The 70,467-nt window shown below is 40.5% G+C and overlaps 4 protein-coding genes across 6 annotated transcripts; 3 read left to right on the plus strand and 1 right to left on the minus strand.

The window, feature by feature from the left end:
* Positions 1-16,799: 16,799 nt before the first annotated feature.
* Positions 16,800-22,183, plus strand: CCNG1 (cyclin G1). Its single transcript, XM_005523472.3, has 7 exons — positions 16,800-16,936; positions 17,325-17,588; positions 18,558-18,811; positions 19,401-19,473; positions 19,556-19,654; positions 19,896-20,090; positions 20,647-22,183. The coding sequence occupies exons 2-6, from the start codon at positions 17,325-17,327 to the stop codon at positions 20,085-20,087; spliced, it is 882 nt and encodes a 293-aa protein (XP_005523529.1). The 5' UTR covers positions 16,800-16,936; the 3' UTR covers positions 20,088-20,090; positions 20,647-22,183.
* Positions 22,184-24,902: 2,719 nt separating this feature from the next.
* Positions 24,903-29,133, minus strand: NUDCD2 (NudC domain containing 2). The gene is made up of 4 exons (XM_005523471.2): positions 28,848-29,133; positions 27,494-27,542; positions 26,159-26,310; positions 24,903-25,243 (listed from the first exon to the last, which is right to left on the minus strand). Exons 1-4 carry the CDS (start codon positions 29,034-29,036, stop codon positions 25,160-25,162), a joined length of 474 nt encoding a protein of 157 aa, XP_005523528.1. The 5' UTR covers positions 29,037-29,133; the 3' UTR covers positions 24,903-25,159.
* A 145-nt stretch (positions 29,134-29,278) lies between these two features.
* On the plus strand, positions 29,279-41,864 carry HMMR (hyaluronan mediated motility receptor). 2 transcript variants are annotated; one of them, XM_005523470.3, is made up of 18 exons: positions 29,279-29,385; positions 29,856-29,954; positions 30,524-30,600; positions 31,420-31,500; positions 32,208-32,396; positions 32,631-32,717; positions 33,001-33,101; positions 34,133-34,207; positions 34,341-34,519; positions 35,321-35,469; positions 35,763-35,977; positions 36,542-36,658; positions 37,479-37,637; positions 38,784-38,936; positions 39,040-39,139; positions 39,401-39,577; positions 40,075-40,237; positions 40,863-41,864. In XM_005523470.3, the coding sequence occupies exons 1-18, from the start codon at positions 29,331-29,333 to the stop codon at positions 40,880-40,882; spliced, it is 2,196 nt and encodes a 731-aa protein (XP_005523527.2). In that variant the 5' UTR covers positions 29,279-29,330; the 3' UTR covers positions 40,883-41,864. The 2 variants fall into 2 exon arrangements, with proteins under 2 accessions (XP_005523527.2, XP_087919908.1); XM_088063782.1 differs by lacking the exon at positions 38,784-38,936.
* Positions 41,865-43,519: 1,655 nt separating this feature from the next.
* Positions 43,520-55,742, plus strand: MAT2B (methionine adenosyltransferase 2 non-catalytic beta subunit). 2 transcript variants are annotated; one of them, XM_088063639.1, is made up of 7 exons: positions 43,520-43,543; positions 48,555-48,749; positions 49,607-49,721; positions 50,010-50,162; positions 52,929-53,122; positions 54,078-54,191; positions 55,183-55,742. In XM_088063639.1, the coding sequence occupies exons 1-7, from the start codon at positions 43,523-43,525 to the stop codon at positions 55,351-55,353; spliced, it is 963 nt and encodes a 320-aa protein (XP_087919765.1). In that variant the 5' UTR covers positions 43,520-43,522; the 3' UTR covers positions 55,354-55,742. The 2 variants fall into 2 exon arrangements, with proteins under 2 accessions (XP_087919765.1, XP_005523526.1); XM_005523469.2 differs by lacking the exon at positions 43,520-43,543 and adding an exon at positions 45,536-45,665.
* The last annotated feature ends 14,725 nt before the right edge of the window (positions 55,743-70,467 follow it).

The following is a 70,467-nucleotide window of genomic DNA, read 5'->3' on the forward strand; positions in this document are numbered from 1 at the left end:
CTTTCACACCACTTGATTGGATTCAAATTCTGTGAGGCAAAGTGATATTTGGCAGCAAATGACACAAGATGCCACTTGGCATCATATTCTGATTTTTAAGCAGAAACTGTTGGAATGCTTAAAATCATTTCTTTGTCTTACTATACAGTATCTGAAATACAGATCTAATTTATTAAAGACTCCAAGGTCAAACAGAGGAAACCAGCACACTAAAACTGCCTTTTTCTGTAAATTGGAAGGACATTGATTAGATGAACTGGGGGCAAGTTCAAAATATTGCAAAGTAATATATCTGAAAATTAAGACCTATTACATAGTCAAAAAACACTACAGACAAGTAGAGATTTTACAATCCAAGGATTCAAAATGGTCAGTTCAGGAATGACATGCATATTTTACAGACCACTGCAACCTCAAAACTGAATTTGATCAACCTATGGTTATATCATGAGCACTATTTAAATCATAAATATTTGACTTTGTTATGTTTAGCCCACATAAACACTCACTCTATCTCAGCTGAGCTGCAGTACCACAGAGTGCTATGAATATTATTTTCATGATTCCCCCACCCACATCTCACATTCCACTACTCTTTGTTACCCTCTCATCTCTGTGACTTTGCCATTTGAATGGCAATTTCTGCTAATAGCTTTACTCAGCTTGAAGACTGTGCAAAATGCTGAACAAAGCAGAACAAATAATTCAAGCACCTTTAAGAGGACTACAGAGCCCTTTAGCAAGCATTAGATAAGCTCCTGAACAAACAGTATTTATTTTGCAAATTATCCCTAAGGTCACTGAATTCCACAAAATCCAGAGGCAAACCCGACAAAGAAGAATGCACAAGGAACACCTTTACTTTCCTCTTCTAGTTGGGGTACACAACCAGACTTAGGAAAACGATGAATGGAGTTTAATTCTGTGAAGCAGCACTAATTCTTACTAATGCTTGCTTCTGGTAATCAAGAAGCTTATCAGAAAGAGAGAAAAAAAGAACAAAGCAGTGACAATACATCTCCCAGACTTCCTCTGGTACTCCAGGGAAGAATCCATCATTACAGACTCATATTATACAAGGTAAGACTGTTTAACATCTCTTGATATTCACACATAATACAGTGGTCAGGGGGTACAGTTTTTCACATCTGTTTTTAGCCAGCATAGACTCGTTATCATTGAAGAGGAGACCTTTAAAAAGCAGTAATGGAATTTTGTTCTGAAGATATGGAAGGACCCAATATTAGTGCATTCCTCTGGTTTATCACCTAGGATGTAGACAAGACCCATTTCAATCTCTACTTCAGAAATACCCAAATTACCAAGGCTTCAAGCCAACTTCCCCATAGCTGGAAGCACAGGAGTAGGGAAATATGTGCTGCTGATGTTTGGGGCCCAACCTCCAAGTTCTGACCAGAAGCAACATCTCAACCTTTTCAAACCGAACTTTTATTGAAATTGGCCTATCCTAAGAAAACCACTTTGTCAAAAATATCTTAACCAGCTGTCATTCATCAGTTAAGCATTTAGCCTCACAGAGGCAGGTTATTTTGTCTGTTTCTCTCCCATACAGTAAGAACACCCCTGGTTCACTCAGGCAGTTCAAGAGTCACTAACATGCCTTCCCACACAGCTGCCTCAATTCAGCCTCACATTTGAGCAGAAAGCATGTTCACATGAAAGAGTGGGAAATGAGAGCCTGGCACTTGTTGGGTTTATAGACAAAAAGTAAGATTTCTTTTGGTAGCTGACAAAACTGTCAAGAAACATAGATTTAGGAGCTTGAACATCACTAAATAAGCAGCAGGAATGAAAACATACTTTCCATTCAGACTTGCCAAACATCAGCTTCATTTGTGATTCTAAGTTATAAATCTTTTATAGTCTGGGGCTGTGGAAGTGTCCAGACTGTAATGAAACACTGACTCATGGAAACAAAGCATAAAACAAACAAAACAAAACAAACAAATGAAAAGAAAACAACCCCAAACAACAAACCCTTGTGCCTACAAGTGACTGGGGTCCCACTGCAGCTCAGCTTGCGAGGCGTGAAACAAGAGATGTTTTCCACAAAAGAAGCCCTCAAAGTTACATTGCAAAGTTCACTGCTGCATCAAAAACCCATGGCCTTCTCCTTGCATTCAAAAGAGCTGTAAAGAGTATTATTTATCCACTCAAGGGTTTGCCCAAGACTATTGAGAAGTCCCTCAGGTTCATCTCCTACAAATACCCTTTTGAATACTGACCAGAAGTCCTGGCTCAAACACACTGTATTAAGCAGCACATTAAAGAGACTTGGAATAACTGTGGAGTGGAACAAATGCAAAACAGTCCCTATGTGATATTATATTTACTTCCTCTAGAGCAAGGGTGTGTCTGTTTCTGTGTCTCAGGAAAAATCCTACAAAGTCCACGGTATTCAAACCAAGAGACAGCACACTTGTATTTGTATTTTATTGTTTTTCCCAGAACACCATCAAAAAGACACAAACAAAACATGACCACTCACACACTTACAGAGCTTGTACCAGAAGGAGCTTTTAAAATGTTACATTTCAAAGTGCTAAGATGATTGTTCACAGAAACAAAGCCAAGCAACAGAGGCACAGAGCACAGACAAGCCAGCACTGGACAACAGCCAGCACTGGAGCTGGGCAGGAACCCAGTATTTCATGATATCCCCACTCTGACTTTAGCCTCAAAAGACTTTTTGTCCTCAGTCCAGCTCCCACTGCTGCCAGCCTCTCCACTTATTTCAGCAAAAGGTTGACTGGGCCTCAGGCTTCAGTTTCAGACATGCTGGATATGTGTTGACTTCAGTTGTTGTGATGAATGTTCAGCAATGTATCTGGAAGAGCAAGTCCTCTGCATGCAAAACAATTCTGGTCACAAAAGCATAAAACTACTTTAACAAGAAAGACAGCCCTGAGAAGGATGGTGACAGAGAACTTCAACAAATCAGTCAAGAAACTTAAGCACAGGCTGCAGACTTGCAGGAGGTTTCAGAAATAAATATGCATCCAGTAAAGTTCTTCTCTATGAACTGACGCATTCAGTAAACTTTAAACTATAAACCAAAGTATTCTATAAACTGAAACATTATGAATGAAGATGTGGGAATTTCAACATACCTTAAAAGCCAATGCAGTTCTGCATGACTTGCAGTAAAAACGTTTTCTTTCTTCCTGGTTTATGGGTTTAATAAGCCAGAACTTACCTTTTCTTCTCCAGCCAAAGACGGCTGTCTTCTATTGAAATTATTGTTTCCACTGAAGTGTAAGTCAGGTACTTAAAACATACTTCTGCAATATTTTGTTTGCATATATCCATAGCACATTGAACAGTGTGTCAGTTTTAACCTTAAAATACTATTTTTAAGACATGAGAAGTTATATGAAAGCATTCAGGAGGCCATCTAGAACATGGTAGGCCATAAGAAAAGCATTTCTATCCTGTTTCTTAAGTGTTTAAAGTACCTCAAAGACTCAAAACACAATCTTTAAGGGATGGAAGGATATGCAGGGAGTTCAGTTCTCTGAACCTACTGGGGAAAACTAGTTCCAATAACTACCTGCTGTAAATAAGTGATTTCTATCACATGGAGAAAATACTTGAGATTTTCCCAACCGATCAGCAGTTCTCTGTTCCAAGACTTATTTTAAAAATAAATAAATAAATAAACTCTCTTTCTTTCTAAATCCTTTTTGTCTGCCCATCAGGAATAGCCCTTAGAATTACAAAGTAAATGCTGTGATAAGTTAGACCTTAGAACCTCCCTGGAGTACTTTATGTAGTCTACTTTCAGTGCTATCTCAGAGATGCAGAGATGTTCCAACTAAGAGTGACCAAAAAAAAAAATAAAAGGAAAAAAAAAAAGGAGAAGCAAAACATGAAAGCATGCTTCTGATGAAAGATATTGAATGAGGATTTAGGGATTCACCAAAAAAGCTGCCATTTCTCCTTCACTCATAGCTAAGCTTTGACTAGTTACCAGCTATTAAAACTGGGAATTCTTGTATTATGTCTAGTCAATGCCTGGTGCAGTGATGACTACAGGTACTATTAAAAGGGTGGGACTGCAGACATCAGTATCATAGCTCCTGGCTGGATCCTAGGGTGTTCTTAACTTTCTATGCCCAGGGAAGAACTGAATACAAGTGCACAAAATGGTTTCCTTCAGTAAATTCTTCATTATCTATGGCCTGGTTACAAATTGTGCCATTAGCATTTGGACATGCTGCTGCTTAGCAGAGAATCAGCAATGCAGATTTTAGGTAAAGCTCAGGGTGAAAGGAAATAAAAAGGTAGAGCTGAAAATCTTTGTCATGGCAGAAATTCCTTACACATTCCCAGCAGCAGGATGGGCCTTCACTACAGTGCAAAGCAACTCTTGACTGAGCCACACAGGTCCAAGATGATTTATCAGCATAGCAAGAACTGGAAATCACAAATGTAGGCAAGAGGTTGAAAAGAAGTCTTGCACCAGGAGAGACAAAAGCACTTGACAGTACACTATCCTGACTATCCAGTCCTGCCAGACAGAGAAATTTAGCACCACAGGGCCTCAGAAATCATAGGCTATATTGTTTGTGGCTCACATTAAAAACACTCAGATTATTTCTATTAGCCAGTTCTTCAACTTACTCTTTTCTATCCAAGACATTAGTTGTGAATGCTAAGTTTATGGAGGTAGCTGTTGATAGTCCTTTGATTTCTGCTTGAAGTTCTAAAATACTTCCTAAGAAAACATACTTCCTAACAAAACTTCTTTTTACAAGACAAGCAAGAAACACATTTTCTGTTTATCTACTGGGATAAACAAAGCAGTAATTGGTAATTCATATATTCCTTAAATTATTTTCCTCGGTAGGAACTGAGACACTAAATAAATGAGCATTGAAAGGAAAAAATACCAAATATCTGACATGCTGCAGGTCTTTATCTCACAGCGATGACTCTGAAGACAGCCTTTATAGGTCTTCCTCGGTTGGTGTGAAAAAAGTTCCAAGTTACAACTAAATCAAATCAGATGTAAGAGAATGAAAGGTATGAAAAATTGAAGTGTAAAGATGCTCATAACCCTGAAAGAAAAATTAAACTACAGACAGTTTAAACTGCATAAACCACACATTCTCATGTCACCAGCCAAAACAATCTTATTGATATATATTTTTAAATCTGACATTAGCTTGTAATAACATTTCCAAACAATAGTTCTTTCCTATTGATTTTCTGTGCAATCCATTACAGCGAATGCTATCACCTTTGAATCAGCTACAGGGTTTTAACCTTCCAAGAAGTCTGGGAACACAAATATGACAGTTTTTCTGAGCAGCACTGATTGCCGCATATTTTAAGTTATTCTGTAGAGGAATACCAGGAAAATAGCTTCTAGATGCATAATGTATAAGCTCATTTACAGGAAGCAAGGAACAAATCAAAAAGGGAGAAGTGACACCTAAGAAGCAACAGCAATTTTGTCAAGATACATAACAACTTGGAAATTTAACCTTATGGAAAACTCTTTTTACTCAAAGCAGACATTTTGACAGACAGCCTTTTAATTTGCAAACACTGCTTCCCAAAGGTAATGAAGAGTACCCAAAACAAAAAGGAAGGGCATTGCCCCTTGTCTCTGAGACCTCAGCACACAGAGATAACCTGCCAAAGCTCTAAAACGTAGACCTCCCTCCCACAAACACCCAGTGCACATGGAGCACAGCACTAGGCTACCTGGCCTACACATATTCACATACACATATTCACAAACCTCACGATAAATGTTAAATAGACGGTTTGCAAACAGAATGCTACCATAATTCTCCATGCTTCTGCAGTTCTTCAGACCTAGACTCATATTAGATTCAGATCAGCAGCCAGCCAAGTGTAAATGCCTCCTAGGGAAGGGTTTCCCCAGCCAAGATCAGAATTAATTTTCTTTCACAGCTCTAACCTGAAAACCATACTATGTTACAACATAATAAACATCCAGCTAGCAGTCCATAAATATTTAACTAATCAGTATTGGTTTTGTTTCAGGTTGCTTGACAATTTACAGCTGTGTGCTTAATGAAGCACAGGTTCTCCAGGCAGCCACAAAGCTCAGCAAATCACAAGAGGGGTGTTTTCCCTGCCCACATTTTAAGAAAAGATGTCCTAATTCCTGTCACTGACCACTCTGTTCTAACCATGCATGTACCAGCGGCCTCAAAGGAAGGAGCCAGTCCCTTGTGGACCCCACTACTTGAGGCACAAGAAGTGACCAGCAAAGATGCTTTAACCTCCACATTCCTTACAAAGAGAACATCTGCAGAATTCCTGAAGACATGCAGGTGCCAAAACGGCACCATTCAGCACACAAGGTATATTTGTACTGTGAACAAAATGCAAAGCTGAGTTAGAAAGTGTCACTTGCTCCTTTTGCACATTGAGACAGCAGAGGCCACACAATACAGCACATTTAGCCTGCAGTTACCCATTGGACTGCACACAGATCTACTCCTCCAACATCCTGCTCATCTCATCAGGAGTTTGCTGCCTACATACTTTGAAAATATCATTATGTTTTTATACAGATTGAGTTTAGATTCCCACCTCCAAGGCCCATCCATGCCATTGCTTACCAGGCATAGAAAGCAGGAAGCATAATTCTATGGTACAAGACTGCACTGGCATACTAGTAGATAAATCCAACAAAGAGAAATTTAGCTGGATAAATTTCTTAAATTATTTTAAATTTAAATTTAAATTAAATTTTATTTAAATTAGTTTAAATTATTTGCAAGTAGAGCTAATATACTTGTTCTTCAGCTTAAAATAAAAGCTCTGCCTAGCAGTTAACTCTCAGAACTGAAGTGAGAATGTGCTCCATGTCACCTCAAAGCCAGTGACTCTATCACTTTTCATCAACCAGAGATTATATATCCATCTTTCACATTGCTCTAGCAAAGCCTTCAGGAAACTCTCACCATGTACAGTGGTGTTAGCAGGCACATAAATACAAACATCCCACCATTCAACAGCCAGCAGCAGTTGTGCTTGCAAGGAGTTACTCTTTCACTTCATTTAATCATCTGCCACGTCTTCTGCAGAGACCTCAGCTCACTGTTCTGCACCATTATTGCCTTGTGACTGCAGAGTTGCCAGACTCACTGGAACACAAGCTTATGTAAAGCTGAGCAGACACAGAGAACAAACAAAAGCAGACTGGACATAATATCAGCAGATTCTCAAAACCATAACACCCAATTACATAATTAATTCTACTATTCAGTCCAGTTCTTGTGCCACCTCAGCAAGATATCTGTCTAGTTACAATCTTATCTTCACTGCTACATTAACGGCCCCAAAAACCTTGTCACTAGATGCCATATCAAAAAGTCCTCAATCAGTAGAGAAATCACACTTCAAAATATGACATCCATTAAAAACACCTGCAACAACATACATGTTTTCTCTCAAATCCATTAATATTACTGAAAACAGAAAGCAAATAAAAAAAAAAAAAAACCAAAAAAAACCCATGATGGGTCTTATTGCAAAGGCAGGGAAAATTACTCATCTAAAACTTCCATAACTCCAAAGCAGCCACATAAGGATGCAGCAATTAAAAGATTTAAGTGCATGTAAGTAGATTTGGTGGGTATCATACTAAATGGTAAAATGAAACACTTTGTATGGAAAATAATCCTTCAGCAAAAAATTGCAAAACTTGATCGTTTGAAAATCTAGAAAACTTCAGATACAGATTTGCAAATTCTATTTGTCAAGTGAGAGGATCATATTCCCTTCAGCAAGTTGCCCTGATTTTCTTCAAAAATCAAAAATCCTTCTAGGGGGAGGTTAAGTTGAAAGTCCTCTATATAAAAATATCTCCCTTCACATTCTTTTCTCGTATTTCTCAGCCCTGAATTTATAAAAGTAATTCCACAACACATTCGCTGAAACTCCTAATATAAATACAGCAAATCTCACAGTCTGCAATGAGTGTTACATTAAACATGAGCAGGGACTGTGCAATCCGTGAGCCACCACTGCCCTCATCCGGGAGAAGGCTGAATCTCACATTCTGCTGGGAATGACTTGAATTTTCCACACGATTGTTTGTATCACTAGTTTTGGTACTACAGATCTGAAAATACATGCTGTCATTTACATTTTCCTTCAAGTTTGAGTGTCCTCTCTCAAAGGAAAAAGGGATTCCTTTAAGATCTCCAAGCAAAACAAGGAGAAAAACCTGCTAGTACACATGGGCAAACAAAAAAAAAAAATCACCAAACCAACAAACCCTCAGCATTTGCTTCCACACGAGTGGTAACAAGTGATTTCAGTGCCAAATCCACAAATGCAAACACCAAATATGCAGTGCAAAAAAATCAAAAGCTGAAAAAAATTTGGATTCAAATCAAATAGGAAGAGGCAACAGAACAAAAAATACTGACAATGGGAATAGCTTAAAAGTACTCGACTATTATTTATAGAGGCATAACTACTCAAGGGTGGACGAAAAACCAGCCTAAAGGGGGCAGGACAAAAACTGCTATTGAACAGGTATAATTTCAAAAAAAGGCAAAGAAATGGAGTCATGACAAGAAAAAATTGATTAACCATAATTTAAACCAAAACAATGTGTCACAAACAATAAGGAGACAGATCAGTTTAAAGGAGCAGAAGGAATCTCACAGCCTTGACCCGCTATGACAGAGAAACAGATAAAACCCAACAACCAATATTATTTTGCTCCCCTCTTAAGCAAATCACATCCCTGTCAAAATAATTTACCACTTTAAACAATAATTTTGGCTGTTATAATTTGATTTATAGCAAAAAGAAACTATCTGAAATGCCTCTATTCCATAAAACATACACTCATAAAGAGAATTCTGTGCCATTTAAGTTGATTTTTAAACATTCCCTACAGAAGATGGAGTCATGATAATATTTTTAAGGAAAATATTTACTTAGTTGTTTAGTCTAAATCAATCCCTAGCAGTATCATTAAATATTTGCCTATTTATTCTTTCAATGCACTACTCATTTGGTCCTTTTCACAAAAAAAAAGCAAAGTCATCCCTTCTCAGACTGGTAGCCCAGTCCCTAAAACTGGCAGCAGATTCTAAGGATCACAAGCTGAATTTTAACTGTTCAGTAATCAGTGCTGGTTTCTGCAGAAATTACTTGTCTCAGCTGTTTCAGATCTTGTAGTGGGAGGGTGACACAAACAGAAGTCAGTGAGGCTGCTCACAAGCATTTCTTTATTTAACCAAGGAATAATGTTTTCCGTATTTTCAACAAAGAGCCGGCAGCTTTGGCCAGCTGTGAGCAGGTTGAAGGGCACTTACTCCCACTACAGGATTACTGAGTATTTCCAGCGCTGTTTGAGCCTCTATGAACTGATATCAGCGACCACTGACCAAAAAACGTGGAACTCTATATACCATAATTGAAGAGAATGATGACAGAAATAAGTAGGGGCACGTACAGGTTGTAAGAGTAACACTGAGGGGACTGCAGCATCTCTTTGAATTACCACGTTTCACAGCACTTCTCTCACCCATATATTAAAAAAATAAAAAATAGACTTTGTTTGCCCTCCTCTGAGACCTGCTTTTCAAATGCAGCACCAGACAAGCAGCACAACAGGGCTCATGTTTACCTCAGAGACAACACTGTCACTCCAGCTACATTTGTCTGACATTTTACATTCACACATTAGGAAAGGATGACTATTTCTGGACTGCAAAATACTATCTGAAGGACAGACAGATTATATACCATGAATTCTAAAGTGGCAGGTTGCTATGGTTTCTCCCTGCAAGAACAAAATTCACTTCATTAGGTTATCTGAAGATCTCCACTAAAACCAAAAGGGGCCATCAGGGAAGCAGCCTATCCTTTAATCACAGCTCAGCCTTCATGTCCATTTTTCTTCTGAAACAGCTCTTGAAAAGAAGAATGTAGTTCTGCACATGAACTGAAATATCCTGATACTCCATATTCTGAGATGACCTCTAACCACAGAGTTGGCACAACAATATGCATACTGACTGACTTAGAAACTGCTGTACTATAAACCTATGGTTTAGAAGAAGATATTTAACTCTTGGTTGTTTAAACTACTACCTCAACTACTTAATTAATTTGGTAAATCATATTTGGAATTAGCAGACCCTTTTCTTGAAAGTAAGACACAGATAACAGGACAAAATATTTCTTTAAAAAGACACAAACCCAGCCAAGGCAAATTCCCATGACCAGGTGTCACCTTGCTTCTGAAGGTTGTGGCAGGAATAATGTCTTCAAGTTACTCTTTTTTTTTCCCCAACAATCTTTTCTGTGTATTTTTGCTTATCTCCAAGTCCTACATGATCCATCAAAAAAAAAAATTACTTGCTCATGCTGTCTCTTTGGGCTCTTCAGGAAAGCACAGGACCAAAGGTCCCCAGGTACTGCTTTTAGCAAACTGTTTTCAACCACTGAGAACTCCTGAGCTCTCAATGAATGTTTCAAGTTGCATTCATTTGGGATTTATTGAGAAGCTGACTTCTTTAAAAATAAAAAAAAGCTTCCAACTGCAAGTGATTGACTTCCTAATTTTTTTTTTCTTAACAAAAGAAGACAAAATATGTATTTCCTTCATATCAAGTCTCAGCTTAGAGGGCTCACCAATTGTTATTCCAGAGTAGTCAGGAACAATGAGCTCATTATCAGTAATCCTAAAGCAAATGTGCAGCACCCACACAACTGTTGGAAACATTCCATTCATAAGCAAAAAAAAAATTAAAATATTGAAACATGAAGCATGACTTTGTAGTGTCTTGTAATGACTTAAGTATTTCCAGTGGTTCTCACTGAAGGAACCTGACACTTTCCCCAGGGTGCTCCTCTCATGGTGATTAAAAAAAAAACACACACACTTTTGCAGGCTTATTAATCATCACAAGTGCATGGTCTCAGCTTTCCCTGTCTATTCAACAAATTACCCTGTGTTACAAATCCAGCTGACATGACTCTTTGTAAAAAAGCAGTCCTGAATCTTCTCAAAGTGAGAGAAAATACCACCAAAGTGGCTGAAAATTATCGGCGGAGAAGATATAACCATGAAGGGTACAGGACTGCTGCTAGTCTTTAAGTTTACACTGCAGATCCATGATTTCATATCCCATCCACACCTTCTTCTTCTAGGGCAGCCAACTACACACCAGTCATACTCATAATGCTTGCTGATGCTCTTAATAAAGGCTGGGGGAAAAGAGTGCGAAACAGCAAAGATTTCCCTGAATTATGTCAATAGTTTTGGGGTAAAAGATTATTTTTAAAATCAAGGCGTCACAAAAATAGCTCAAAGAGATCACATAAGCAAACATACAGCACAGATACCAGATACAGACTTTATTACAGTGCAGTAATAAAGAAAAAATAGCTAATGGACTGCCATTATCCCTATCCAAAACAAGGATTTGGGCATTGTCTTTGCAGTCAAGGTAGAGAAACCCCTGACAGTCTCCTCAATCTAGCAATTTCACACAGTATATAGTAATAAGTTTTCTAGTTTGAAAAAAGAGATACCCTGTTATTATCATGTAATTCTTCTTTATTAAGAAAATAAAGAGAGAAGACAGCATGCAGCTGATGTTTGACTAAGACCAGTGTAAGAATATCAGTAGGTAATTACAGTGCCTAAATCCTTTCCAGGTTTTTTTATTTTTCCAGGTCTTTTTTTATTTATGAAAAGTTTTACAATCTCCATGGTCTGACAAAGTGTTCTTCTCTCAAATGATTTGAGGATTTGCAAGGAAATGCAGAGCTCACTGCCTTTCTTTTTGGCCTGTAGGGTTTTTACTGATTAAAATCTGAACAATGAAATGTAAGGCAAAAGTCAAAAGAAACTTTTGGATTAATTTAATCTACATTTCAAACAAATCACTTGCTGTCAGGGCTAACTGATGCCCCCTCTGGTCACTGTGACCCTTCTTCTTAGTGAAGTTTAGACATCTAAATTCTTTACATTAAGGAGAGTGGGTGTTAGATGCATAAACACATTCAAGAATCTGGATTTCCGTAAGCTTTGAAATGGGGCCTTTGAAATCAGAATTCTACAGTTCCCCTGAGCCTAAACTGAACTTAATACTATGAACATAATTTCCCTAAAGCAGGTCCAAGTGACTTAAAGACTTGTCCCCTTTGCTTCCCACCTCTATTCCCAAGCTCTTGTATTTGAGCACATCTCAGAGATCCTTACTCTCTCCTATGACATACTTGATATAACAGGAATCAGTAACAGCAGAGAAAGTAAATCTCCTACAGGATCTTGTACTTCAGAAGCTTCACCTCTTTCCTTTTGTTTGCCTTTCTTAGTCTTGTGTGTACTTCTGTACAATTATGCTAATGAACTAAAGACGATTATTACAATAAGGGAACAAACACGAGAGAAGAGGCAGGCAGAAACCTTTCCACCTGTTACAGTAATTTATTTTTTTAACTGAAATCCCAGAAAAAATAATTTTAAGAATTTTTATGTTTGGATGCTAAGGTCATAAAACAGCAAAGAGTGAAAAGCCAGCATTAATTTCTTCAGCTGTCTTGAGAATGGAGTGCAAGAAGATATACAGTTCTCTTTCCATAGAGGGTAGCAAAAAAGCTGAGGCCAACCCTGGGGCAAAGACAGCACAGAACCTCACCAACAAAGCCACCAGCGCAAAGCAGGAGCAGAGGCAGCCTGGTGGCAGCCATGGACTCCACTGTCATCAATAGACAAACCAGGGGACACAGCAAGTTTGAGGCACATGTGGGAATCCAGTAAACAAGTCTGGCCAAGCAGGGGAGAAGACCAGTCACAGTCCCTCCTGGACCATAGCCTTGAGCCTAAAAACTGAGGCTCCTGGATCCTCAGGCAAGGAGTATGCGTGGAAGTCTCAGGTGAGACTGATGCACATAATTAAGCCCTGAAGGTGCTGACTGTGGCAGTGAGGATTAAACAGACACAGATTTCTGAAAGACGACTGACACAGGTTAAGTAGAAAAGAGGTGAAGATATCACTCCTGCAACTATCCACTCTGCTTCTATGGCAGGCTCACCACCCACCCCTGCAGCACTCCCAGCACTTCTCAGCTTGGCACAGCCACAGACACTGGGAGCAACGTGTGTCCTCAGCTACCAGACCAAGAAAATTGTGTGTCCTTGTCTCAGGCAAGACAACCACTGAAGAGGCAGAACAGACATCTAGGAGAGAAGATGTAGCATCTCTACTATCCAGTCTTAATCCTCTATCTCATCTCTGCCAGAGCTACATGGGAACAGCTGCAAGAAGTTCCTGGTGCTCCCAGTGTTTGCAGTCCCTCTCTTGAAGCACCTTCTACCCACACACAGCAGCCTGCAGAGCAGATGGAATATGTGCACCCACTTCAGACACTGCGGCATGAAATCTGGCAACTCAGAGCAAGACACACCTCAAGCTGCTACCCAAGTGGTTACAGTAGCCCCATGAAGGTGTTTTGGACTTTTATTTGACAAGTGCCTAAGACCAAAGAACATTTTAAAATCATAACTTATATTTAATCGGCATGAACTGCTTTTCCATGCCATCACCTCAGTCGAGAATCCTTACTGCAAGAACAAAAAACAGGCCCATGATTTCGCCTGATGTTAATGGCTTCAAACCAGATCCATGGCCCATGCTGCTTTTTACAACACTCCCTTCTTCTATTTTTAAGAGCAATTTGAGAAATAAAAGCTATTTAAAACAAGCAGCATGAAAAGAAGTATCATTTGCTTCACATGATTATTATGTGCATAGCAATGACAGGAAGAATACTGCAAATGTTTTCCAACTCTTAAAAAAAAAAAAAAAAGAACACTTCCTTTGCAATATATAATTTTGAATTTTAATTTAGATAACTCAGACTATTTACTGGCAACATAAATATCCATATTCATGACATCTGATTTACTATAATCTTTATTTCTGATGTGCTGCATCTGTGAATACTTGAAGTACTTGAGTTTGCATTCATGGGCAATTATATGGGAATGTCATCCAATAGCAACAGATTGATTTACAGTTTAGAGTTCACTGCACCGAAAGACAATTCATTTTCTCTCAGATGGACTGTGGCATGAGACCTAGGATTGATGTTTCCACTCTCATTTTTTTTACAAATTACTGTTTCTTGTCTAATAGACACTCAAATCAAGGGCATAATAATGAGTCTCAAACAAGTGCCTTTTAGATGCACTCTCTCAAGCAGTAGTTTGCAAAGGTTTGAGGAAGGAAAGGAAATGGACAGCAAGTAGAAACTTAGATTTTATGCAAGTGTTTTAGAGGGAAAAGAGGCAGAGGCATGGTATTAGGTCATTTCACGTTCACACCCAAGGACTTCCTCATGCTGACTTCCACTGAGGCTTCCTGAAATCCAAGCTCTTGCTATGAAAAACACATTTTTCTTAAAAATCTCTTCATGTTGAACTGTATTTCCTTCTAGTCTTGCCTGCTGGAAGTTTTTCTGACGTATGAAGATTCTTCCAATAAAACAAATTTTAATTTCCACAGGTAAGTGATAGGAAGAATTAAACCCACAATAAATCCCCAGTAAATACAAAAGAAGAAAGTAGTACGAATATGGCTTTTGATGTGTATATTGAGTAAATAAGGTGATAAAGCATGAAACACTCCCCCTTTTATCGTCCTTCAAATGAAGGAGCACAACTGCAGGGGCTTCCCAGAGACCTGCCATCAGCAAGATGTGTACATGTTCAATAACTCTATCTGACTAATAATCTGACTAATCTAGACTGTATCTAACTATAGTCCAGAGCTATATATCACTTAATGTATTAGTGACATACTAACATATATATCCTTTGAAGAGGGAAAAGATCAAATACAGTTAAAAGGTCTGCCATACTAAAAACCTTGCTTTCCAGTAAAGGCCAGTTCACTCCTCAAAAGAATTTTAAGCCTTTCAAGCAGCTCACAGTAACCTTCATAAAATACCTTGAAAATTTTAGGCTTTAGTAGAAATAACACCTGTTATAAATGAAATTAGAATTTTGACAACTAGGTCCCTTGGGTTAATGTCAGTTTAATTAAAAATGAATACAATTTAGTAAATTGAATAGTAATTTGGTATAAAAGAATACAGTTCAGTAAAATAATATAATTTAGAAAAAAAATAACAATTTATATATATAATCTGCCAGTAATTAAGTATGATTAGAGCATAAGCAAAACCGACTGGGGTATGGGGAGGGCTTATCACCCCACCTCACATACAATATTGACCAGGGTACGGAGGCTTCCCACCCTGCCTCACGTACAAAACAAAGCACTTCAAACTAAACTTATATACTGTATGCTTATACATACTCATTAATGTTTCCCATAAGTTTCCTCCTATTTCCAATTTTTCTGACTTTACATCACTTTTCTTCACGGCGCATGCCTCACTTGTTGTTAGGGGGTCTTCAGCCTTCCTTTGGTGGTCTTTTGGTGAAGACTTCTCCTTGTCCTCGTTGTCCTCTGGATAACCTTACAGGTTTGCAAATGTGTACTAAGCGTTGTGTTATATAAGTCTACTAATTAGTCTTGTATTTACTGATGTTTAGGCTCAATGCCTAAAGTCGTTCTAATTTTGTCCATCTCAAGGCCATTTGCATCTTGGGACATCACTTATCTTCCAAACTGCATCCTGTACCTCAATTTTAACATGTAACATCTGTAAAGGGGTGCATCTGCCTTGTAACACCGATTCTTTTGATTGCTTCTAATAATAACTTTCCAAATAGTTACAATTTAGTTAGCATGAATCAATTTACTACAATGCCTCAACAGTTTTAAGAAAAAACTTAAGTACTTTGAACCCATTTGAAATTCCGTCGTAATGGTCTACAAAATGTATTCTTCAGCCATTGTTCAGTGTTTTTAAGGGACTGGTACTTTGGATAAAGTAGCAGATAATGGAACATTTATTAAATAAATAAAAAAATGCCTTGAGCCTCAAGCATGCCCAAAACAAAAGCGCTTGGCAGTATGCAATTCCTTTTACTTGCTAGAATCTGTTCAGGAATGGAGTATTTTCAGCTCCTGGAACAGTTTTCAATGCTGGTTTGAGTGTTGGATGTGTCATAGAATGTTTTTCTCTGCACTCCCGGGCTATGTTTGGATGAAGTTATTTCTGTTGCACATCCTGGCCAGAATAAAGCAACGCCTTGATTCTCTAACACTACAAGTGTTATTGAAGGATTTCTATTTTTCCTGCAGTTTTGGTGACAATCTCAACTTCCAAGAATGTACCAAAATATGTCCATGTGGCTGGAAAGCATTAAAGACATGAACCCTTTAATGCCTTGTAGCTGAGAGGTTTCAGCCGTGCTAGAGGTGAGAGAAGTAAAGCACCGAACCCCGCCAGCCTTCAGCCCTGGGAGACAGCACCTGCCCTGGCCTGGAAACCCAGGAGCCACCGCAAGGGTTTAGAAGCCATTTATGCTTTAAAAGCCATTTGTACCAGGGCTGAGCGCACGCTCGGGGAGCTCCCAGCACTACAAAGACGGAGACTGTTACAGGGGGCGGGAGCAGCGGGGCCGGGCCTTACGGGGGAGTGCGGGGCTCGGCCTCGGGCCAGACGGCGGCAGGGCCGGGCCGATCCCTCACGTGCCCGTCCCTCACGTGCCCGTCCCTCACGCGCCGCCGCTCCGGCCGAGGGCCAATGGGAGCGGGGCGCGCGCCCGCCTCAGGCGCAGGCGGGTTGGCGGGGGCGGGACCCGGCGCGGCGGGGCCGCCAGAGGGCGCCAGTGCCCGGGCGGGGCGGGGGCGGCGGCTCGCGGGCTCGGGGTGCGAGCCGGTGCCGCGGGGCCGGACTGTACCCGGCCCCGCTCCGGACACTCCGGGCCCGCCCGGCCCCTCCCCTCCTGGGCAGGGAGCGCCGCCGCACAGAGAAGGTAAGGGCGCTCGGCTGGCTCCCGTCCCGCCGCGCGGGACGTTTGGGTTGCACGTTTGGGTTCCCCGTGCCGTGTCCGCTCCTTTCCCTCCTGTCCCTGCCATGGGGTGGGCGTTGTCCCTCTGTCCCGCCATTCCCCGGCGGAGCGCGCAGGTGCTCGTCCGCCGGCAGAGCCCCGCGGCGGCGAGGGGCAGGCCCGGGCATGTCCCGGGAGGCGCTGCCGGCGCGGCCCCGCCGTGTCCCGCACACTCCTGGGCTGCGGGCCCGGGGTGCTCCGTGTGTGCCTGGGCTGCTGGTGCTGCTGCGCCTCGGCCCTAGAGTTTGTGAGGGTTTTGGTGAGTTGGCCGCATTTTAGCTGTTTGATTGGCTGGCGTTGTTTGTCGCGGCAGATGATCGATACCCTGGCGAGCGGCGAGGCTCGGGACCTGCTGCTGCAGCTCCCCGCAGTGCTGGAGCAGGAGCTGCGGGCTCAGCCCCGGGCCGCCGGCCTCAGGCTGCTCGAGGCTGCCCACGACAATGGCCTGAGAATGACCGCACGGCTGCGAGACTTCGAAGTGAAAGATCTCCTCAGCTTAACTCAGTTCTTTGGCTTCCACACTGAGACGTTCTCACTAGCTGTGAATTTCTTAGATAGATTCTTGTCGAAAATGAAGGTAAGGGTTTTTAAAGTATAAGCTCTCAGCTTAGTTCCTAGTCAACGCTAGAATTAGAATGTCTTGGGTTTAGATAAAAGGTTAAGCTCCTTCCAGAGATTCTTGATTGAGTGGAGCTAAAAAACTTTGGTATTGTTAAAAAACGTGTTACCTCTGGAGAAGGAAAAACTGGAGGATGCCCATGGACTAGGAAACCAGGACCAGGATGTGTTAATGGCTCAGACCAGGACAGACTGCCTGTCCTGTTGCATAGATACAAGAACATCTGACATTACTTCTTATTTAACTGCCTTTTCAACCAGTCAATAAGCCTTGTATATATCAAGATGCTGTTGAACACTTAAAATCTGGTCAGTCATTAGTTAGCACTGCATTCTCCTGTGCAGATGTGACCTGGGTTGTTTTTAATTGTCTAACAAGACAGGATTACCATTGTACAATTTGGACAAGAACAAAAGCTTGTTTTCTTTGTGTGTTCAAACAAAAATGAGAAAGCTAGATGGAATAGATGGGAAAATGATGATTTCAAAGACCTCTGAATCCAGAATAAGTAGTAAAAATTGGGACTGCATTGTCTATGGAATAAAATAAGACTGTATGTACGTATATACACGTGTATATATACTTAAAATACAGTTAGAAACTCCCAATTTTTTACTGTCACCCAATATGCACAACACTTTAAGTCCTAAAAGCTTCCTATTAGGCTATTTTAGAAACTTATTAACAGGCCAGTTCTACTTTAATCAAATTTGTCCTGCAATCTTGCTTTTTAGATGAATGAGAAGCAATTTAAAGTGCGTAACTGATGTACGATAAAGACTTGGTTTTCAATCTCCAAAAAACAAAACAACCCCTTGTCCCCCATAATTTTTTGATTAAATAGATCTGTGCCTACAGTTTGATACTTGCATGTTATAATAGCTGATCAGAGGCCTTCTTTGAAAATAATATTTCACTTTTCTTTAGGTACAGCCTAAACACTTGGGTTGTGTTGGACTCAGCTGCTTCTACTTGGCTGTGAAGGCATCAGAAGAAGAGAGAAATGTGCCCTTTGCCACTGACCTAATTCGAATAAGCCAGTATAGGTTCACTGTTTCTGATATGATGAGAATGGAGAAAATCATATTGGAGAAATTGTGTTGGAAAGTCAAAGCTATTACAGCCTTCCAGTTTCTACAGCTCTATCATTCATTCATTCATGAGAATTTAAGCTGTGAAAGGTACAATAGCTAATCCCGATTTTGCTATAACTATCTATGACCAGAGAATATAGAATGTAGAAAAATAAGCAGGGAAATTGCTTGAGTAATTTGCCTTTCTGTACTTGAAAAATCCCACAAACTTTCCCCCTTACTGGTAATTGTCATAAATGTGAGCATCTGCGGTTTAATGTTACTGTAATTTTAAATATTGTTTGCATAAATGGAATATTGCTCTCTGAGCTGGAAACCAAACTTGCTCAATAATGATGGTATAATAAATCTCTGCTTATGCTGCAGCAAAGTATTGCTTCATTGTAAATATTGCAAAATCTGGTTTAAAAAAGATTCCTTTTGCTAGTAAGCATTGAAATTCCTTGTTAAGCCTGTGTTGATAATGCAGCTCTTCCCCAGTGTAACACAAGATTTATTTATGGCATTGGGACTGCCAAAACTGAGCACCTGTTTCAATGTAACCCCAGAAGTTCTGGGACAAATGAGGCCTTTGTTTAGATAACGAACATTCTTGCTGCTTCTCTGAGTTCCCAAAGCGATGCTGCCTTGATCAAGCTTGCATTCATCTAGATTTACTCATCTGTTTTTATTACAGGAGAATTAATTTTGAGAGACTTGAGACACAGCTTAAGGCCTGTCATTGCAGAATCGTGTTTTCTAAAGCCAAGGTAAAAATCTTGAAAGTTCAAAGAAAATTAACCTGCTGAAACTTAACAAAGTAGTGTTTAAAAACATCTTCTCTCTCTCCAGCCTTCGGTGTTGGCACTGTCTATTATAGCACTAGAAATAGAAGAACAAAAATTGCTGGAGTTGACGGAGACATTGGAATTTCTGCAGTTACATTCCAAGGTATATGCAGATAAAATTTCAGGGAAGGGTGGAAAAAAAATGCATGGAAAGGTCTACACAGTGGGGAAGGGACAGGTGCATTGGCATATTGGTTTCTTTTGTGGATTTCTTGTGAGGTTTTGTTGTTTTTCATTTGGTCTGGGATATTTGGCTGCCTATCATGTTGGAGAAGCTGAAAGTATATGTACAAAGTAAAGATTTAACTAGTTATTAACATAGGACATTCTGTCTTGTTATGTAGATAAGCAACAGAGAATTGACCTTCTGGAAGGAGCTAGTGCTTAAGTGCCTTATGGAATATTCCTCAAGCAAATGTTCCAAGCCAAATGTGCAGAAATTAAAATGGATTGTGTCTGGACGTACAGCTCGGCAGCTTAAACATAGCTACTACAGAATAACACACCTTCCTACCATTCCAGAGACCACCTCATAATGGGTAAGTCCTTTTAAAATCAACTTCTGACATTGTAAAATCAACTTCTGATGATGTAGAAGTAAAATTAGCTGTTAATTACCTCCAGCGTCCTTATAGGTTACCTTCTGGTATCATGGAGAAATAACTGATGGCTGTTTTGGTAGCAGAAATGTTCTACAGACATTGGGACCGCATTCACACTAAAATGTGGAGTAAAGCTTGGAAAAGGGGAGAAAAAACCTTTGCCTTGCTTCTATCCCGAAAAGAAAACCAGCTTGTTAAAATAAGTTTTTTGCAATTGTTCACTTAAGCCACTTACAAGTAAGACAGTTTATACAGTTTTACTTGTATAACTGCTTAGTGAAGGCTAAAACCTGTAATGCAGTTACTGCTGTTACTGTTGTTTTACTCTGTAAAAATGGTGAACTTCTTCTTTACCTAGACTTTACTTCCAAGAGGCTACACATTTTTCTGTAACAGCCATCTTGCTGTTGTCTGGGTGAATTAAGATCTCATGCTTTGTTTGGCTCTTGAAGAAAGCACTTCTGTTGACTGGTTTGTTTGGGTTTTTTTATAGGAGTACAATAAAATGAAAAAACCATCCTGTGACCTTGTCAACAGGCACATGAATATTTGAGAAACAGTCTGAACCGTGATCTTAATAATGAAGAACTCGACTCATGGAAAGAATATGTAACATTTCAGACTAAAGGTCCTTCCAGCAAATACCAGTTCTTTTCATGATGAAGTCAACAGGAGTTTGTTTTCAGTCTTACTTGGTAGACTGTTTACTAGTCGGTGAAATAACACAATCCCAATACAAGGAATTTTAACACCTTGTAGTTTGTAGAGCAGCTTGTGTAATCTAACCTTGGTTTACAGTAATTGCAGGTGCTTAATTAGGTATTCATTTTTAAACCCTGGTTCACTTTCTGAGGATTATGCAATACTAGGAAAATCTGATGTGCAGTGCTGCAATGGATTAAGAAAAGAAAGACTAATCCCATTCAATATTGACGACAACAGAAATGACTGTCAGCTCACCTGGTGTGCTGTTTGGGCAGTGCCTTGTCCACATGTTCTTGCCAGGATGGGCACTGGCCTCCTACTACAAACACATTAAACATTAGCCTAGGTGATAGCCACTGAACATGTTGAGTAGGTAGAGCAGGAGAAAAGAGAAACTTCACTGTGCTTCTCTAGGAAAGACAGTCACTAGCACAGCATCAGTAACTGCAGTACTTGGTAAGAGCTGTAGTTTACCAATGCCACGAGTTATCTCATTGAGTGTAGAAGCTTGGTGATAGCTAATGAAGACTAAGAAAAATAACTGGGTCACATGTAACCCTTTCATGCCCTAAATCTGACATAAGATTTCCAGAATTTTGCTGTACTAGAGGTAAATGCTGATGCTGAACAGGCACATTTTTAGAGTAGGAGCAGGGCTAGTTCCCCATCTTGGCATGTGTGTAGGAGCAATCCAGTCGAGAAACATTGAAGATTTCTTCAACTCTGATCTCTTTGAGCTCTGTAAAACACAACTGTTCTGAAGACCAGGTCAGTATTTGAGGCATTCATGCTTCTAGTGCTAACAAGGAAGTGAATAATAAGAATGTATTATTGTATGTTAGATGAAAAGAGGTTCTGGGAGAGTGTTGCTAATGTCCTCTTGAATTCTGCGTCACTGTGGGACAGAGGCTGTTTGCAACAGGCTGTTAAACCTGATTGTCATATGAACTGATGGAGTGGAGAAGGAGAGATCAAGAGTGTGGGATGAGGTATTAGCCAGCCAACCCTTCCCTGTAATGGTACCAGCTGAGGTGGAAACTATTCTTTGCATATATCTCAGACTAGTTAAAGCTTTCACAGAAGACTCCATACCAAAGCTCTCTACTGGACAAATCAAGTCTTCTCATGAGCTCATGAGAGTGATTGCACTGCAAAACGTGTAACTGGGTATCACACCTGTCAGTGCTGCCTGGGCATTGTGCTGGCCTGTGCAAAGTGATTCAAAGGTGTGGTCAGCCTGCTGGGAGAGGATGAAATGTGCAATTCTAATTGTCCTGTCTCAAGATAAGTACCTTTAAATTAAACATTGAAATGTGCTTAACTAAGTAGCTTTTTTCTTGTTCATTATGAAATGTCTTAGTAGGAAGCCTATAAATGTGACTTATAACTGAACATTACCTAGAAAAAATTTCCAGGCAAGAAGGTAAGACATAATGAAGATTTTTTTTTTCACAATTTAGTTTTATAAGATATAGAGGCTGCATGGGAACAGTTAGACAATGACATGAGTAAATGGTAAATATCTCATAATATCTGTTCCTCAGTAGTGAATCACAGAATGGGTCAGGTTGGAAGGGACCATGGGTGTGATCACCTGGTCCCATCTCCTTCCTCAAGCAGGGTTATCCCAGAGCACATGACACTGGATTTCATCCAGATATTTCTTGATTAACCCCAATAAGACAGACTCCATATCATCTCAGGGAAACCTGTTCTGTGCACAGTCACTGCACAGGAAAGAACTTCTTCCTCCTGTCCAGGTAGAACTTCCTGGGCACCTGTTTCACAGAATGACGAGGTTGGAAGAGACCTCCAAGATACTAAGTTCAACCTGTGCCCTAACCCCACAACTAAACTGTGGCAGCGAGTGCCACATCCAGTCTTTTTTTAAACACATCCAGGGATGGTGACTCCACCACCTCCCCCAGCAGACCATTCCAGTACTTTTATCACCCTTTCTGTAAAATACGTTGGCACAGCTTGAGACTGTCCTCTCGTTCTGTCAGTTGCTGCCTGGAGAAAGACCAACCCCCACCTGCCCACAGCCACCTTTCAGGAGGTTGTAGAGAGTGATAAGGTCACCTCTGAGTCTCCTTTTCTCCAGGCTAAACAACCCCAGCTCCCTCAGCCGTTCCTCACAGGGTTTGTGTTCCCAGCCCCTCACCAGCCTCGTTGCCTCCTCTGGACACTCTCAAGAGTCTCAAGGTCCTTCCTAAACTGAGGGGCCAGAACTGGACACAGAATTCAAGGTGTGGCCTCACCAGTGCAGTACAGGGGCAGAATGACCTCCCTGCTCCTCTGGCCACACCATTCCTGATCCAGGCCAGGGGCCATTGGCATTCTTTGCCATCAGGGCACAGGGCTGGCTCATGTTCAGCTGCTGTCACCAGCACCCCCAGGTCCCTTTCTGCCTGGGCACTGCCCAGCCACACCATCCCCAGCCTATGGCATTGCAGGGGGTTATTGTGGCCAAAATGCAGGACTTGGCACTTGGACCTATTAAACTTCATCCCACTGGACTCGGCCCATCCATCCAACTGTTCCAGGTCTCTCTGCAGAGCCCTCCTCCCTTCCAACAGATCGACACACGCTCCCAGCTTAGCGTCATCTGCACATTTACTAATGAAGGACTCAATACCCTCATCCATGTCATCAGTAAAAATATTGAACAGACCTGGCCCCAGCACAGACCCCTGAGGGACACCACTGGTCACTGGTCCCCAGCTGGATGCAGCACCATTCACCACCACTCTGGGCCCAGCCTCCAGCCAGTTCCTAACCCAGCACAGAGTGCTCCTGTCCAAGCCGTGGGCTGCAGCTTTTCCAGGAGTGTGCTGTGGGAGGCACTGTCAAAGGCCTTGCTGAAGTCCAAACAGACAACATCCACAGCCTTTCCTGCATCCACCAGGCAGGTCACCTGGTCATAAAAGGAGACCAGGTTGGTCAAACATGACCTACCCCTCCTAAACCCATGGGTGGCTAGGTCTGATACCCTGGCCATCCTGCACATGCTGCACGATGACACTCAGTATAAACAGCTCCATTACCGCACCAGGTACTGAGGTCAGGCTGAGGTCAGGATCCTCCTTCCCACCCTTTTTGTGAATGGGCATCACATTGGCCAGTTTCCAGTCATCTGGAACCTCACCAGTGAGCCAGGACTGTTGGTAAATGATGGAGAGTGGCTTTACAAGCTCATCTGCCAGCTCCCTCATCACCCTGGGATGGATCCCACCTGGTCCCATTTATGAATTTATGAATATCCAAGTGTCTCAGCAGTTCTCTGACTGCCTCCTCCTGGATAACATGGGGACCATTCTGCCCCCTGACACCATCTACCAACCCAGGAGGACAGTTGTCCTGAGCACAAGCCATCTTCCCACTAAAGACTGAGGCAAAGAAGGCATTAGGCACTTCCGTCTTCTCATCCGCAGTTACTAAGTTCCCTTCCTCATCCAATAGAGAACAAAGGTTGTTTGGTTTGTGCCCATTACCTCTTGTCCTGTTGCTGGGCTCCATGGAGCAGAGTGGTCCCTGTTCTGAGCCCTCCCTGCAGACAGGGAAGAGGTCCCCTCTTAGCTGCCTCTCCTCTGGAGGCTGAAAAGCCACAGCTCCAAAGCCTTTCCTGAGCTTCCAGAGCCTCCACATCCTCTGGTGAAATTGCTCCAGGAGATCCATTTCCCTCCGGTCTTGAGCAGCCCCACTGGACACAGCACTACAGATCTGGCCTCACCAAGGCTGAGCAGAGGGGCAGGATCACTTCCCTGGCAATGTTCTTCCTGATTCAGCCCAGGATATAATTTGCCTTCTTGTCCCCCAGGGCACTGCTGGCTCAAGGACAGCTCATTGTCCACCAGGACCCCAAGGTCCTTCTCCACAAAGCTACTCTCTAGCAGGTCAGCCCCAGCCTGGTACATGGGGAGATCTCCCAGTGTAGATAAGGAAGAAAAAGAATATATCCTTGCATAAAGACAAGTGGTAGATTTATAACTGATTCATTTACTGTGGTGTTTCTAAAAAGAAAAAAACCACCCAAACCAAACATTCTGCTTAAAGACCTCACTTTTTTATGTACACCTTGCTCTATATTTTATGTCTTAGTGTCATAAAGTTATGACAGCTTATAAATCAGCTGGTAACATTTTGTCTTCATTCTGCTGGAAAAGATCTTTCTTCTCTTCACTGAAGTAATTACTTTTGACAACAATCCATTAAAGAGATCACTGAAGTCTTCAACAGTTACATGATTTCAGTCCTTAACTGTAACATGTAAATTGTCTAAAGGATCACATATAAAAAGTTCACTTTTCAAGACTAGAAAAGTCTGGTCCTCCTTTGCTGTAGTTTCCAGAAATTTCTGCCCCACTGAAGTCAAATCCAGGGTTCTGATGGAAGTAAAATTAAAAATTGTTTAGTAAGTAAATTATTTAGAATAAAAATGCTTTAAAAAATCCCAGGCAACCCACAAACAAAACCCCTAAATTGCTTTTTGTTAATATTCTGCCATTGTAACAAGAACACATAACAATCATCTTGTCATAGATTTATCACAGCACTGAAATTCCTGGAAAATGCATCAACAAACTCTGAATTGTCACAGTTTGGTTGCCTACTTCTGAAGTAACTTTGTAATGCTGTTCTTGACTTAGCAAGTAGTCAGACCTCCCAGAAAATAAATTAAGGAAAGTTTAAAAAAGAGATCTGGCTCTTGGTGTCCTTTGAAACTGCCTTTTGAAATCTAAGTACATGCCCTGATGGATAACAAGGTTCATAAAACTGCTGTTCACTGCTGCAGTACATAGCCTGCTGATTCATCTGGTATGTAAAGTGCTGTAATTGTACAGCTCTGCAGACATGTACAGGAATAGCTGTGTGCCAATTTAGGCAATTTTAGTAAAAGTGCAAGGAACATCTTTTCCAGCTGATTATTCCACTCCATCTTACATTATAAACAAACATATCCAGTAGAGTTTGATGTTCCAATTTTATTGTAAATATAGCTATGTCATAATTCTAGATAATAACAGAAGTTGTGTATAGCCTAACAAGTGAAAAGTTTTTAGGAAGATGCAATTAGTAAAACGGCACTAGCACCTCCAAACTCACCTGAACTTGTCACAAACCCTGCAGAGAGAGTGCAGACAGAATAATTTCTTCAAAGCACAGTGATAAAACCTTGTAAGCATTTTATAGATATTGAACTAAAGCATATATTTCCATGGCATTTGCTCAGTTTTTCTGGCCATAACCTCTGTGTGCTAACAAAAAACATAAGAAGTAATTATGGTCCTTTAACTTACTTCTCTTTGGAATCGCTCTAGTGTAAGTTTCCTTTGCATCTGGTCCTGTACCCAAGGATCAGCAGCATATTCATTTTCTAACAGAGATGTCCAACAGTTTCCAGCATCTCTATTTGTCTTCATTAGAACAATTCGTATCAGCTGCCTGTCTTCTGTTGAATGAAAACACAGAGCAACCTTTAAACTCACTCCTACGTGCTGGTTCTTGGTTTGGTGAATTCACCATTAACAAGCCCAAGACATGAAGTAATTTAAATTCTTAATGCAAATGCCATCCTAGTTCTTGATGAATAAATAAACATTAACAAGAAAAAAAAAAGGCTGAAGCAAAGATAGCCTGTACTGTCATCTCTCCCCTTTTGGCCTGTAAGATGCTGAAGCTGTTTTAAAGGATTAAACACAGTTCATACTTCTATTGCAAAATAACCTCTTGGAGATGCTCACAACAAAGTTGTAATCTATTTATATAGACAACTCTGCTAAGGAAATAATGAAAAAACTTGAGGTCAGGCTTTACAGAGAGTTATTATCAACAAAAGCCAGAACTAAGTTTTAGCAACAAACGAACAGATGATTATTTAAACAGTGTGTATTGCCATAGAGAATATATCAGAAGCATGTTTCAAAGTAAATGTGCAGGGCATTTAGTTCTACTGAAGTTACTAAATACAGCATTAGAAGTATATTTTGAAGACTATTTGTAGACTGAAAAAGGGCTTTGCTTTACAATATGTATTAAAACTTTTAATTTTAATGCTTAAATTACTAAATTATCAATAAATATTTAAAATAAATATTGAATGGAAAAGAAATTCCTTCACAGGAAAACACTGAGAGGCACAGTCCACAAATATGATTGCTAAACCCCAAAATAGTCTGAACACTTTACAATATTTATGCTTTTTTTTTCCCTCATTATATGTAGGAACCTTAGTGTGCTTTTTAAATTTCTTTCTGATTCTCTTGGACTGTAGATTTTGTTACTCATTCAAAAAATGTAATGCATAAAAAGTAATAATTATGGAGAGTCATAGACCACACAATTGTACCATAACTGTTTACCTTTAAAAGAAGGTTTGCAAAAAACTTCTGTGTGGAAATGTTTGTAACCCATTGATTACGACCTTCCAGGATGTGGCATTTTCTCATTAACCTTAGCCTCAAGTGCTTTTGTAATACCTCAGTTCCTTAATCCAGCAATAGTGACTGCCTTTTTACAAAGCTATGGCAAGAATGTAATCGTTCCCATTAATAAAAGAGGGGGTAAACTATTCTGCAGTGTCTACTGAAAAGTTTTACTGCTTTTATAATGTCACTTCAGATATAGGTTATTACCTAAGGTCCACGTTCCTTCATCAGTTACTGTAGAGTCAAAAAGTTTACCCTGAAAAAGACAGGTACAATATTATAAATCAGTAAAACCTCTTCAGTACCTAGTTCACATTGAGTTATAGTTTTATTCACAATTTAACCACTTTGTATTCTGCTGCAAATGAACAGAGTGATCTGCCCCTACAAGTATATGCTTGTATGTAGCTTGTCAAAGAATTATTACTTGTTATGGAATTATTTTTTTTTAATTGAAGCATTTAATACCTTAATTGTTTCAGTATCTGAAGTCATTGAAAATGCTTGTATTTTTCAGCAGGTAATGCCGTTTTTAAGAATCTTGTCATGAAAATGCAGGTGTTTTTGCCAGGAGTAATATCTAGCTCTGATGCAGGGTACAGGCAGTATGAGCACTTCATTGTAAATGTGAAAGCAAATCTGGTTTTAAGCTGGTTTTTTTGGGGTTTTGTGGGGTTTTTTTGGTTTTTTTGTTTTGTTTTGTTTTGGGTTTTTTTTTGCTTTCTGGAGCAATTGAAACTGTGCACTGAACTGCTGTCCATATTAAAATCCATGTGAATTTATATCTCTGTTTCTCACAGAATCACCGAATTATCTGGATTGGAAGGGACCTTAAAATTAATCTCATTCCAGCTCCCTGCCATGGGCCAGGACACCTTCCAATATCCCAGTTTGCTCCAAGCTCTATCCAACCTGGCCTTGAACAGTTCCAGGGATGGAGCATCCACAGCTCCTCTGGGCAACCTGCACCAGGGCCTCTCCACCCTCACAGGGAAGAATTTCTTCCTAATATCCCATATAACACTGTTTTCTGACAGTTTAAAGCTCTTCCTTCTTGTCCCATCACTACATGGCCTTGTAAGAAGCCCTTCTCCAGCTCTCTTTTCATGTACTGGAGAACAGGCATCAACTGTAAAACCTCGTGCAGGTGAACAAAACTGTTCCCAATGAATGTAATTTTTACTGTACCAAACCTGGGACAAAGAACAGAGAGGCACCAAAGGGCACAGATGTGCAAACCTTCTCCCAGGCGGCTAATTACAGCACATGAGGACACAGTCAAAGCTGTGCCAGGGCAGGTCTGGGTTGGACATCAGGAAGAAATTTCACAGAAAGTGTGACTAGACATTGGATCGGGCTGCCCCGAGAGGTGAAGGAATTACAGTCCCTGGAGGTGTTTAAGGAAAGCCCGCGGTCGGCTGACACACTGGTCGGTCGTAGGCTGGACTCGACGGTTTCAGAGGTATTTTATAACCGAACCAAGCCCGTGACCCCCCAGCGCCCTGCGGCCTCCGCGTGGGGCGCGGCCGCCGGCCCGTTTCCCCCGGGCTGCCCGCGGTACCTGCAGCAGCTCCTGCCCGCACACGGCCAGGGAGATGTGCCGGCTCCGCAGGCTGCAGCGCACGTCCTTGGCGCGGGTGCCCGGCGGGACGCGCACCTCGATGAACACCTCCTCCAGCGTCTGGTACCAGCGGCCCCACGGCGTCCCGCAGGGTACCACCCCGCTGCGCTCCTCGAACGGAGCCGACATGGGACACGGCGGCAGCGCTCGGCGATCCGCGCAGAGCGAGTCGAGTCCCGCGCAGAGCGAATCCCGCACCACCCCTCGACCCCAGCCCCGCTCCCCGCCCCGGCCCGCCGGGAGCGCCCGGCCCGCGCATGCGCACCGCCAGCCACGCCCCCGCCCGGCCCGCAGCGCGCGTGCTCCTCGCTGTGCTCGCTGATTGGCCGAGGCGGGAGGGGCGGCCGCAGCTGATTGGCTGGGCGGTGCGCGCTGCGGCCGTTGGCCCCTTTGAACGCCGGGCCGCGGGGTCCCAGTGCCGTCATGGCGTCTGTGCGCGCGCCGCCCCGCCGCCACCTCCACCGCGATGGGAGCGCTGGTACGTGAGGAGAGGGGACGGAGGGAGCGGGGACGAGCCCTTCGGCGGTGCCCGAGAGGCCGGGACCGGCCTCAGTGTGTCCCTTACTGTGAGGAGCAGCCAGTAGGGCGATGCTTGAGGACCCTCTGAGTTCTGGCAGGGGTCCCCTTCTAAGGTAGAAGGTCCCGGCTTCGTGTCTAGCTCTGGTATGCAAAACACGGTAGTGAACGTGTATTATGTATGCAGTAACTAAAGTGGTGCCAAGCCTTCCTTGTCTCTGGTTCCATAGTACAGCGCTGTAAGAGGAATGTACGAGCTTCCCATGGCTGAGGCAGTGCTAGAGAGAGGGTTTTATGATGTACGAGTCTCTCACAGTGAGATTTTGGCTGTAGATTTACCCTATATGTGTTATCAGCCTCTACTCATCGAAGCTGAAAACCCTGTCATTTACCTTCATTGTTCTTTGCTGTTCTGAAAAATCTCATTTCTAGCACGTACCTCCCTGCAAGGATCCCGTAATGTAAAGTCATCAGATGGAGTGGGAAGTTTGCTGTCTTCTGAAGCATGCCAAGGGATTAGGAAACAGAAGAGTAAGTAAAAATTGCATAGAACACAATGATAAGATATCTTTAGGTGCTACAGTTGTTAACTGCTGTTACTGCTCTGCTGTTCAGAAATTGGTTTTTGTTGCAAAGACTCACTGCCTACCTTCCAGCTCAGATTAGCAGCTGTAAAAGCACCTATTAGAATATTCCAAAAACAGCTTTATATGTGACTTCTGCTAACTAGGGGGACCTCCGGAGGTGTAATAAACTACTTATTAGCCTAGGGTTAGAGATATTTTCATGCATTTTTAATATCTAAAGCATTCCTCAGTTGAAAACTGGCATTGTGGATCTGGATCATGGCAGGGAAACTTGGCAGAAGTGGAAATACCAAAGCTGTCTGTCACCTGGTAGTCTCTCTCTAAACTTTGTCAAGTGCCCAGATGGCTAATATCGAACTGGCTGATTGCAGTAAAAAACGTAAAGCTGGTATTGGGTTGTGAAGTTGATAATCTAACAACCAGGTGGAATAAATTAACCTTGTAGTTTGGTTACATTTGCCTCCCTATATGCATGCCTCTTCCTTCACCGTTCTCTTCTACATCCTTCTATAGGTGAGATAAATCTGAGCAGTGAAAAGAGTGCACCCACCCCAGTAACTGCAAGGAGACTCACATCTCTTGGATCAACAGTAAGGCTCTGCTGTGGTGTCTGTAGCACTGTTAAATCCCAACTAAATCTCTCTGTCTGCTTGAACAATTCATCCTTTTCATTCATTTGTCATTGATCTACCCAAGTGAACAATGAAACATGTTGTGTCTGTGTTCCTTAAGACCTAAGCAGGAAAAATGAAATTGCTGCATCCTTGGGAATCATGTGGTAATTAACTTGGCACTAGAGAGCAGCTTGTTATATTTGGTGCTACACTCTTGTGTTCTCTTTTCCTCTTGCTCACCATGTAATTATGGTGTGACTCCTTTTCAAGGAGATGGTGTTTTGATTCCTGCTCTCATGGGCTGGATAATGCAGAGTGGAAACCCAGTGGTGAAAGAAAGAGGGAGGCATGATACTGCATGTACAAGTTCTCTATGTCCTGTACAAGGATATGGATTTCAAGATTAATAGCTTAACAAGTTGAAAAATTATAGCCCTAATGTACTAATTAGGTTCATTAGTATTGATGATGTAGGATGAAATTCTGCAAACAAACCTGAGGTGAAGGTATAAAAATGTTTTTATAAAGTTTAGGGGTGCTAAAGTCTCCAACTTTGTTAATGTTCTTCCTGTCCCTATGTTTATGGGCTGTCCCTTCAAAGTAATGCTGATGAGAAAGTAGAAGGGTAAACCCCGTCCTAACCTAACAGTTTTCTGTCCTGTCTGGGAGAGACAGGTTTACCCTTTATTTGCTGTGTATCTTTGTTGTATTGTCTATGTGAAGCACCCACTCTTGTATTTAATTGTGTTCAGCTACTATGAAGGTAGAGATTTCTAACACATTTCTCTTTCAAAGCCGGCTAATGGGATTGCGAAGACTAAAAAAGATCTTATGCTTATGAAAGAGAAAAAGAAACAGAAGGCACTGGAGAAGGAGGTATGAATCCATTATGTCAATGAAATCCTGTCATGTTTCCCACTTAAAATAATAAAAAATACAAGCTGGTAGAATTGGCCTCTTTTGCATCACACAGCATACAAGTAGTTTATAAACTGCTCTGTGCAAAAGAAAGATTATCAGATATTTTTGTTGTACAAAGCTAATGGAATTGCATTAATTCCTGCTGATTATGAACAACTATTCTCAGTCTTTTCAAAAACAGAATTAAGTCCTCTGTTGGCTACCCCAAAAAGGCTCTGTTTTGTTGAGCAGTTTCTTGCTGAAATTTTTTGCTCACTGTCATACTTTCAATACTTAAGAAACACCCTAAACTGTATCAGTACGCTTCTGTGTGCTAATTAATGCCTTGTGTCTCAAATGTCATGTTCTGCCTTTTTGTCTGTCACAGCCAAAAAGGAGACTTGGCTTTTGTTGCCCATTAAAGCTAAGACTATTCCAATTTTAATGTTGTATCTGCTTGGTAGCATAAAATAAATCAGATGAAACATTGCTGTTGTATGGTGTGTAATAACAGAGAATTGTGATGATTCTGTTATTTCCTCTGAATGAGAGTTGCAGATGCATATTCTGAATATGAATGTTTTATCTGAAAGTAAATACAATTTAGATACCTATGCCTGTGGTTTACTTGGAGAGGCTAAACTAATGATAGTAGGAAATAAAGAAAATACCTCATGTTTTAGATTCGTGCATTAGTGAGAGAACGTGGAGAGCAGGATAAGAAGCGTCAGGCTCTGGAAGAAGATCTTGTTAAGACTGAAGCAAAGCTGAGTGCTGCAGTTCAGGAGAAAACCTCTCTTTCAGCAAATGTTGCATGCCTGAAAAAACAGCTTCTGGAGTTAACAAGAAGCAATGAACTACTAAAGTCAAAGGTATTCAGACAAAAAAGTGCATCTTGACTTTGCCTTTGTTGTTATTGAGCTTTTTGTGCAAGAGGAAGCTTTAGTTGCTGATCAGCATCTGTTTTGATATAAAGCATGTCTGGTTTGGGATCTTGTGCCTTTCTGTCTAAACACAAGAGTGGGAGGGAAACACTTTGAAAGGGTTTTGTGAACAGCAGTTCATACAAATATACACTCAGTGGTTTTATCTTCTTTTCTAACAAGCTGTCTGATGATGGAGTGCAGAAGAAAATGAGCAGCCTGTGCATGGAGTTAATGAAGCTCAGAAACATGAGAGATGCTAAGGAAAAGGTATGACCATTTGCACAGGACAGTAATTCTGAGCTGCTCAGGAACAAAACCAGTGATCCTCAGTGTAGTTTGAAGCTTTTGGTGGTGGTAGTTGTTTCACAAGTGCCTGATATCTTTACAGAGGGATACTTGAATTCACATTCACATTCAGCATAGTAGCTGGTGCTATCATTAAACAGGAGTGATTATTAAATTTCAGTTCACCACTGTCTCTTCCACAATGCCTTTTTTTACTAGATCTCATTTTACTGTTGATGTGTGTTTTTTTGTTTGTTTATTTAAGACTGCACTGGCAAAGCAGGAAGACATGGAAATGAAGCTTCAGGAAGTGCAAAGGAATCTAGAGCATTCAAAAGGAAAAGTAGCACAGTTACAAGAAAAATTGTAAGTATTAGGAAGGGAATTAGATAAGATGATATGACCTGGTGTTTCCATGCTTCTCTTTTGTAGTAACCAAAATTGAGGCTGTCTCACTACTGAGAAGGAACAGATGCTATCAGTGCTTGTAATCTGAAGTAAATAGGATGGAATGAAATTCTAACAACTGCTGTGGTTTGATGAAATGACCCTAGAAACATTGTTTCTGTAGTGTATCTAACCTTTTTCCAAAAGACAAACTGTATCATGTCAACCCTTTGTCCTCCAGTGTGGTATGGATGAGGTTTTCTTGGTATGGGGTGGGAAGGGAAGACATATGTCTTTGTTGTTCAGGCTGGAAGAGGACATTTGTATGGATGGGACATTTCTGGCTACTGAGTTAAGAATAAACAAGAATAGAAAAGCATTAAAGCAGGACCTGAAATCCTAATTCAGCAGTCAGACATTTGGCATGGATTTGATGAACGCATTCATGTTCTCCAGAGAAGTGCTTTGAAGAGCCATTGTGGTGCCCTCAGAGCTGCTTTGAAGTAGACATATGCTCTGAAGAAAGGCATCTGCAGAGTCTCTTGGTTTCAGCAGCTCTATGTAGCTAGAGAGTGAGTTCCAACTTAGCACTTTCTATTCTGCCCAAGAAATGTCATGTGCTGCACAGAACAGTGCACTAACATGTAGCCTGTTGCTGGGGATAGTGACCTTCCAAGCTGTGTTGGCACAACTGGCACTGCAGCACAAGCTGAGCTTGTGAAATACACAAAGGTAATAGTGCAGGTAGTGCAGGTCAGAGAGGGAGGAGATGCTGATTTGCTACAAAAGCTGCGTTATGTTAATGCGTTATTATGTTTGTGGCATATTGTGGCAAAATGTGGCTTAGCATCTTTACTACAATGAAAAGACTACCTGGAACAGGTATGAAAAGAGGGTAGAATCATGTCTTAGAGACAATATCAGTTTTTCAGCAAAACTGGGAGATGAAAAGTATGTGTTACTACTAACTCTAATTTGTTTAAATGTATCTGTTATGAAAACTGGTTTAGGTCTGCTACTGAAAGAGAGAAAGTTGAAGAAAAGTCTGACACTGAAAAACTCCTGGAATATGTTACAGAGCTCAGGTAACAACAAATTGCTCTCAAGAAGGCAGTTTTCCTCTTGGAAACCAACAGTCCTAAACATTTTCCTTTGTGTTGATGTGTAAGCTTACAAACAAAACTTAGTGGTAACAAGTGCCTGAATTTTTTTCTACAGTAATGTTGCAGAAACAGCTGAGAAATACAAACTAGAAGTTGCCCAGATGGAGGAGACACTGAGTAAGAAAGACCAAGATATTGAGATCCTGAGGAATACCCTCAAAGCAAAAGAGGAAGAGTCATCTAAACTGATGAAAGAACTTAATGAGAGGTGTCAGTTGCTTCAACAAGATAAAGGTAATTGTTAGTTCTTGTACACTGTTCCATATGTGGGATCACTCACATCTCTTAAAGGATCTCAAATAGGTGTTTTCTAAAATGTCCATTAAGACTGGTTTGTTCCAAGCAAGAAGTCTGAGCTCCAGCTAGGAACACCAAGGCATGTTTTTTGTAACAGGGAATCACTTCACATCTGTCATCTGTTAAGTCTGAACTGGTGTTTCTATGGAGGATAACTTGGGTGGATAGTATACAGTGGAAATTGTAGGAGTGGCTTTAATCTGAAAGGTGGACACTAAGAAGTTCTTGTTCCTTACTCCTCACTGGGAAGCAGTGTAATATTGTGTGAATTCACTGCTAGCAGCTTGTACACAGGTTCATTGAGGTATTGGGAATGTGGCATGGATCCTTCTTCACCTCCTTACTCCCTCTCTCCCAGCACCAGCAACTCTGCAATCTGACACATGCAGTCAGTTTCCTGTACCAGCTGCCTTCTTTGTGCTAGCTTGTGGAAGAAGCTTTGGGGAGCTCATGTGTTTTTCCTTGCCATACTGCTCTTCTGATGAAGGCTAATTGCTTGGTCCAAACACTTCTGCTGTTAAAATTGTTTTCAAGTGGTATACCTCGAGCCAATTTTGAGGTGTTTCCAGATGGGTTGTAGGTATGGGTTTGTTTTGTTGGGGGGTTTTCTTTCCTTGTTTTTGGTAGTTAGGCAAGGGAGAAACAAAGATGGAATGGAAGTATTATGAATGATATGTATTGTAGCTATTTGAAGATAGAGAAGGTAACGTGTGTTATATTTACAATTTTTCTATGCAGAGAAAGAGTTGTCTGAGGCCAAAGGACACTTGCTGAGTATGAATGCTGAAATAGAAGACCTGAAAAAAAAAAATTATTTGGTGGAACAAGAGCACCAAAAACTGCTTCAGAAACATGAGGAGGTCATCTCTCAGCTGCAGCAAGAGAAGGTAAATACAGGTTATAAATTAGTCTAAAAATAGATTGTAATACCAAGGATTGGCACTAAAAATTGTTTCGGTTATGCATGAGACATGCATTCCACAGATTAGGTTATCATTAATAAGGCAAAATGGGTACTGGCCTGCAAGAGCTTGTGTGGCCTAATAGGTCTAAGAATCATTGCTGGTGGGATGAGGTTTTTAGTTTTTCCCATAGATTTCAAATTTAAGCACTGCAAATTAGTCCTTTAGTACCCAGAAAGTACTGGTAGTTTTAAAATCTGTGGTACTTTGACATGCAGGACTTATCTGCATCAATGCAGCAGAAGTTACTGGAGTTTGAAGATGAAGTAACAAGTGAGAGACATCTTCTGGAAGAAGAGCTGAATGATACCATGAAGGAGCTGAATAAATTGCATGTGAAGGAGAAGAAAGCTGAAAAGTTGGTGAAGCGACTGGAACAAGAAATCAAATCTCAAGGTCTTGAACTCACACAGATGGAGGAAGAATTGAAAGGGTTTGTGAAGGAAACTTTCTGATTCAAGCTTTGAAAGGAAAAAATATTAAATTAGTAGTGTAAACAGAGCTTCTGAGCCAAATTCAAGTTTTAGAGATCTGAAGTTATTTCTTGCTGATTGTTGATTACTGATAGTGATGATATCTTATCACTAGTAGCAGTAACTTGAGTCAGTTTCATATTGCTGTAATTTAAAACAAAAAAAAAGCCTGTTGAGATTTGCTAGAAAGGCTGGTATTTTAGTGCTCTGATCTTGCTGTGCTGGGTAAACTATGTGCATGTTGTACTGGCTATTTCTGTCCTGGTTTTTCAAACCAGTTGTTTCTTGTCTAAGTTTACTATTAGGTCTTCAGTCTATTCTATAGGTCCCTTGGAAAATAAGAGGACGGGGAAATCCTTAGTAATACCTGTTGTGAAGATACTGTGCTTTAGTATGTGAGAAGTTACTAGTTTGTCACAATTAAATTTATTTCTGCTACTTCAAGCCTTCTGTAACCGATAGTAGCACTTGGTGATGTTCACACATAATTCTCTCCAGAGTGCAATGCTGAATTTTTATTTCAGGAAGAATGTGGAGTTGGAGCAAATCAAGGCAATGCATAGCAGTGCTGTATTGAAAATCCAAGAAGAGCACAGCAATACACTGGAGAAACTTGGAAAGACTATTGCTGCCTTTGAAAGGTATTTAAGTTTTATTAAGTTATAGGACAGGCATTATCTCTAAGATGACAATGAAATGTACTGTTCATTTATGTGCCTTAGCACTTCACACCACATGTGAGTATTGTCATGGTATAAGAGCAGAGGATTATGAGATGGTATTTGGTGGCATTAAGAATTTATTTCTTGAGTATTAGGCAAGTATAATGACACAGTATCACTGCGTAGTTCAGGAAATTGTATATTTCTTGTTCTAAAATGTAGCCAGTAGGAGGAATTCAGTGGTGTTGAATCACAATGAGATTTGTAACTAGTGATGGTGTTCTTGGCACTGAAATACGCAAAAAGACTTGTATAGACTCAAAATTTGCACTGAATTGATAATAGTTCCCTATAGTTTGCAATTCTAATTTTAATATTGCAATTCTTTTGCCTTAAAGTATTCAGGTTTAGAAAGTTTATAAAAAGTGATACTGTTACTACTAGATGTGTGTCACCCATGAAGGATCCTGTGGGATATTTGCCAATGCCAACTACAGACTGTAGATACTTTGCTGGTTAAAATAAGCTTCAGAGAGAATAGGTCCTTTGTGTTTTGAAATACCTACAAAAATATAGTAATATCTGTGTCATTGATTTTGTCATAATGTTACTGCTTACAGCTTTATGGAATTGTGTTGCAGTTTCTTGCCTTTGGATTTATCAGTGCCTGTATGCTACCATATCTTCAGATTGTAAAATCTTTGATACTTGCTAGGACAAGCTCTTGTAAAGTGTGAACACGATAATCTGTATTTTGCATGAAGTAACAAGATTTTTCTCATTTGTACTGTAATACCAGCTATAAGAAAACATCAGATGAAGAAATTTGCAGTTTTAAACTGGAGAATGCCTCTCTGCGAGAAGAAGTCGCCAACCTAAAAAAAGTAGGCCAAGAGAATCTGCAGTTGCTTCAAGAAGCAGAACACACTAAAAACAAAGCAAATGAAGAATGTGCAAGGTAGTACACAGACAAACTTCTCCTTAAGCTAAAGAATGCAAACTGAGGCTTGCCTTTCTAACTAGAACCTCATGTGATGCTCTAGAAGATCAGATCAGTATTTGGTGTAAGCTGAAGTTTCTTGCTTTACCCAGCACAGAAGGTTGAAAATACTGTCAGACAAATTTTTTTAAATTTATATGCATTAGGAAACTGGTCTGTCCAATCAGTTATTTTGACTTTTGTCTATATATGGAACATAGAGGAAAAGGAAAATATTTGAATGAAGTATGTTGGAATATTGGCTGTTTCAGAAATATCAGTTACAGTGACTCTGCAAATAAGGTCCCCAGGGGAGATAAGCAAATACTTAATGCAGAACTCACTCTTTGCCACTCCAGTGTGAACAATGTCACCTCACATTCTGCTTACAGGCAGATGCCAGTTAATGATTCATAAATTGCCACACTGTGGTGGTGTAAACTGAGGTCCTTTCTGCCTAATGTGAGGCACCACAGTGCAGCTGATGAGAAATAACACCTGAGAAGCTGTGTTAGGGCAGTAGCTTGAGGACATGCTTCTCTAACTGTCTAACAGCAGTTTAGTGATACGTGTTCTCTATGGTTATGTGCTGGTTAAGGTACTGCTCTTTCTTTCCTCCCACCTGCTTAATGTCTCCAGTTTCATTAGAGCTGGTAAAAGAAAAACTGAAGAGGTCTTTCCTGGCTGAGGTGGCAGGGAAGGGATGGAACAAACAGCTGGGGCTGAAGAGGGGTCAATGCTTTTTGGTGTAGGCTTTTTGAAGCCTTGCATACATTCACACTGAACAGTCTTGATTATTTCCTGCTTGAACAAATCTCTGCATGTAAAGCCTATTTACTAAACTGTCCCTGCTAAAAGCTGAAAGCCATTGAACAGCTTTAAATAAGCAATGTGATCCTTGCTTCTAAAGGATTGCTTGCATCCTTATAGGAAAAGGTAAAAATGTTGATCATAAGTTTAATTGCCTTCTCTACTACTGTTTTCTTTGTGGCACTGTTGTGCAAACCTTTATTTCAGTTCTACTAGCAGCTTTTCAACCATGGTTACTTGTGGGTTTTAGATTTAATGTAGTGGAGGAAAAGTAAAAATCAAGAGCTCATTAAGAAATTAAGGTATTTTCCTCAGGATGCTTTTAGAAGTCCAGACCAAGCTTGCACTAAAAGAAGCAGAAACAGAGAGAACAAAAGAGTCTTGCCTTGCACAAATGAATAAACTTCAGGAAAAACTTGAGGAGCAAACTCAAGATCTGAAAAGAGAACTTGAAGCAGAAAGATCAAGGTGACTTTCTCAAACAGCATATTATGTCACAGCCAAGTTTTATTGGGAAAAAGTGCTGAGAGGTAACAAGGAACATAATAAAACTGTGCTTCTTGCTTTTTAGGAAAACCATAAGTGAAGATGTGACCTCTAGCTTAAAGAAAGAGATCAAGACCTGGCGTAAACTGTATGAAGATTTACATAACAAAGTTAAGCCTTTTCAGGTGTGTTTTGAAGTAGATGTTTGTTAGTATCTGTTGACCATAAGACTTTTGCAGTTGGCTCAAGTTCTACTCTGGAGAAGTAAATATGCTACTTTCCATTCTAAAGCATTTATTCTGCAGTGGTTTCCTAAGTTGCTATCTAATGAGCCAGCTATTCACCTTCCCAAAGTAATCTTCCTTGGTAGATTTCAGTTCAGTAAAAAGTTATGTGTAGTTGAAAGGAGAAATTAAATACATTTGAAATACTCAAATGTATTTCAGCAACAACTAGATGCTTTTGAAGCAGAGAAGAATGCACTCCTGGAGGAGCACGGGGTAGCCCAAGAAGAACTGAATAAACTGAGTGATGCATACGCTAAACTACTTGGTCACCAGAACATGAAGCAAAAAATCAAGCATGTTATGAAGCTCAAGGAAGACAATACCCACCTGAAGCAGGTTTGTGAAATGAAAATTAGAAATCTGCAAGTTACTAATGTGCTTGATGCCTTTGTTTGTTGCTCTAAATATTTATAGACTAATCCTGCAAGCTACTTATTTCTTGGTTCTTAAATTCCCTGCATGAAGCAGATTACAATAAACCACCAGCCTCCAGAAATGCAAGAGTTTTATTTTTGACTGAATTTACAACATACGGGGGGATCAGCAGTAAATAAATACCTCTACTCTTGGCTTGGTTGGCCTTTCCTACTTTTTTGGGGGGTCCCATACTTAAACTGTCTGCTGAAAGTTTCAGACTGCCATACTGCTCAGTGGTGTTACACAGTACCTGAATGTGCTGCTCGATTCTCTACACCTGTATGTTTGGATTGGGTTTTAATGCCACCAGGAATTGTCTGTATGTTTGGCATTAGGCAAAATGGCTCCCTCAGTAAATGATGAAGCAGGCTCTTTTGCTGTTCTTCAATCTAACTTCCAAGTACTGTTTTCTCTAGGATGTCTCAAAACTGCGTGCATTACTAGCCAAGGAAAAGCAAACCAGCAGACATCTTCAGGAGCAGCTATGTGCAGTACAGGGCATTAAGCGTTTTGATCCTTCCAAAGCTTTCCAGCATGATAGCAAGGAAAATATTCCTCCAAAAACACCTTTAAAAGAAGGTAAGTTTGATATTGATGTAGCCTTTGTACCTCTTAAGCTTAACCAAAGAGGATATGATAGTCTTGCATGGTCTGCTGCATCTGGAGGAGGTGAATGGCATCTTGTTCCACAGCAGATGTTGGAGGCTGCATCAATGGGGCACTCCCAGTGTAGAGCTTGCTACTGTGCTTTCCAGACAGATCCTTACAACCTGTCAGGAATAGGTGGTGTGCCAGGTCATCAGAGCCATTTTCCTCCTGTTACGAGTTCACATTTTCCTGCTGATGAGGTGACCTGAAGTGTCCCTTCACGGGTCATGGGGTACAAGTGCATCAGCCCAATCTTTGCACCCTGGTTCTTTAGCTGCTATCTGGCAGGACCTTACACCACTGCAGGTGTCAAGGTAAGATGCACGAAGTCTGCAGATAAATGTGGAGCAGAGGAAAAGATGGAGAGAGCATGGGGACACACCAAGGGAAGCAGAGTAGGGAAGAGAGTTTCATTAGAGTGTCTGTCCCAGCATCTGAAATCCTGTGTTGCCTTGTGAGATTTCAGTGTAGGGCCTTCTACCCTCCAGGAGACAAGAAATTACTTAATGTGGTGGGAGCAATAGGTGAAAAACTCAGTAACAATTTTCCATTGCAGGTCATAAAAACAAAATTTGAAATCTTCTTGGTATTAAGAAAATAAATCACCCATAAATTTGTGTGCTACTGGAGACTTCAACAGACTGCTTCTTCAAGGTGAACTTGAATGCTGTATATAATACAAATCAGTAGAAGCCCTAGAGAAATGATCTAAAACTATATATTTTTAGAAAAACTATATTTTACTGGGAAGCAACAGATGACAGCACAATCCTAACTCCTGGTAACATCATTACAGGCATGAACTCTGAAAAGTGTTTACTGTTGCATGTTTTGGATATGCTGAGGCTGCTTAATTAGTTTTAAACAGAGCATTTTAAATTTGGAAAAGGAGAATGAGCACTGGAGAATAGATTACAAATGAAATCAGATCTCATGTAAGTTGGGTTTTTTTGAGTTTTCTTTGTTTACTTTTTTTGTTTTTATGTGCTTTTTGATGTTTGTATTTTTCCCATCTATCCCATGTATACAATTCCATGTTAAATTAATTTTATTGTTTGTAGTTGCTTTGGTACCAATGGCAGCAATACTGCCAAGAGATCCTTTTACTTCTGTGGCATACACACCATGGAACCAGTGTAGAAATGTGACTGTACACTTAATTTTAATATTCTACAGGATCTATATTCAGTATATGCAAATTTAAATCCTGGGGCTAGGTGTTGCAGCTGTTGATCTTCAGAAGAATATTTTTAGGTCAAAGTCAAATTGACTGCACTTATCAAAACATTTGTGCACTGTGACTAAGATTAGTGTCTTAAGAGCAATGCTGTGTCCACTGGACTCTTCAACTGCCACAAAATCTTTGTAGCCAGCCATTGTAAGTGATCAGTGCTACAGTGACAGGAAATAACAACAGAACTTCTCTCACTTGGGTGGGAGGACACGTTCAGAATTCACATGCATTGTACAGACTGGCACTTTTGTAAGGGGGAAAATCTGTTAAACTGCATTTAAAATTAAGAACATTTTAGCACAATAAAAATTTTAAATTAAAGAATTTGTCGATTTACTTTGTAAACCAGGGATAAAACACAAAATTACGTTACAGTGGGATTTGTCTAATGTACTTTTTTCTAGTCTTGTCTTCAAAACAAAGCCCAATGTCAGTCTTGCCTCAAAAACTCTAGTTTTTCTTTAGTCTTAGGGAAATTATTTAGCTGAACTATACAATACACACTACCTGCAATTCTCTTATTTTCTTAATACAAAATATTGAATTTAAGCCAAAGGTGGAACTGTTTTTGTTAGTGTATGTCTGTGCAGCTGTCTTGCACAGAGGTGCTGCAGAGGCAGTACCCAAAGCTTAGCTGGTAGAATTTATTGCCATTTATGCTGACATTGTGAGCTTACAGAGACTTCATAATTCCTAGGAAATTATATACAAAAAATGCATGTTAAGTCCAAGGCTAAGAAGTTGCTAGATGTCTGTTAATGCCATCTTTGTGTATTTGCTAGATTACTTGATCCTCTGAAGACTGAGGATGAGGATTAGTTTCAGGTGTTTTAATTAAGAGAGCACTCAATATACAGCCTGAAGCGTTGAGACATTTTGATAAGTTGCTAGAAGTATTTTATACTGGAGTTCTCTCCTTGTGGAGAAACAAATTAAGGCTTTCTTGTCTGAAAGATGTAAATGGAGTAAAAAAAAAAACATGTAGAGGAAACAGGAATGTTAATGGAAGGTTCCACCAAACTCGAAACATAAAAATGGAGACACTGAGTTAAGGTTTTGGTTTTTTTTTTTGACTGAAGGTACAAATAGGCAAAGGAAAGCCAAGAATGGCAGGTGTCATGGGACTGGGCTTTTTTAGAGTTGCTACATCCTTGTTTGATACAGCTGCCATGAGCGTGCTTATACTGACGGGAAGAAAAGGGAAACTCCAGCAAATAATTCTTCTAGACTTACAACAAGGGTGGTCCTTGAACTTTGAAACATTGATAAATCATGTAGAGCAGAGTGGGGAGAAAGGCAAAGGGTGGAAGTCAAGGGGAAGTTGAGGGCTTTTTGTCAGCTTCAGTGTAGGAAGCTTTTTTTGCTTTCATGCACTATGAAATGAAGTATTAAAAACTGAAACCTTGACATTTGTAGCTCAACTGACATTAGCATTCACTTCAGGAATCCATTACTTTCATGTTGTGGAAGATTATTTTTTTTTAATTGAAAAATACATGATTTAACACAAAAGTTACTGCTCTGATCATTCATATTGCTTTATTGTAGCAAGAGCTGGTCTGTGCTTAGTTGAAATATAACGTGAAGAGCTCTTAGAATTCTCAACCTGCCACACCTAATTAGAGCCCTCCTACGGTTTGCTATAAAAGACAAACTGTGTAAGACTCAGTGCCAGTGCTTTGAATGGGTCTCATGCACACAATGGCTGTGCTTGCTCATGCTGGCTGTTATGAGGTAAAAATTTAAGCTCATACTGAGCTGCTTAAATGGTACCACTGAGACCAGACCAAAAGCTTTACAGGATTTAGAGCCACATGTGATATAGGGCTTGGATTTGTTTTGGTTTCAAAGGTCAGCAGAGCCAGTGCTGCTCTCAGTCCATGTGTTCTCTGCAAGCACAGCAGACAAAGGGACAAGTGCACAGTAGACCTGCAATGATTTCCTAGGCTGGTAATTCCCTCTGTGGTTTGGCAGTGCCTGAAATGCTGCTGGAAATGGAGCAGGTAAGGCTCTGGGTATTTGTGTTAACAGGTTGCTACCACACTTTGGTTACAAAATCAAGGGAAAAGCAAATGGGGAGGAGAGAGGGAGACTTAATTATGCTTTAGTCTCTCTGAATTACAGTCTGAAATGTTAATTTAATGAGTGGTCCATTTAGTCACCATGGGATGCATAATGCTTAAGTGACTGTGATCTAGACAGCAATATAATTTTTATTGTAAAATCATAGTGTTTCATAAAGTGAATGTAACAATAATAAAGAAATTAAAAGTGTAGGTAGAACACTATTATTATAGAACATGAGCTCTGACTCGAGGTAAATATTTGAGGAAAAAAAATAGATTATATTGTATAATGAAGATACAAAAACTACATATAATTTAACTTATTCTGGTGACAAAGATGGTAAGACATTTTACAGGCTCATTTATGATTGTAGCTTGAGATTTCAGTGTTATGCTTTTGCTATTTTCCTCTTGCTCTGAGCCTGAAAGACAAAATTTTTGTTTCCCCATCATGGTATTTTTGTTAAAATGGACAGGGGAGCTCTTCCAGGCTGTGTTGGGAGAAAATGATGTGATATCAGGTCTTACCTCCATGCTGCTAAACAGTCTGGTATTTCTTTGTAGATTCTTCTTCTTGATTTCAAACAATAAATTACTGATATTTTGAAATAGAATTCTAAAGTTAATGGAAAGGAATTAAGTGTCAATAGATTGTTACATGGGGAAAAAAGGGCATCTTTTCAGTCTCATTCCATGAAGGCAGAAACTGGATGAAGTACTTTAATTTTTTATGTATATGCACTTTTTTGTCCTTTAAATGTTAGCTGTTTGTCAAAAATAAAGGTAATTTACAATATTCTATAAAATTTTAGTATGGTTCTATTAAATTTTGGTAGGCTTTTCTGGTGTTCTTCCTTGAGTACTACTAATTAAAACTATTTTAATCAAGTCGATTTGAAATAAATTCATTGGCATAGATACAAATGTGAAGTAGCTACAGGGAGTTTTGGCCAGTAGTTTTTATGCATCTACTTAACTTCAGTTCTTTTGCTAAAACAATGCTAGGCACAGTCTCTGCCTTTGTGAGTCAGAAATGGTACAGGAACGCTTTGTATACATTATCCTGTTACCTTCAAAACTTCTATGAAAAAAGAAATCAAATCTGTCACCTTGTAAGCACGTAATTATACATATAGGATGAGTACTGTAAGCAGTAATTGTGCTCTCAAAAACAACCACCTCTGTGGGATTTACCAGTTGCTTTTACATCGAACTCTGGATAAAGGCAAATTGAAAATGCTTATTTTTCTCCATTCTAAAAGGAGGAATAAAGTGATTTATAGTGAATACGTGACAGAGCTATATGTGCGATAGTATGATATTTTGGTCTAATTCTGAACTTCCACTTTGTTTTTTACAAATGAGAAATCACAATAGAAAAGTTCACAGTTTCAGTAGGCGAAATGTGGTCGAATATTAAAACGCAGCGCCACACGTACTTACTGCAGTAACTTTTATTACTGTTTAAAACACCACGACCATGAAAAGCGGAGCCAGCCCTGCAGGTACGGCAGCCCCAGCTCTTGCGGCGCCCCGAGAGCACAGGGCCCCTCTGCTTCCCTTCTCCGCGCTGAGGCCGGGAGCGTTACGGGGCCACAGCGGCCGCTTTTGCCAGCCGCGGGCGCTGCTGCTGTGAGGCGCTCGGTAAGGTTCTGCTGCTGTGAGGCGCTGTGTGACACGCAGTGAGGCGCTCGGTAAGGCTCTGTTGCTGTGAGGCGCTGTGTGAGGCGCTGTGTGAGGCGCTGTGCCGCGGGGCGGGGCTGCCTGTGGGCACTGACAGCTCCCGCGCTCCCCCCCGCCTGCTCCCCGCCCGCACGTGCGCCCTCCCTGTCCCTTTAATACCCGTCCTGGCCCCGCCCCCTCGGCGCGCCCCGGCCAATGAGTGCGCGGCGGCGGGAGGCGCGTGCGTCGGGCCCGCGGCGCAGGGAGGGCGCCCCCTGCCGCGCGGCGCTCAGCACGGGCGCGGAGCCTCCCTCGCGCAGCGCCGGGCCCCGCCATGGTCGGCCGGGAGAAGGAGCTCAGGATCCGCTTCGCGCCGGGACGCTGCGAGCTCGTGGAGGTGAGGGCGGCGGGGCCGGCAGCCCGCCGCGGGGCGGCTGTGCCGCTGTGCAGCGCGGGGCCGGGCAGGCAGGCCCGGAGCGCTGACGCATTCGCCGCGGGGCCGCGGCCGCTGGGGCTGCGCCTCGAGGGGCCGCAGCTACCTGAGAACTGCAGCTGGGAGCGCCCGCGGGCTCCGCGAGTTGGGTTGTTCTGTATCCTCACGGGGACGCTGTGCTCGGCAGCCCGCGGTGCTCGGCAGCCCGCGGCGCCGCTCTCGGTGAGCCCGTGGCCCAGGGAAGGGCTCGGCGGTAGCGGCTGTGTGCGGGAATTGCACACAGGATTCCTCTGGCAGGCGCGTCCCTGCTACTGTCCCGGGCGGGGTCGGTGGTGCCCCACAGGTGTACGTGAGTTGCCGCGACAGTGAGGTTGGGCGTGTAGGGAAAGACAGAACAAGTCCAGGTAACGCGACTGTAGATTCACCTGTCGTTCTGAGCCTTTGGAAAGCCACAGGCTTTGCCTTTTGTTTTCTGTGGCTGCAGGGAATGTCAGAGCTGAGAGAGCTCAGTCTCACGTTCCCTGTAGTGACTTGGATCTCATTGTGTTATGTTGTAAATCTGTTACACCAGTAGCTTCCGGGTTTTAGTGGCCATTCCTTAAACTGGTGGTTTGAATTCATCATGATTTTCTAAAGAAAAATATAGAATTTGAAAAGCTTTATGAAAAACTTTAAAAGCACTTGTTTCTGGTTTTCAACTTGAAATGCATCGTGGTTTGTTCTTTTTACAAATTATACTGTTATTTTATAGTTTAGTAATGTCTACAAAGTGATCTGGTGCCTCATAAATGCTGTTTTTTAATCTGATAATGATGTAACTTTTTTATGTGCATGAGACTTCTAAACACAATGCCTTTTTGCTATTCTTGGTTAATATGGACATCAGATGACAATAAATGGGTAGCTGCATTATAAACCTCAAAACTGTATGTTCCAGTAGGGTTAGTAGACTATAGAAATGCTGCAGCTAGCTTCCTGTGAAGGAGCAAAGCAGCATACAGGGAAAGAGTTCATCTGTTCAGGTTGTTTATCACAGTAGTGTTCAAGTTTCTGTCAAGAAGAGGTTCAAACTGGTAATTAGTTGGTGTTGGATTTTTGGGAAACATCTATAATTTGTCTTGCTCTCTCAGAAACAAGGGGCAGGAATCAATTAGTCTTGCAGACAGCAGTAGTATGCAAGATGTGCTTGGTGAAAGCTGTGTTTGTGTCCAGTTCAAGCTGTCCTGCTGATGTAACATCATCTTTATGATACGTAAAATAAACAAACTTAGATGAATGAGGCTTTAAAACATCAAATTTGCAGATGACACTTGGTTTTGTGTTGGTCACTTCCTTCTCACTGAAGATATTCAGTTGTGTTTTTAGAGAACCTTTTGACTCTGTTTTGCAGCAATTGGTAGATATTTATTAGCAGGCAGCTCTGGCTGTGGAAGCCCTGATCACAGGTCCTGTGGCACTGTGCAGACTTTGCTAAGAGAAGTACAGAATAAAATAGTAGTTGCATGGTCTTGCTCATGCTTTACAGATGGTAAACGAGCTTGTGTTCTCAGGTAAAATTTAAGTAACTTTTTGAACATCACTTGCTGTAGTCTGTCATTTTCAGGCCACTGTCCAGATATAAAATATTAATTATCATCCACTACTAATGGGAATAAGTCAGCCTTCATGTGGAGATTTAGAGTTGAGAAAAATACATGCCCTGTGCTGGGAACTTCAAACAGTTGTTTTGATGTAGGCTTTTTCCATCATGCTGCTCTGCATATACCCTTATGGAACAAAAGCTTTCTAACTTCATGGGTGAAAGATAGTAATTTGGACATGGCTTCCTGTGCTGCAGCCAAAAAGTAGCAGTCTGGTACAGTGCTTAGAAATTACTGGTCTATTGAGATTGCATAGCAGAAAACATTCTATGATAGTATAATTCTACAGGAATTATAGTAATTTGTCACAAATTGTCCTTGTGTGTAAAGTGGTCAGGAAATCCAAGATTTGTGGATTCTGCACACCCAAAGTTTTTTCTGCACAGGCATGGTAATGATATGCTTTCATTTTTATTTTTAGCAGGCGATTTTGGGGCTATTCATGGCAGATATAGAAGGAAAACATCAAAGGAAAATAAAGATTTCAGAGACAAACATGGATCTTGTATTTGGTGTCTTGAAAACTTGATGTTCTGGTGAGAGGTGGGATGAAGTTTGTGTGTACTAATGTTCACAAGCTGTCCCAAGTACCAAAATGTGCAGGAGCTAAAGTACAGCTTTAGTCTATTGAATAGATTGAGAACTGAAATTGTCAAATCACTTCTAGATGCATTTTGTAAAACTGACGAGAGATCTGTATCTTGGTTTTACTTATTAATAGACTATTGTGTTGAATAACAACTAATTACTCTTCTATTTAATAATAATATAAAATATTTTAATTACTACAGTAACTTGTATTGTATTGCTGCAGCTTTTAACAGGCACAGCGTATCCAGAATTATTTGTTGTAGGATTTGGACCCTAAATGTTACATCTTTTGGGTCCATTTTCTAAAGAAGTTATTTCCCTCCTTTTAGATTGCACAAAGTTATCAGCTTTTGAATGAACTTAAAAATCTGTCTTCACTCGCGTTTTGTTGTAGAAGTAAATGAGTTGCTCACTGAAGTTTTGTTTTCATTACCTTTGAACATATGTTTAAGTAGATGACTGCTTCAGTATTGGTCCTCCCAGATGTTGGTATTCCATGAGACACTCCAAAAGATTCAGGAGAAGCTTTTTTAGTACTCTGACTGTAGTCTTGCATACTTTTAAAGAAAAAATAGTAAAAACTACAGTAGAAACAAAACTTTTCCTGTTGTCATTTCCCTAGGAAGATGTTGACGTTCCCAGTAGGCGAGTTTTGATCACTGGTGCTACGGGACTTCTTGGCAGAGCTGTATTTAAAGAATTCAATGAAAATAATTGGAACACAGTTGGTTGTGGATACAGGAGAGCTCAGCCCAGATTTGAACAGATTAATCTTCTGGACTCTATTGCAGTTCATGACATTATCCATGATTTTCAAGTAAGTTTCTGTAGTGTAAAGTGGATGGGAGGGGTATTTTATGCGTCCAGTAGTCAGCTGATAGTGCTGCTGAGTTCTGGGGCCTTAGTGGGGCTGGTGCTTTGGCAGAGCTCTGACAAAGGTGCCAGCTGTGTGTTCTGCCCCACCCAGAGCAGAGGTTTGCTCTGTAGGTACAGATAGCTCTGCTCTTTGCTGTGCTCACCACAGGCAGGCTCCAGGCACAGCTGTAAGTGCCAGCACACTGGAAAGGAGAAGATATGTTTATTGACACAATAATGTGTCAACATCCAGTTCTGGGGAAGTGGAAGAATATTTGAATACAACAGCAGTAGTTCTGTGTAGTGGGCAGTGTTCACTGGTTTTTCAGTCTAAGTGCCAAGAGGAATATATAAAACCTGAAATGCATTATGCAGGGTGCTATTCTGTAGAAGAGTAAATATTATCTTAATAATCTGCATACATCAAGTAAGCCATGTGTAAATATTATACCTAAAAATTTTTAGTACCCTTGTGTGCGTGAGAGATGTATCTTATATTAATATATATTTTACTATACTGAGTTAAAAAGAAAAAAATCCCCACAATTTCAAAGCTGCTGTAAAATTGAAGCTACTGGAGACCATAATTGCACAATTAATGATAAATGCTTTTCGTATCTTGAAACAGCATGGTTTTATTAGTATTTTTAGTAAAAAGATACTAAGGAGAAGGTGTTCCTCAGCATTCCTACAGAATGCTGTAATTAAAAATAACAGCTTTATTACTTAGTTTTGCCTGAGGGGTGTCATTGCTAGAGTTAGGGTGCAACCGCCATCTCTTGATATGCTGGTTGTTTAAAATTAGTCTTTAATTTCCAGCCTCATGTTATAGTGCACTGTGCTGCTGAGAGAAGGCCAGATGTTGTAGAAAGTCAACCTGACGCTGCTTCTCAGCTCAATGTGGCTGCTTCAGCAAACTTAGCAAAAGAGGCAGGTAAGGAGACCATCTCATGGCTTTGGTGTCTTATTAAAATCCTGCATCTATTTATACAGGAGCATCAATGCAAATGGTACGAGTGTGAATGTCACTTCTGCCATCAGTGTGCTGTCAACCTGTTTTCTGTAAGAGTGATGTGCACAACTCTGAAGGATGAGGGAACAGACAAAACAGCAGGAATGAATGTGCATGAAAGATGAGATCCTTGGGAGGATTTAAGGGTCTATTGGGATTTCAAAGAAGGTATGAATTAATATAAATGATCTATAAACATTTTCTTCATAGCTGGAGTTGGAGCATTTCTGATCTACATTAGTACAGACTATGTATTTGATGGAACAAGCCCTCCATATAAAGAGACTGATGTACCAAATCCCCTGAATTTATATGGTAAAACCAAACTGGAGGGTGAAAAGGCAGTTCTGGAAAACAATGAAGGTAAGACACTCAACTATTTTTAATATAGGCTTTCTATTTTTACTCATTTATATATTAGCTTAGTAGACTCTTAAGCCAGTGATGAAGTTGCAAAACCATGGAAACGAGTTTCAGAGAAGAATGTGATTAGGAGTTGGTCTCCTTGCTCATGAGCAATCCCTCTTGCTTATATCTTGACTAAAGCTTTTATTTCTTACCTGTTCCAGTCTTTATTTGTGTTGTCTCTCTCTGATGGATATTCAAGAGCCTTTGTCTGTTGTGAATCTGCAGTTCCTAAAGAAAGATAAAATACATCATTCAACACATAGCTGCAGTTATTTATGGGGATGCATTGCATTGCATGTGTTGTCAATGTATGTTTACTTAAAGGGAAAACCAGACGTGATTCAGTAATAATACAGCTCAAATCAACATGGAGCCTTGTTTCTCTTTGGGTTCTGCTCTATTACATATGCCAACAGGCCACTCATGTTGGTTTTACTCACCTTCACACATCATATTCCTTCTTGTAATACTTTCTAAAGGGTTAATAACATATTTATTGTTTTAAACAACAAGATTTTTAAAATTTGTTTATGTCTTTTCTTAATGAAAATTTGGCATATAAAATATACAAACAATTTTTAAAATTCTACTTAAAGGAAAAGAGCATGTTCTCTTTAAGATTTGTTTCTTGTATAGAGATTTGGCTGTTTCTAGTTAGTACACTGTTAGTGTACATTCAAAGATTGTAAGGAAAGAAGCACTTGTTTTTTTTAATCAAAAAATCTGAAGAAAATAATCTCAGTACACATGCAGAAGAGGCTTCTGATATGTCAGTATGATACTCACACTCTGGTTTTGTGCTTCCCAACCAGAGAACCAGTTTAACAACCTGTTGTTAAATTAATGTGATGGTCTTCCAGTAAGTAAATATGCTGTGTATGATGGATGTGGCATTAGTAGTAAGAAAGAAACTTTTTAAAAAAGTACTTTGATAAGAAAAGTCTTGTTTAAGTAAAAACAAATTTAAATGACAAGTTATTCCCTCCACCTCTAGATTAAATACCATCTCTGAATTTGACTGTGATGCTGTTTGCTCCCTCTTCTAGATTGCTAATGAAGATAAGACTTTACCAAATCCAAGTATGTGTGGGTATCTTGCTAGACCCTTCCACCAGCTCAACACTGCAGTTTGGTTTTGTAAACTTTTGGAGCAAGATCTGTCAGAGAGCAGTGATGTTACTAGCAGGAGGAGTGTCGAGGTGGTGCTGAGTAAAGAGCTAGAAAATATGAATTCTCTTGATTCATACAAATACATGTATTTTCCATGTACTGCTGTTCCAACCACTAATTTTCTGATATAGTGTAGGTAGAATTCCATTGGTCAGATCTGTAGCTGTGTTAACTGCCCTGTCCATTTCTGTTGTAAAATGCAGAAATCTCCAGTAAGTGGGTTTAACATTTTTTTAGAAAGATACTTTACCATGGTTAAAACAGGATACATGCATATATATATATGTGTGTGTGTGTATATGTATGTATGTATATATATGTATATATGTGTATATATATATGTATGTATATGTATATAGTCATGCTTGTAAAACTACAAAGTGTCAAAAGGTCCTAAGAGCTGCTAGTCGTGAGGCTGATCCTCTCCATGTCCCAGAGAGCTGGGAATGAAAGGAAAGCAGTTTTCTTCTCAAAGAATGAATATTTTTAGAGCAATTAAAAAATAGATGTTTCAACTAGTATTTAAAGAGGAAGAACTTACCTGCTGAATGACCAAATAACTGCTTCTAGAAGCAGCAGGAAATCAGTGTCATGTTGGGCTTTCTATTTGTTTTTCTTGTCTAAGTACTTGTGGTTTACTTCTCTGTGAGAATAATTTCTGTATTAGCTTTTGCTGTTTGTCTCTCTAATAGCTATAGCATTTCCCTCCAAATATATTAAGAATGGCAATGTTTTGGTGACTTCAGCTTCTAATTCCAGTTCTGATTTTTTTGTTTTCTCTTTCAGCAAAACTATTACTTTTAAGTAATTTGTCATAGCCTTGGATTTCTCCTCAGAGGCTTTTTGAGTCTTCATGATAGAGATATACTAGTATGATATATTCCATCATGAAATATGCTTCTCTTTGCATTTTGTTAATTTCTCAAATCACTGTCCTGGAATCTTATTATTTACTATTTTTTACTCTTTATTATTACTAAATATTTACATTATTTACTATTGTGTTCTGTGAACCTATTCCTTGTTTGTCAAGCTTTTAATTTATTTCAAGGGTCATACCTTTTTTCCTTATTATTTTCTTAATATTATTTTAAATAATATCCTCCTTTATACAGGAGGTTTCTGCATGATGGGTGAAAAATCTTTGTAATTGATGCCTGAATATGATGACTTGTGATTCGTGGGAATTTTTCTCCTTGCTCTTACCCAGTGAGGATGGCAAGTGCTGAAGTAACTGTATGGAGTAGTTTTTGTTTTTTTAATTTTTGTTTTAATCCAAACAGGCATCTTTATGCAATTAATTAAGGCTTATTAACTTTCTGGAAATAATGGCATAAATGAAAATAAATAATAATATAATAATATCTAAAATTTTAGTGTTTATAAACTGATTTTGATAAAAATTAAAATTCTATTCTGTGAGCCAACATACTAGCATTTTATTTGTGATTTGTTGCTTAATATGATCAGCATATTTCTTAACACTTCCACTTTTCAGATTATGCTGCAGCATTTGTTCCCACCCATGATCTAAAATATTATTTCTTTTAGAAACTGCAGTACTTAGGATTCCTGTCTTGTATGGAGAGGTGGAAAGACTGGAGGAAAGTGCTGTGACAGTAATGTTTGATAAAGTACAGTTCAGTAATAAATCTGCCAACATGGACCACTGGCAACAGAGATTTCCTACCAATGTCAAGGATGTAGCAGCTGTTTGCAGACAACTAGCAGAGAAAAGAATGCTGGTAAGAGTGGCAAGAAATGAGCCTCTGCAAAGTGAAAACAGTTTGAGTTCTCAGCTTTGCTTCTGAACAACTGAGAACTGCACATCACCTGGATTATTTGCATTTCTGGAATGCTAGGAGGGAGGAAAGAACTGGCTGTAATACTCCAGGATCTTTGCATGACTATAAGGGTATTGTGGTCTTTGAAACAAAAGTGGTTCAAGGGATGGGACTAGAACCTTCTGAAAATTGTTTTGTGTCTTCCGGTATAGAGAGAATTAGAAATGCCAAATTCATTCTGATATGCCTTTTACAAATTGCTAGTTTGAACTAAACAAAACCATGTGTTTGAATGTAATTCTCAAATATGCCCTTGTTTATTGTATTAACACTGAAGTGGCAGAACAAAGCCCCTGGCCTGAATTACTTCCTTGTATTTGTTCACCACAGCACCTTCAGATTATCATCTTTGCAAGGTAACAGAACCAAACAGTAAACAACCACCTTTATTTTTTCATACAGTAACTTTGTAAACATGGACCATGGACATGGTGCAGTCAGCTTGACTGGACTTGTACAGGGTTTGCAGCTTAACATTCAGCATATGTGTAATGCCTTTTGCCTTTGTTTTTGAGTAAGTGAACATCACAGAACAGCTGAGTTCCTCCTCCCCAGCTCTTTGATCTTGTTTGGTTGGTGGGCAGCTCCTTTCCCTCCTGTTCATTCTACAGTACAGGACACAAGCTGTTTGTGAAGTCAGGTCAGATAGAAGTAAACACCAGTTTCCCATCTCAGTCCCTTGCTTGGGTGTTCTCTGAAAGGGTACATATGTTTCTAGAACACCTCTGAGGTAGTGTAAGATGCCTTTTGAGATAGGGTCTTGCTGGATGCTAATTCTGCACAGTTCTTGCACAGGAATTAGCCTGAGGGCCTGCTGGCTGCTTCCTTTCATCTGAGTTTCCTCTTTCTTCTCTAGGACCCGTCAATAAAAGGTACCTTTCACTGGTCTGGCAATGAACAGATGACTAAGTATGAGATGGCCTGTGCAATTGCAGATGCTTTCAACCTTCCCAGCAGCCACTTGAGACCAGTAAGTGATGTGTTGTTGGACATACAGGCAGACAGATGTGCCTGATCATTGCAAGTAGCAGGTCTCCCGCTGGCTGTACAAGTGAGCTTCCTCTTCAGGATGGGCTGTGTCCAGTACAGCAGATCTCTTGCTGAGGGGTTTGGCTGGTATCAAGCTCAGGAAAACAACAGCTGCTTTGACCTGCTGAATTAGGAAAATTAGTCGCTTGGTCAGTCACCAGTTTCCCAGTCTGTGGTGTAATGATATTTCTGCAGATCAGTTCCCCTTAGTCACAAGCAAATCTGTACTTTTATGTTACATATTGATAGAACATTAACTTGAAGATAAGGCTCTGTAAAGGCTGTGCAATGTCCAGATTTATTTCTGAATACATTTACTTAAGAGCTACAAATTATTTTTGCTTTGCTTAAAACACACCTCCTGCAGTTTTATTGACGCTTGAGACTACTCTTAAAGACGTACTGGTAATGTGGTGGGCATATAAAATATAAGGAAGATTTTATCTATGTACAAAATAAATTCTGAGGATTCAGAATTGGTGAACACTGAAACTCAAATGTGACTTGGAAGATGGAAGAAAAACAATGGAGAACACTTAGTCTTAATTTTTTCTGCCCAACTCTTTTTCTCTTTGAGGATATTGATCAAGACATGGTTTCATTTACATTCTGGAGCATTCCTTACCTTGTGACAATAATCACAGAGTGAAAATATGAATAAAATGTTGAAAAACACAAATAGTTGCAGTAAAGAGAGTGAGAAAAATTTCCCTTAAGACAATTCACATGGCCTGATGTGTTGAAATAAAGTTAACAATAAAACAAGTAAATAGCAAAAAAATCCAAATTACAAAAAACCCCACAAAATACTTGGGAGGTTTAATCTATATCTGTATAGAAAGCTGTGAAGAAAAAGTTCTACTGTACAAGTATTTTTCAGTCACTTCTGATTGCTTACTGGTGTGGGGCTTTTCTCCTGTTTCTGATTTTAGATTACTGATAGTCCAGTTGTGGGTGCTCTTCGTCCGAAGAATGCTCAGCTGGACTGCTCCAAGTTGGAGATGCTGGGGATAGGTCAGAGAACGCCATTTCGAGCTGGGATCAGAGAATCACTTTGGCCTTTCCTTGTTGACAAGAGATGGAGACAGACAGTCTTCCATTAGTTTGTAACTTTTCTAGTAAAAGTATGGTATGTGGCACTTTTTTAAAAGAAAAAATAGTTTTGTATGAGTGTTCTTAAATTGTGACATTTATGAGCTTTCATTTAATTGGGTAAACAAATGGTCTTGCACTAGTGAAACTTAGCCTAAAAAATGTTCAGTGACAAAAACTGAGCCTATTTGATGTCATGGATTTTTCCCTCCATTTGTACCAGTCTAACTTAGTATCTGTTCTTGGTGGATTGAGGTTCTTAGTAATGAGTACTGTGTGATGCTAAGAATGACTCGGATCACTTGCTGACTTAATTTTGGCTGAAATATATTGTTGATGCTTAAGGTCTGTGCCATTGTTGTATATACCATTTCTCTTCATTAAAAGACATGGTCAGTTACTTTGTCACCAAAAATCTGAGGGTTTTTTTTTTTAATTTCTGAAGGTGGTGTTCTTAGGAAGTTAAGCTGAAGTAGGAATCCTTAAATGTTTGTTTTGCTTGAGCTCTGATCAAAATGTTTTTTAAAAAAGTGAAGCTTTATTTTTGCAATTACCAAGTGTACTTTTTATGCTTGAAATATTTTCAGAATGTTCTGTAAATTGAATGCCTGCAGCTTTGTATTTGTACAGTAAGTTGTATGCATTTGTTTTCATGGTGACTTAAGGGGGAGGGTGAGGATGGTGGGAAACCATTAGTTTTGACCTGGGGTTTTTTTGGGTGGGGGATTGGAATTGAAGGATTTTTTTTTATTTTTTACTGGGTGGTTATTTGTTTTTTGTATGAGAACACAAAATATCTTCATCCTTCCTTTCCCTTTGTGGGGACGGCATTTGCAACTTGTTAAATTAATGGAAGATGTTTGTTAGTCAGTGCATGGGAGATGGAGAGGAAAGGTGTTTAATAGTTTGTAGCACTGCAGTGGCTTTTGCACAGATTGTCAGACCTAACACCACTGCAGCAGCTTCTGGAACAGCAAGGTGTATGTGGTGAAGGTTTGAGGCATTATAAAACTGCAACAGTCTAATATAAGACAGTCTTTAAAGCTAGACTCAATAGCAAGGTCATGTGGAGGAAGAACATTGTAAAGCTTTGCTTCCTTTTGAAGTTGTTGAATCAACAATATAAATGTTCTGATATTGCTAGCAGATAATTAATAAAGCTAGTAAAAGGTGCAATTGGATGATCATTTATTTTTCTGAGGCTGAAATGAAGGGGAAGGGAAAGATGTTTAGATTTAATTTTTTTTTTAAGTGTATGGGGGAGACACACAAAAATAGACCAATTGAAGGTTTTGTAAAGGTCAGCTTCACGTTCAGTCATTTCATTTCAACTGGCCTATGCTAAGCATTCATAATCCCAATTTGTTTTTAGTCTGAAGTCCTGATACACACATGGTAACCTATCTCCAAAATTACAATAAATATATATTGCCAGCATGAGAAACAGTCGTTGATTCTTTCTTTACCATCAGGATTTATTTATCTGAAGCATAACTGTTTGCAATTCTTGAGATCTGTGTGCCCTTTCAGTGTTGGGGGCTTTTCCCCTCTTAAATTCAGTAATTATTTTCAGGCTTGGATTAGATTGGATCAATTTCTCTGTCAGTGTCACTGCCTTGGAGATGTGATAAAGGTAAACACAAAAGATACAGAAGGTGTTGAAATATGGGCCCTGAAACATCTTGGGCCTCAGGGCTGGATCAGGAAGATTCTATGTCCATTCCCCTTGCAGAGAGCAATTTGGAAGAAAAAAAGGATGACTTCTCTCCCAAAGATAAAGGACCTAAGTGAGATGAGTTGGGCATTTTACTGGAAGGACAAAATTGAAATATTTGAACTTTTTTTCCCACACTGAGCAAGTAAGTCCTGCTGTCCAGTTATAGCCTGTCAGAGGGGATCCATGTCCTCAGCATCCCCCTTGGAGACTGCAGTCTTGAGGCATTTTGCTACTGGACAGACACCTTGGATGGCATTTCCCTCCTCTGGTTATAGAAATCTAAGCACCAATAAATATTGTAAGAGGTAGTGAAACTAACACTGTCATTTTCCAATCACTTTAAAGATATCTTACTATTGACACAACTTGTCATACTCTTTCCTTTTTGTCTCTGGCTTTGTTTCTGACTGTGTGACACTGGAAGTGTTTGTGTGCATCCACAAGGGCCAGGAACTTTTAAGGGTCAAAATAATTTTGATTGCATGAGGCAGTCTTGGCATTGGGAGGAAGGAGTGGCCTCTTTTTCCAGCAGCTGTGCCAATTTCTGCCAGGTTAGAGATTGTGGAAGTATGGCAATACACAGTCCTCGAGTCCCCCTTCAAGGGTTGTTGGAGGTTTATATTCATTTATTCATTGCTGTCTGTCAGCAGTGGGCATAAAGAAAGAAAAGTCACTGGTTTTAAAGTCTCATTTTCTGTTTCAGGCTGCAACAATGCAGTAGAAGCCCAGCAGAGAAGGGGCTGATGTGTGTCTCAAACACTGATAGCCGGATGGCTGCGGAGCAAGCCAAGGACTGTTGGTGTCTGGTGAAGAGGCCATTCAGGGGTTGGGCAGCACTTTTCTGGGACAAACATCCTTGTTCTGGCTGCTGAACATAAGCACAATACATACAGCACAAGCATGGGAATCTGGTCCAGAAGTGCTTACATTTTTTAAAAAGACCCCAAAACTCACTGACCTATTTCTTGGTTTAGAAGAAGGGACTTCAGGATAACTAGTTTGCATAGAAAGTGATAAACTTCTCTCTGGGGCAGGGAAAACTTACCTAGGGAAAGGTACCCTGACCAAGCCCAGGACCCTGGGCATGTCAGCAACTGGATCAGCACTGGAGCCAGGACTGGTGATCTCTTTTTCTCCCTTTTTTCTTCTTTCCCTCTCTTTAATTAATCTCTTCCTCTCTCTCTCTTCCCTTTCGCCCTTCTCCTTTATTTAAAACCCCCTGCCATGTTTATGCTTATGTAGGAGGTCAGGGACTAACTGTTATCAAATTCCATGCCAAGTGTGTAATTCACTAATAAAACTTTGTAAACTTTTGTAGACCCTCTGACTTTTGTCGTTCTTTACAATATTTGAGTCATTTGAAGAAATCTCCTGGTGGTTTTGGGAAGCACAAGTGTAAGAAAAGTTTGCTTTTCAATAGAAACTCTGTGTAAGTGCCAGTGATGTAATCTCCAAGGACTTTTGTGCAGAGTTGGACTTTGAAGCTCATGAAACTTATAAAACAAATTGTTGCCAATTTTTGGTCATTTTGCAGTTTTTGTTAATATTTGCTTTTAGGGTTTAAGCTGCCTCCTTGCATTCTAAATTTTCAGTTTGCTAATAGGCAAGTTCCAAATTTGCTAAGGATTCTGCAAACAAACTGAAGAAGGAAAATGTATTTTGACTAATGAACTAATATGATTGCACAGAAGTTAGCTGTGGTTTACATTATACACGTATTTATACATTTTAAAACTACTGTTCATGCGAAAACACATTTTTTCATTGGTGCCTCTATTTTGTCTATGTGCTCTGCACATGCTCTTTAGGGCCCAGGACTGGTTACAGTTTAGGTGTTTAACTGCCCTTTGTTATCTGGCTCTTGTGGTTTTGTTTTCTTGCTTTTCAGCCTCTTCTTTCTTATTTTTACAACAGCTTATGTCTTAGCAACTTTAAGAAATTCCAGACGTACCTGCAGGAGGTACCTGCAGAGCTGTGACCTGTGCCTGCTGGGCACCTAGCAGAGCAGGTAACGTAATCTCCAATGGCATCAGTAATTTCTGCCCTAATGTACATGAGGCTGTTTTACATTAACTCACAAATGACATAAATTACTCAAGTCTTATTGGTTATTCTTATCCCACATACTCTGTAATTAAATTGAAGCTGGATGTTCTTTTAAGTGACACATCTTTATTTGCTTCATGTGTTAACTTTACAACCAGTCACTCATGAAACTGCTTGTGCATCTAGCAATTGCAGTATAACAGGAACTTAAATTAACAACATCTTGTATAACAAGATGAAAAATATATAGCCTCCTACAACATCCTCTGGTTTTGATGGAATTTTGGACTTAAGAGATACATTGAATGGTGAGCTTAGTGCTGTCTTGAGGGTCCCTGAGTTGCAGCTTTGAGCTCAGGGAACTTGTGGCTTTGCAGTGTTGCTTGTTTACTTTATAACAACTTTATTCAGTTACTTGCCTGAATTAGCATTTAATTAAAACTTTAGAGAGGTGAGGCTTCTGTCTAAAATAGCTTCTTTCTAACCTGAAAAAGGTCTCTTGGGTAGGATTGGCTGTTCAGTGACACTGGCTTCCAAAATAATGACTGCTGTGTAATGTCACAAGGCATTTGCCAGCATGAAAAAATGTCATTAATAGGTATGGAAAAAGAAAAAATATGTAGACAGCAGGGATTAGGAATTACATTAAGAAAGCTATTGCAGAAAAGATTTCTCTTTGTGCTTAATGCTCCACTGACTTCAGTAGGGTTCCTTACCATGCTTACATTTAAGTACGGGATAAAACTTCTAAGCATCAGTGCTTGGGAGTACCTAGATGAGAGGTGAATGAGGATACAGATTATGGACTTCCATGTATTTTTAAGTTTTGATAGTACTCTGCTGGGGATACTGTAATTCAAATTGGTATCAGAGAGTGCAGCAGTTAAGTTCCAAATCTTTTCAGTGCAGTCTAGGAACTGGTGATGGCAGTGAGTGCAATCACAGGGGATGGACCTGATGAGATCCTCAAAGCCACGGCTCCTACCCCAGCCCCAGTGACAATGTTGTACAAGTAAGAATGCATGCAAACAGGACTTACACTGCATTTTATGGGGCTGTTGTACTGGTAGAAGGCAAAGGAGGGACTAAGACAGTTTGTAGTTTTTACTTTAAACAAATCAGAGTGCCTAAAAGTCAAGCAGAGACTAAAGAAACACTGTATGGGAAAAAGTCCTCTTGGACCAGCACCACGGCTCTGATGTTTGAGCAGAGGGAACAGCCTGCATGGACAGCAGTTGTGGGAACAGGCTCTGAGTCCTCCAGGGTGGCCAACTTCCAGAAAACAGAAAAGACACACTTGGCAGACACGTCCAAGAAAAGCTTCTTTGAAATTTTGGGATTGATGTACTTTTAACGCCTGGCTGTACATAGAAACATTTTCTCACCTCTTCCTCCCTCTACCAGCACTCCAGCACACAAATCTGTTTTAGTCATCAGTAGGAATTTTAATTGCTTGGGGTTCCTGATCCTCTGTTTATAGACATGCTATATTTGCCTAGTATGTTTGATACACAACTGCTTGTACTTGTTGCCACTGTCTTGTGGGAAATTTCCAAAACAATCAAGTACTTAACAATTTCAAATACCAGGTTCTTCCCTGTCTTTCCAGTTGACTCAGCTGGTGTGTTTTTATTTTTAACTCAACAAGCAAAAGGTCTAATTTTCAGAATTACTGATCATTATCTAATAGTGAGTATCTTGCTCACTATTAGAGTCACTATTCTGAGTCATTAGAATATAGGTAAATCAGAGAGTACTTTTGAAAGTCCTGAGTGATGGATGGACAAATAAAGTAAATATGTAGTATGGATATAAATATATATATATATAATATATATAATAAAGTTTGGAAAAAAAGAAATGTTTAAAAGGTATTGAAGTTAAGGAAAACATTAAAAAAGAAGCTTGGATTTTTATATCAGTCCTAGCCCCTTAGTTCTGTTGACCCAGGAGATATAAAGAGGTAGCACAAATATCCTATAGAAGTTCAATTAGTTCAGCAACAGCTCTGAAGAACTCATATCTAGGGAAAATACATGAGAGAAGTATTAGAAGGACAATGCCAACTGCATAGTTTCTACTGTGAAGAAAATTGAGTCCTTCTCTGTAACAGCTGGAAGAAACAAATGGAACAAATCCACAGCCTGGGAGAGGTGATGGAATGCAAGCTCAGCAAGTGTGCAGATGGCACCAAATTGTGAGCAGCAGTTGTTATGTTCAAGAACAAGGCTGCCATTCAGATAGATCTAAACAGCGGAACAGACACTGGTAGTAGTCTAAGTGAGTTTATTTGGCCCATTATTCATCAGAAAGGCTGGAGAAGGTAAAATTTTGGAAACAGAAGTAGACATTAAAAGGTTTTATGACTATGCTGGAGCAGACGGTCAATTATAAGTATTAAAAGCTGAGAAGGCACAAGGTCAAGATGAATTATATATTTCTATATCCTAGCAAGGGTGAGAAGTATTTGAGCAGCAAATGCTTTGCAACAGTAGAGGTTCAAAAAATGAATGTAGGTCTAAAGAATTGAAAATTAACTAACATGACCTTGTATATAACGAGGCTTTATTCTGCCCAAATTCAGTTTGTGAATGAAGATGGCAGGAAGGGAAGAATTTATTAATAGAAGAGTCCAAATGAAAGCAGAACATATTCCTCTGTGTGATATTCTGTATATTTTCTCAAAGTAGTTAATCTAAATTGTAAATCATTGGTCTTGCAATAGTTTTACTGTTTTTTGCAGGAAAGGGCAATACAGGAATACAGCCCAGTGGGTAACAGCAGGAGTATTTTTTATCCCTCCCAGGTGTGTGAATATCAAAGGACAATATGAAAAGCTGCTTGGTAACCACAGGTGAAGTGGTTTCTGATTTTCTCCCTGAGGACCTAGAGCACCAGATCTCCTGGGGGACAATCTTTAATTAGCTTAAGGAAAAAAAAACAGGGACCAAGTTTGTGCCTGATTGTTTCAAGTCTTTAGTGCATAGTTATTCCAATAAAAATGCAGTTGTGTACACTGATGACAGTGATACACAAAGGCAATGAATACTGGAAAAAAAAAAACAAAACATAGAGGTACATTGAAAGTACAAGATAACCAGTACCCATAAACAAGAGTTCTCCATATGAAATCAAATACATTAGTGTAAATGAAGATATGCTTAACTCAGTAACTAAAATGTTAAAATGTGTAATATTAATCTTATATTTTCATGAAAACAAGATGTAAATACTTATTTCCTCCTCTCTTTGGGGCAATACAGGTGGAGTTGAATGGAAGTACAGCAAAATACCTTCGTATTCAGACTTTCTTTTATTTCTATTTTATGAAATAAAATTATGATTTACGTTATGATTGGTCTCTTTCTTGTCTGATTTTTGAAGAGGATTTCCAGTAGGAAGAGACAAAACCCAGAAAGCCGAGAGTATGGAGATGACTGAAAGGGGCAACGCAGAAAACAGAACAAATACTGAACAGATATGAAAAATGCAAGGTCATGTTCATAACAGTGGAGTGAAAGGGTCAGAGACATGATTTAGATCAGCAGGGTACACTGCAGATACATGTCAGGGCTCTGAGGGGGCCACTGGCCCTGGAGCCCCTTTCCCTGGCCCTGGGGCTGGGCTTGCCTGCAGTGTGGGGTCAGCTCTAGGATGGGGCTGCCAGGGGAGGCTCAGTGAGGAAGAGCTGGGGGAAAACTCCCTGGGCCTTTGCCCCCAGATGTGACTGTGGTCACTGCCAGGCCCCTTCTCCCCACAGCTGGGGACAGGCTGTGGCCAGAGGATGAGGAGCTCAGCCTGCCTGTCCCATGGGAAGCCCCTCTGGCTTCTCCCTGGCCAGGGAAGTAAAAAGGCTTATAGGAAAGAAAAAGACTCTAGGCTGGGTAAGATAAGAGAAACAACTTAAAATGCTTCCCTTCTTGAGTCTTAATGGTGGCTATTTTGACTTTTTCATTCTAAAGTATTTTACTGATAATTTATTAAAGGACAAAGCACAGCATTAGACACCAGTGAGCATATAATAGAAGCAGAAGGACTAGAAGAAGATTGAGAACACTGTGGGCTTGTAAATCTGATCTCAGGCAGAAAATGCATGGAGAGCAATTATGCACACAGAACATTTAGATATATGTAATTGCTTAAGGGGAGTCAGCATGGATCCTGGAAAAAAAAGATTAGGCAAGATAAATGTGCAGGCAGGACAGCTAGAGTGGATATCATTTATCTGGATTATGGGGAGGGAGGGGAAAAATTTTAATTCTACATAAACTGAAGGATGACTCATTTTCAAAGCCCATAAACATAGCTTGAGAAAAGAAAGCTGGTGGACTGGATTATAGCAGGTAGAGACAACAGGTATAAGTATCATGTAACTCTTGTACAAAAAATTCCCCATCTGATTTTCAGAGACTGTTCAGTGAACCCCTGAGGCTTTATGTTTCTCTCAATTGCATTTAAGTAACCCCCACTTGCTCTGGGGCTCTAGGCTGGCTCTAGGACTGTCCTGATATAACCTGAATCATGGTAGCAGGTTGTGTGGCAGAGGCTTGAGTCTGTATTCACCTGTGAATATCCACTGTCACAGAACTTGGGGATACAGGAAGGGGTTCAGCCTGGCATCAAGCACCCTGGCAGTAATTAAGTCACCCATTACTTGCTCCCTCCATTTATCCATATTAGATCAGGTGAATAAAACCAGTAACATTCCTCAAGACTTCAGGTCAGGCTCAGGATCATTATGATGTTGGTACTCAGCCACACCTGTGAGAGCTCTTAGTGCTCAGGGTGATGTGCATGAAACTGTGGATGAAGTTTCCAGGAGCCAGTTTCACCCCTTTTATAGTCGAAGGCCAAGTGTCCAGAAGCTACTTTGGTTTTGGTTTTGTGCTGGGAACAGGTTCCAGAGTGGAGAGTGATACACATCTTAACCTTGTCAGGAAAATCCACCAACACCAGAGGTTTAGGTCCGAAAAGGAGACAGGAGAGTTCTTCAGTTTTATTTGGATAAGGGAGAGAGTCCACCAGGGCACACACCTGAGGGTTTTCTCTCTCGGGGTTTTGGAGGGCTCAGCCTCCTTTTATCCCAAACTCCCGGCCCCATGCTGCCCTCTGCCTTTCCCCATTGCTGAGGCACTGGGAAGGTTCAGCCTTCCCAAACCTCCTGCCCCATATTCCACCCCTGAACCCACAGTTTTACCCCAAAGTTCACAAGTTGAGCCTTGTGCAGACCTTGCCTGTTTCAGGAGCCAAGCTGTCTGGGTCCGGTAACAAAGCTGCTGCCCAAAGGCAGTAGAGACATTCAGACCCATCCCAAAGGTGGCTGAGCCCACACTTTCACCCATGGAATTGTTTCTGAGGACATGAGCACACATCTTTCCTTTCAACCTCTTCCTTCCCGTGGGGAAAAACCTCAACCCTTTTGCTTGGCTGTTCCCTAAGGTAAGCACAGCCAGCAGTTAGCTCAGAGCCTTCAGAAGGAGTTCTTTGAGTGTGCTCTTTCTCCTTACAAAAGGAAGAATTTATACAGGATAGATGCTAATGTCTTCTAGTAATGCATTAAGTGGTGCAGATTAACACGAGATAATGATGCGAACAGCCCGTGAACTTTAGCAGGGTGGAATCTGTGTTAAGCTAGTTTTTGTCCAGCCGAGAGAGCTCCAGATGCTGGCTGGGGGAGAGCCCTGCTCTAGTGCCGAGCGCCAGTGCAACAGCAGGCACAGCTATTCCTGAGGAATTCCCCAAACCTCTTCTTCACATCAGCCTATCCTGGAAAATGTGTTATCTCCATAAATATCTGTAACAGTTCTCTCATAAAAAAGCTGTGTTTTTTATGTGTGTTGGGGTGGGGGGGGGTTATTCCTGATTCTATTACTTTTTTTTCTCTTTGTTTCTGTTCGTTTCTGGGTTTTCGTTTGATTTGTTTGGGTTGTCATCTTGTTTAATTAAAGTTCCCTGTGCAGCGTGAAAGTGATAGAATAGACTGAAACTGAAGCAAGTTATCAAAGAGGGTTTGCAACAATCTTTCCTTTTCGAGTTGTCCCCTTGCTCAAGAATCAGTGTTTGGGAGCTGTGGTAGCGTTTGCATTGACTCCAAACCTGTCCGAGGCTGAGAGCCCCTGCCTGTGAGCAGGGCTTGCTGCAAGCGCTCAGTGATGAGCAGAGTGTGCGGGACAATGCCCGTCACAATTGCCATTAGCCAAACACACCAGTGCTCAGCGATAAGGACGGAATATGGGAAAATCCCCGTGTTTGCGGCCGTAAACCACACAGGTAGCCAGGGACAAGAACGGGATATTGGAGAAGTCCCGTATTTGCCTCAATTATTCAAACACGTGGGTGTTCGACACCGGGGGGGATGGAGGGGCTGAATTCCCTTTTTGGGGTAGGATTATCCTAGCGGCACAGTCCCGGGGTGGGGATGGAGGGGCTGAATTCCCTTTTTGGGGTAGGATTATCCTAGCGGCACAGTCCCGGGGTGGGGATGGAGGGGCTGAATTCCCTTTTTGGGGTAGGATTATCCTAGCGGCACAGTCCCGGGGTGGGGATGGAGGGGCTGAATTCCCTTTTTGGGGTAGGATTATCCTAGCGGCACAGTCCCGGGGTGGGGATGGAGGGGCTGAATTCCCTTTTTGGGGTAGGATTATCCTAGCGGCACAGTCCCGGGGTGGGGATGGAGGGGCTGAATTCCCTTTTTGGGGTAGGATTATCCTAGCGGCACAGTCCCGGGGTGGGGATGGAGGGGCTGAATTCCCTTTTTGGGGTAGGATTATCCTAGCGGCACAGTCCCGGGGTGGGGATGGAGGGGCAGAATCCCCCCCTGGCGGAGCCCGGTGCAGTTGCGCAGCGCGGCCGCCCGAGGGCGCTGCTGCCGCGCGGTGTCACTGTTGAAGGCCGCGGGAGTTCGGCGGTCGCCGCTGGAAAAAGACGGGCGATTTAAAATTTATACTGTTTGTTATTTCTTCATGTGTTTACTTTGATGCAAGCGGCCAGTAGCTGATTATCTTCATTTGTCGGTTTGATGGACACGTGCTAATTGCGTGAGCAGGGCGCTCGTTCCCCCGCGGATGCCGGGCTTGTGAAACAGGCGATATTTAGTTGATGGCACACATCACTTGCTGGATGCTACCTGCCAAACTCGTCATTAAGATTTCAGGCGTAAAGATTAAGATTACAGGCAGAGTGAAATGTCTGGAGGCAATAGGATCATTTTTTTGGGGGGAGATGGGGGAGGTAATGAGTTTACTTGCTCCTTTTATGCTTGATGGCTGAGAAGCAATAACAATGCCCAAAGTCTGAAAGTTTGTGTGCCATCAAGCATGATGTTACACTGTAGTTTTCTCAACTGGTGAGAAAATCCTTAACACAATCGGTTTGGGAGTTTTCTTGTAAAATATACTGTGGGAAAAACTACAGGATTTAGTTTTGTTTATCTAGCTTAAATACAAACAATCTCATTTTCATAATGTGTGAAATTTCTCTTTTTTAAATGGAGCCTTCATCTGCTTCGTCTGGAAGTGTCATTTGTTCATACATGATGACAGAAGTGCATTAATAAAGCAGTCAGGAACAAAATGCCAGGGCCTTCTTGTTCTGTCTCTTGACACCCTGGAAATCCTAGTGTTTAGTTTTCACTTACTTTAGCAGATTGCATAAGTATTGAAAAGAAATGCACCTAATCCTGAAATGCACTTTTGACCCCTTGTCTTTGACCCTGACACATGTTGACATTGGAAATTAAATTCTGGCAGTTTTGCTGCATTCAGTAAAGGGAAGTTTGCAGAGGCAGACAGGAAATCCATTCCTACTCTGTAGATTTATCACAAAAATGCCGAAAGCAAATAACAAAGCAAGTTTGCTTTACTGGAAACAAACTCACACCTTTGCTCTTTCAAAGATCCTGTTTACAAGTTAAAGCCATGGCTCAGACTGTCTTTCTTCTTAAACTACCAATCTATAGGTGCTGCCTGAAGGCACTTGCAAAGGAAAAGATCAGGAGATATCCTGCTGCTATCATGGTCTAACAGAAGCACTTGATGTTCTGAATACTGGATGATTGTGTTTCAGTAGTCTGAGAGCCTGGGGAGCTGATGCTGAAATGGAGGCACAGGTGTGCTGTCACCAGCAAAATGATTGCTCTGTGTAGGAAAACTCCAGCTGAAGTTACCCAGATCAGTACAAATCTTTCTGGTGCAAAGTGTATTCCCAATAAGCGTATTAATGGGCTATATCATAAAAAGATTTTAAAAGGTCAGTTGAAAGGACTCTTGATGTTACCTTCTTCAAAGGCTCTGCACACACTTGGAATAGAGCTGTGTTTGAAAGTGGTGTTGAGGCACAGTTTGAGTTTGGCTCTAGCTGTTCCATCAGCAGCCTGGCAAGAGCTTGGATGAGATGTTAAAAACTCTATTTTCTTCTTGGAGGAGGAGGAGAAGAAGGTTTTGAATTTTGTTAGAATTAAACAAGGTGCTGTGAGGTACAAGTAGCTTTATTTTTTAATTTTTTTTTAAATTTATTTCCTTAATATGACTGGATTTGTGCTAAACATTTTTCTATATTACAGGTCATGGATGACACAAAATTCATTGTGGATTGCTTTTAAGACTGTTGTCTGCAGAGTTTTCCTTCTCAGAATAGACCCAATCTGTATTTGGAGAGAATTAAAATAAAATCATTATAGAATAAATAATTAAAATAAAATCATTATAAACAGACCTAGCAATGGAAGTGTGTTATGAGAACATGACAAGAAATTGTTCCTGTCACATGATGGTTGTGAAAGTTAATGCACAGAAAAAAGAAAGTGATGAAAGAGTAAATGTGTAGATTTGTTATGCTGGCTAGAAAATAAATGCAGTAAGTGTGTAGTGTAATTGGGAAGAAAACACAAGTCTTTTGGTGCCCAGTTCTGCACTCTGTTTACTGGCAATGACTAATTTGTATTTTGGCACTCTAAGAAAGTGGTACATGGAGGTGACTTGTTAGGATTGCTGATAACTTGTCAGGTTTCCACTGGGCACTGTTGTTACAGTTTCTGGTGGGAAACTCCTTTTTAAATATAGAAACAGATATGTTAAAAAGATTGTCTTTTTCCTTTCTGTTCAGGAAATTGCTGTAAACACTTTTTCCAAACTGTTTCCTCTTTCCAGAAGATGTTTTTACAGTCAGTGAAGTAGGCAGCATGGTGTAGTCAGGATACCAAACAGAAGACAAGCTCCAAACTTAATATCCATGGAAGTTGCTGACAGCTGCTTTTTCCTTTTCGTTACCTCTTGCTGGTTGGTTCTGCATCATCACTCCCTTATGTGGGTGTGTTCACTTCATTCTCAGTTATAACATGGAATTTTTCACTTACACTCAAAGACCACCTACAAATATAATGGAAAAGTAAGGGTATTGTTAAGTTGCCTCACCTAAACATTTGCTCAAGAACAGGTGCCTTATCTTTGAAATCCTCTTGATGGCACTGAAGCCTTAGATATATATACTCAGAGCCTTTTCTTTCGGGTACCAAATCCTATTATCTAGGTTAGCTCATCTGTATTCAAAAGATCAATGTTGCATTATTACAAAGATCCTTTCAAGTGTAAAAAGGATGGCACTTCATTACAGAAAGTAAAAGAAACTAATCAAACTTTCTTGGTGAAATCATTGACTTTTTATAGTAAAGGGCAAATTTAAGAATTTGAAAGTCCGAAATGTAAGAGTCTTACAGTTGAAGCTCTGTGCTGCTCTAACTTAAATCTTCTGTAGCACAAGTCCTTGGATTTCCATATAATCTGGAGAAGAAAGTGGTGTAACTCCCCCGATGGCTTCTGGCTAAGCCAAGTTGCCATTTGTCCTACTGCAATCTGATATTCTGCATTGCTTAGAAAGTGTCTAGCATGCAAAGAGGGTATTTATATGAGATAATCTCTTTGCTGAGGACAGCTAGGTTGGGTTGTGCCTTACCACTGTGCAGATATTCAGTTAAACTGAAATCATAATGTGTTTGAGTCCTTGTCTAAGATGTCTTTTAGCTTTGTGCAACTTGTCATAACAAATAATCATCTGTTTTTTCCCTTTTTGTAATGTTTCATTTGTGAAAGGACAGCACAGAGTTGCAGTTTCCTGTTTTATTTCTGATAACCAAATCTCCTGTCCCATGTCTCTTACTTGTAGCTTTTCAAATGCTTTGTCACAGAAATGGTTATTACAGCTTTACATTGCCTGAGGATAGATCCAGGACAGAACTCAGACCACTGAACTTCCACTCCTCAGTGAACTGGTACTGATTAGCAGCTCCTCTACAAACACCTCACTATGAGTATTGGTAATCACTTTTTTTTTTCCTTTTGCTTATTTCCTTGCCTGATTAGGTGACTTGTGTAGCTCACCAGCCATTGGTAGGCCTTGCCATTGAAAATGCTTCTCAGAATTCCCTTTTGTTGACTGAATGCTTAGTTCATTTTCATGAATAAATCTCTGGCATCTGATCATCCACAGAAATGAATATAAATGGATTATGAATGCAGCCAAATCAAAATTCAGCTTTAGTTTGAATGCATATTCATGAATGTTTCTTCTCACCACCTCCTTTCTCACTGACAACAGGCACGAGTGAGACTGCCAAAGGTCAGTGCAGTAACAGATTTCACCAGCACTTCAAGCAAAGCAGGCCAACCAACTTGTACCAGTTTGCACTTGGAACTTGATTCCTGCTTCTCCATCACATCTCAAATAGTCTTACATTTCCTTTGTGCAGGGAATACAGAACTGGCTGTTTTGTAGTCAAGGTGAGGTATTGGACACTGCAACCCTGAAATAAATTGTAATTAACATGGTATTTGATAATCCAACTACTCTATCCTCAGTACTTCAAGTTAACGATTGTTGCTGGAGAAAACTGAACATAAAGCAGTATTTATCTCAAGGAGAAAAGGAAATCTCTTTCCTTATGTTTTAGGATGGCTTCACCTTGGCATTTCTTGTGATGAGCTCTGTTGGTTGGAGCACGGTGTTAATAATGCCGAGATCCTGGGCTGGATCCCTGTCTGCGCCATTCACTGGAGCTGAAGTCAATGATCCTCGTGGGCCCCTCAGACTGGGAATATCCTGTGACTCCCTGTATTTCTGGAAACTGCTGGTATTGTTTGCTATCAGACATGAGGTGCTGGATTAGCACTGGATAGTTGAGGGGTTGGGAGGATATATTGGTAACAAATGTACTGCATAGGTTGTGCAAGTCTATCAAAGGGTAGAAATGTGTCTTGGGCTGAGGTTTCTGTTTATTAACTCTGCCATTGGGGAACATTTGTAAGAACACATACAAACCTAGTTAGCAATTATTAGGTTATTTCTGGGAAATAATGAACGACTACAAAAA

The sequence above is a fragment of the Pseudopodoces humilis genome, chromosome 17, assembly GCF_049639895.1.
Source record: "Pseudopodoces humilis isolate 2021_Gansu_Grassland_sample_001 chromosome 17, ASM4963989v1, whole genome shotgun sequence".
Taxonomy (NCBI): Eukaryota; Metazoa; Chordata; class Aves; order Passeriformes; family Paridae; genus Pseudopodoces; species Pseudopodoces humilis.

Coding starts and splice junctions, on each gene's coding strand:
- MAT2B (XM_005523469.2), top strand. CDS start 45,603: ATGGTCGGCCGGGAGAAGGAGCTCAGGATCCGCTTCGCGCCGGGACGC. Junction 45,666..48,554: donor GACGCTGCGAGCTCGTGGAG/GTGAGGGCGGCG, acceptor TCATTTCCCTAG/GAAGATGTTGACGTTCCCAG. Junction 53,123..54,077: donor TAGCAGAGAAAAGAATGCTG/GTAAGAGTGGCA, acceptor TTTCTTCTCTAG/GACCCGTCAATAAAAGGTAC.
- NUDCD2 (XM_005523471.2), bottom strand. CDS start 29,036: ATGTCGGCTCCGTTCGAGGAGCGCAGCGGGGTGGTACCCTGCGGGACG. Junction 26,311..27,493: donor TGAAGGAACGTGGACCTTAG/GTAATAACCTAT, acceptor TTCATTCAACAG/AAGACAGGCAGCTGATACGA. Junction 25,244..26,158: donor TAGAGCGATTCCAAAGAGAA/GTAAGTTAAAGG, acceptor TACTTCCATCAG/AACCCTGGATTTGACTTCAG.
- HMMR (XM_005523470.3), top strand. CDS start 29,331: ATGGCGTCTGTGCGCGCGCCGCCCCGCCGCCACCTCCACCGCGATGGG. Junction 32,718..33,000: donor TGAGAGATGCTAAGGAAAAG/GTATGACCATTT, acceptor TGTTTATTTAAG/ACTGCACTGGCAAAGCAGGA. Junction 35,978..36,541: donor ATGGAGGAAGAATTGAAAGG/GTTTGTGAAGGA, acceptor TTTTTATTTCAG/GAAGAATGTGGAGTTGGAGC.
- CCNG1 (XM_005523472.3), top strand. CDS start 17,325: ATGATCGATACCCTGGCGAGCGGCGAGGCTCGGGACCTGCTGCTGCAG. Junction 18,812..19,400: donor GAGAATTTAAGCTGTGAAAG/GTACAATAGCTA, acceptor TTTTTATTACAG/GAGAATTAATTTTGAGAGAC. Junction 19,474..19,555: donor TCGTGTTTTCTAAAGCCAAG/GTAAAAATCTTG, acceptor CTCTCTCTCCAG/CCTTCGGTGTTGGCACTGTC.